Raw genomic sequence first — 61,714 nt, forward strand, 5'->3', positions numbered from 1 at the left:
TTTTTGTGTGCTATAACCCATGAATTTTTTTGATCCGAAAATTCCAAAACCAAATAGCAGAAATTTTTTATGATCTTCCATTAAGACCTTAGAGATTAAACCAGTTCGTCCCGCGATGAAAAATGATGCATTTTCAAGTTCAAATGAGCACCAAAGTAGACAAAAAAGATTTTGTTAATTTTCGTGTGTTATAGTCAATGTATTTATTTCATTCTGAAATCAAGAGACAAAATGATCAATAATTTTTTATTAACGTATGTTAAGACCTTATATATGAAACCAATTCCTTCAGTGGAAAAAATGATGCATTTTCAATTTCAAACAAGCCCAAAGCAGGCAAAGGTAGATTTTACTGATTTTCATGGATTTTTTAATTCAAAAATTCTGAAACAAAATGGTCAAAATTTCTCATGGACGTCTGCTAAGATCTTAGAAAAGAAATTGGTTTGTCCCGCGAGGAAAAATAGTGTATTTTCAAGTTAAACGAGGCCCAAAGTTGGCAAAGCCCATGGATTTTTAATCTGAAAATCTTAAAACAAAATGATCAATATTTTTCATGGACGTCCGCTAAGATCTTAGAAATGGAAAAAGTTTATTCCGCGGGGAAATGTCTTTTCAAGTTCAAGTGAAATCCAAAGTACGCAAAAGTAGATTTTATCAATTTTCGTGTGTTATAGTCATGAATATTTTTTATCCAAAAATTCCAATATTAAATCGCCAAATTTTTTCATGTATGTCTTTTAAGACCTTAGAAATTGAATCAGTTTGTCACGCATGAAAAAATGGTGCATTTTAAAGTTTAAATCATCCACAAAGAGGGCAAAAACAGATTGTATCAATTTTCATGTGCTATAACCCATTGATTTTTTTAAATTCAGAATTTAAAAAAAATGACCAATATTTTTTCATGGACGTCGTTTAAAACCTTAAAATGAAAAAATGGTGTATTTTCAAGTTCAAACGAGCCACAAAGCAGGTAAAGACAGATTTTACACATTTTAGTGTGCTATAGCCTCCACTGATTTTTTTAATCCGAAAATCCTAAAATTAAATGCCAAAATTTTTAATGCACGTCCATTAAGACCTTAGAAATAGAACCAGCTCATCCCGCTGAAAAAATGAAGCATTTTCAAGTTCAAACGAGCGCCAAAGCAGGCAAAGAAAGATCTTACAAATTTTTATATGCTATAACCTATGGATTTTTTATTTCAGAAATTCCAAAACAAAATGACGGAAATTTTTCATGGATGTCCTTTGAGACCTTGGAAATAGAACCAGTTCATTCCGCGGAAAAAAATTATGTATTTTCAAGTGCAAACGAGTCCCAAAGAGGGCTAAGACATATTTTAACGATTTTGATATGTTATAGCCCATAGTTTTTTTATCATGAAATTGCGAAATAATTGGCCGACTTTTTTCATGAACGTTTGTTAAGACCTTAGAAATGTAAAAAAATTGTGTGGGGATAAAAATGGTGCATTTTGAAGTTCAAACGTGACCCAAAGTAGGAAAAGATAGATTTTACCAATTTTGTGTGATATAGCCCATAATTTTTTTGATAAAAAAATCTCGAAATAAAATAGATGAAATTTTTCACGAACGTCGATTATGACCTTAGAAATAGAACCAGTTAATCTCGTAGGAAAAATGGTGCATTTTTAAGTTCATATGATCCATAAAGCAGGCAAAGAAAGATTTTAAAATTTTTCGTGTTCTAGCCCATTAAATTGTTTAGCAAGAAATTCCAAAATAAAATGACTAAAATTTTTCATAGATGTCCTTTAAGACCTTGGAAATGGAACTAGTTTGTTTCGTGGGAAAAAATAATGCATATTCAAGATCAAACGAGTTCCGAAGAGGGCCAAGGCAAATTTTGACGATTTTCGTATGCTATAGCCCATTGATATTTTTATTAGGAAATTTTAAAATAAAATGCCCAATTTTTTTCATGGACGTTTTTTAAGACCTTAGAAATAAAAAAAATATGTCCCAAAAAAATAGTGCATTTTAATGTTCAAACGAGCCTCAAAGTAGGCAAAAATATATTTTACTGATTTTTGTATGTTATAGATAATGAATTTTAAACTCCGAAAATTCCAAAAAAAAAAGGTAAAATTTTTCATGGACGAATTTTGTAACCTTAGAAATGGAATCAGTTAATCCCACTGGAAAAAATGGTGCATTTTCAAGTTCGAATAAGCCATAAAGCAGGCAAAGACACATTGTACGAATTTTACTCTGCTATAGCCCATCGATTTTTTAAATCCAAAAATTCCAAAACAAAATGGCCAAAGTTTATAATGGACGTCTGTTAAGACCTTAGAATTAGAACCAATTAAACTTGCGGAAAAATGGTGCATTTTAAATTTCAAACGAGCCTCAAAGTAGGAAAAGGAAAATTTATCAATTTTTGTGTGCTATAGTCCATGAATTTTTTTATCAAGAAGTCCCAAAATAAAGTGATCAAAATTTTTCATGGATGTTTATTAAGACCTTAGAAATGGAATCAGTTCGTTATACAAAAAAATAGTACATTTTCAAGTTCAAACGAGCCTCAATGAGGTCAAACGAAGATTTTAACTATTTTCATGTGTTATAGTCCATGATTTTTTTATCACGAAATTTTAAAAGTAAATGACAGATTTTTTAATTGATGTTTTTAAGATATTAGAGATGGAAAAAATTCGTCCCGAGTGAAAAAATGGTACATTTTCAAATTTAAATGAGACCCAAAGTAGGAAAGGATAGATTTTATCAATTTTTGTATACTATAGCCCATGATTTTTTTTATTCAAAAATCACAAAATAAAATAGCTGAAATTATTCATGGACATCAAGTATGACCTTAAAAATGGAACCAGTTAATTCCTAGAAAAAAATGATGCATTTGTAAGATCAAATGAGCCATAAAGCAAGGAAAGGAAGTTTTTTACAATTTTCGTGTGCTATAGCTCATATATTTTTTTTTATCTAAAAATCTCAAAAATAAATGACTGAAATTTTTTATTGATGTTCTTTAAGATCTTGAAAATGGAACAAGTTCATTTCACGGGGAAAAATAATGCATATTTAAGTTCAAACGAGTTCCAAAGAGGGCAAAGGAAGATTTTAACGATTTTCGTGTGCTATGGTCGTTTAATTTTTTTGTTATGAAATTTCAAAACAAAATGCCCAATTTTTTTATTGACGTTTGTTAAGACCTTAGAAATGAATTTTTTTTATTTCGATGGAAAAAATGGTGCATTTTCAAGTTCAAACGAGTCTCAAAGTAGGAAAAGATAGATTTTATTGATTTTTGTGTGTTATAGAATAGCTAAAATTTTTCATTGACGTCTTTTATGACATTAGAAATAGAACCAGTTAATCCCGTAGAAAAAAATGGTGCTTTTTCAAGTTCAAATGAGCCATAAAGCAGGCAAAGACACATTTTACGAATTTTAGTATGCTATAGGCCATCGATCTTTTTATCCGAAAATCGTGAAACAAAATGACCAAAGTTTATAATGGACGTCCCTTAAGACCTTAGAAATAGAACCAATTCAACTTGCGAGAAAAAATGGTGCGTTTTAAATTTCAAATGAGTCTCAAAGTAGGAAAAAGAAAATTTACCAATTTTTGTGTGCTATAGCCCAAGAAATTTTTTTATCAAGAAGCACCAAATGAACTGATCGAAATTTTTCATGAATATTTATTAAGACCTGAGAAATGGAACCAGTTCGATATGGGAAAAAATAGTGCATTTTATAATTCAAACGAGCCTCAGTGAGGTCAAACGAAGATTTTAACTATTTTCGTGTGTTATAGTCCATGAATTTTTATCATGAAATTTTGAAAGTAAATGGTCGATTTTTTCATTGACGTTTTTTATATATTAGAAATGGAAAAAATTTATCCCGATTGAAAAAATAGTGCATTTTCAAGTTCAAACGAGACCCAAAGTAGGAAAAGATAGATTTTATTAATTTTTATGTGTTATAGCCCATGATTTTTTTTATTCGAAAACCACGAAATAAAATAGCTGAAATTTTTCATGAACATCCATTTATGACCTTAGAAATGGAACCAGTTGATCCCCCCCAAAATGGTGCATTTTTAAGTTTAAATGAGATATAAAGCAAGGAAAGGAAGATTTTACAAAATTTTGTTTGCTATAGCCCATAAATTTTTTTATCTAGAAATCGCAAAACAAAATGACTGAAATTTTTTATGAATGTCCTTTAAGACCTTGAAAATGGAACCAGATCGTTCCGCGGGATAAAATAATGCATATTCAAGTTCAAACGAGTCCCAAAGAGGGCAAAGACATATTTTAACACTTTTCGTGTTGTATAGTCCTTTGATTTTTTTGTTAGGAAATTTCGAAATAATATGCCTGGTTTTTTCATTGACATCTATTAAAACTTTATAAATGTAAAAAATTTATTTCGAAAGAAAAAATGGTGCATTTTCAAATTTAAACGAGCCCCAAAGTAGGCAAAGATATATTTTATTGATTTTTGTGTTACGCGCTTCAGGACTTGTTTGACCTTGAAAATGGGTTGGACTGGCCATGAGGTCCAACCGGATGCATAGCCAAGGTCTAGACAGACGTCCAAAATTTTTTTTGGCATTTTGTACATCTGAATCCGGATCACCCAAAAAATGGTTTGCTATAGCACACGAAAATCGTCGAAATGGGGGTATGCGCGCTGCAGGGATCGTTTGACCTTGAAAATGGATCGGACTAGCTGTGTTGGCCCACTGGCTTCATAGCCAAGGTCTTGACGAACGTCCACACAATTTTTTGGCATTTTTGAAGTCGGAATCCGAATCGCCTAAAAAATGGTTTGCGATAACACACGAAAATTGTTGAAATGGAGGTATTCTCGCTTCGTGGCTCGTTTGACCTTCAAAATGGGTCGGACTGGACGTGAGGGACAACCGACTTCATAGCCAAGGTCTTGATGGACGTCCACAAAATTTTTTGGCATTTTTGACGTCGGAATCCAGATAACCCAAAAAATGGTTTGCTATAGCACACGAAAATCGTCGAGATGGGCTTATGCGCGAGTCGGGGCTTGTTTGACCTTTAAAATGGGTTGGAATGGATGTGAAGGCGAACCGGTTGCATAGACAAGGTATTGACGGATATTCACAAAAAAGTTTGGCATTTTTTACGTCGGAATTCGGATCACCCAAAAAATGGTTTGCTATAGGACACAAAAATCGTCTAAATGGAGAGTATGTGCGCTTCGATGCTCGTTTGACCTTGAAATTGAGTTGTACTGGCCGTGAGGGCCAACCGGCTGCATACCTAACGTCTTGACAGGCGTCCATAAAAAAGTTTGGAATTTTTGACGTCGGAAATCGGATAACCCAAAAAATGGTTTGCTTATAACACACGAAAATCGTCGAAATGAGGGGTATGCTCGCTTCGGGGCTCGTTTGACCTTCCAAATGGGTCTGACAAGCCGTGATGGCCAACAGTTTACATAGACAAGGTCTTGACGGACGTCCACGAAAAAATTTGGCATTTTTGACGTCGGAATCCGGATCACCCAAAAAATCGTGTGCTATAGCACACGAAAATTGTCGAAATGAGGGGTATGCTCGCTTCGGGGCTCGTTTGACCTTCAAAATGGGTCGGACAAGCCGTGATGGCCAACCGTATGCATAGACAAGGTCCTGACAGACGTCCACGAAAAAATTTGGCATTTTTGACGTTGGAATCTGGATCACCCAAAAAATCGTGTGCTATAGCACACGCAAATCGTCGAAATGAGGGGTATGCTCGCTTCGGGGCTCATTTGACCTTCCAAATGGGTCGGACAAGCTGTGATGGACAACCGTATGCATAGACAAGGTCTTGACGGACGTCCACGAAAAAATTTGGCATTTTTGACGTCAGAATCTAGATCACCCAAAAATCATGTGCTATAGCACACGAAAATCGTCGAAATGAAGGGTATGCTCGCTTCGGGGCTCGTTTGACCTTCCAAATGGGTCGGACAAGCCGTGATGGACAACCGTATGCATAGACAACGTCTTGAGGGACGTCCACGAAAAAATTTGGCATTTTTGACGTCGGAAACCGGGTCACCCAAAAAATCGTGTGCTATAGCACACGCAAATCGTCGAAATGAGGGGTATGCTCGCTTCGGGGCTCGTTTGACCTTCCAAATGGGTCGGACAAGCCGTGATGGCCAACCGTATGCATAGACAAGCTCTTGACGGACGTCCACGAGAAAATTTGGCATTTTTGACGTCAAAATCCGGATCACCCAAAAAATCGTGTGCTATAGCACACGAAAATCGTCGAAATGAGGGGTATGCTCGCTTCAGGGCTCGTTTGACCTTCCAAATGGGTCGGACAAGCCGTGATGGCCAACCATATGCATAGACAAGGTCTTGACGGACGTCCACGAAAAAATTTAGCATTTTTGACGTCGGAATCCGGATCACCCAAAAAATCGTGTGCTATAGCACACGAAAATCGTCGAAATGAGAGGTATGCTCCCTTCAAAGCACGTTTGACCTTCCAAATGGGTCGGACAAGCCGTGATGGCCAACCGTATGCATAGACGAGGTCTTGACGGACGTCCACAAAAAAATTTGGCATTTTTGACGTCGGAATCCGGATCACCCAAAAAATCGTGTGCTATAGCACACGAAAATCATCGAAATAAGGGGTATACTCGCTTCGGGGCTTGTTTGACCTTCCAAATGGGTCGGATAAGCCGTGATGGCCAACCTTATGCATAGACAAGGTCTTGACGGACGTCCACGAAAAAATTTGGCATTTTTGACGTTGGAATCCGGATCACCCAAAAAATTGTGTGCTATACACGAAAATCGTCGAAATGAGGGGTCAGCTCGCTTCGGGGATCGTTTGATCTTCAAAATGGGTCGGACAAGCCGTGATGGCCAACCGCATGCATAGATATGGTCTTGACGGATGTCCACGAATTTTTTTTACATTTTTGACGTCGGAATCCGGATCATCCAAAAAATCGTGTGCTTAGCACACGAAAATCGTCGAAATGAGGGGTATGCTCGCTTCGGGGCTCGTTGGACCTTCCAAATGGGTCGGACAAGCCGATGGCCAACCGTATGCATAGACAAGGTCTTGACGGACGTCTACGAAAAAATTTGGCATTTTTGACGTTGGAATCCGAATCTCCCAAAAAATCGTGTGCTATAGCACACGAAAATCGTCGAAATGAGGGGTATGCTCGCTTCGGGGCTCGTTTGACCTTCCAAATGGGTCGGACAAGCCGTGATGGCCAACCGTATGCATAAACAAGGTCTTGACGGACGTCCACGAAAAAATTTGGCATTTTTGACGTCGGAATCCAGATCACCCAAAAAATCGTGTGCTATAGCACACGAAAATCATCGAAATGGGGGGTATGCTCGCTTTGGGGCTCGTTTGACCTTCCAAATGGGTCGGACAAGCCGTGATGGCCAACCGTATGCATAGACGAGGTCTTGACGGACGTCCACAAAAAAATTTGGCATTTTTGACGTCGGAATCCGGATCACCCAAAAAATCGTGTGCTATAGCACACGAAAATCATCGAAATAAGGGGTATACTCGTTTCGGGGCTTGTTTGACCTTCCAAATGGGTCGGATAAGCCGTGATGGCCAACCTTATGCATAGACAAGGTCTTGACGGACGTCCACGAAAAAATTTGGCATTTTTGACGTTGGAATCCGGATCACCCAAAAAATTGTGTGCTATACACGAAAATCGTCGAAATGAGGGGTCAGCTCGCTTCGGGGATCGTTTGATCTTCAAAATGGGTCGGACAAGCCGTGATGGCCAACCGCATGCATAGATATGGTCTTGACGGATGTCCATGAATTTTTTTTGCATTTTTGACGTCGGAACCCGGATCATCCAAAAAATCGTGTGCTTAGCACACGAAAATCGTCGATATGAGGGGTATGCTCGCTTCGGGGCTCGTTGGACCTTCCAAATGGGTCGGACAAGCCGATGGCCAACCGTATGCATAGACAAGGTCTTGACGGACGTCTACGAAAAAATTTAGCATTTTTGACGTCGGAATCCGGATCACCCAAAAAATCGTGTGCTATAGCACACGAAAATCGTCGAAATGAGGGGTATGCTCGCTTCGGGGCTCGTTTGACCTTCCAAATGGGACGGACAAGCCGTGATGTCCAACCGTATTCATAGACAAGGTCTTGACGGACGTCCACGAAAAAATTTGATATTTTTGACGTCGGAATTCGGATCACCCAAAAAATCGTGTGCTATAGCACACGAAAATCGTCGAAATGAGGGGTATGCTCGCTTCGGGGCTCGTTTGACCTACCAAATGGGTTGGACAATCCGTGATGGTCAAATGTATGCATAGACAAGGTCTTGATGGACGTCCACGAAAAAATTTGGCATTTTTGACGTCGGAATCCGAATCACCCAAAAAATCATGTGCTATAGTACACGAAAATCATCGAAATGAGGGGTTTGCTCATTTTGGGGCTCGTTTGACCTTTCAAATGGGTCGGACAAGCCGTGATGGCCAACCGTATGCATAGACAAGGTCTTGACGGACGTCCACGAAAAAATTTGGCATTTTTGACGTCGGAATCCGGATCACCCAAAAAATCGTGTGCTTATAGCACACGAAAATCGTTGAAATGAGAGGTATTCTCGTTTCGGGCCTCGTTTGACCTTCCAAATGGGTCGGACAAGCCGTGATGGCCAACTGTATGCATAGACAAGGTCTTGACGGACGTCCACGAAAAAATTTGGCATTTTTGACGTCGGAATCCAGATCACCCAAAAAATCGTGTGCTATAGCACACGAAAATTGTCGAAATGAGGGGTATGCTCGCTTTGGGGCTCGTTTGACCTTCCAAATGGGTCGGACAAGCCGTTATGGCCAACCGTATGCAAAGACAAGGTCTTGACAGACGTTCACGAAAAAAGTTGGCATTTTTGACATCGGAATCCGGATCACCCAAAAAATCATGTGCTATAGCACACGAAAATCGTTGAAAATAGGGGTATGCTCGCTTCGGGGCTCGTTTGACCTTCCAAATGGGTCGGAAAAGCCGTGATGGCCAACCGTATGCATAGGTAAGGTCTTGGCGGACGTCCACGAAAAAATTTGGCATTTTTGACGTCGGAATCCGGATCTCCCAAAAAATCGTGTGCTATAGCACATGAAAATCGTCTAAATGAGGGGTCTTCTCGCTTCGGGGTTCGTTTGACCTTCCAAATGGGTCGAACAAGCCGTGATGGCCAACCGTATGCATAGATAAGGTCTTGACGGACGTCCACGAAAAAATTTGGCATTTTTGACGTATGAATCCGGATCACCCAAAAAATCGTGTGCTATAGCACACGAAAATCGTCGAAATGAGGGGTATGCTCGCTTCGGGGCTCGTTTGACCTTCCAAATGGGTCGGACAAGCCGTCATGGCCAACCGTATGCATAGACAAGGTCTTGACGGACGTCCACGAAAAAATTTAGCATTTTTGACGTCGGAATCCGGATCACCCAAAAAATCGTGTGCTTATAGCACACGAAAATCGTCGAAATGAGGGGTATGCTCGCTTCGGGGCTCGTTTGACCTTCCAAATGGGACGGACAAGCCGTGATGTCCAACCGTATTCATAGACAAGGTCTTGACGGACGTCCACGAAAAAATTTGATATTTTTGACGTCGGAATTCGGATCACCCAAAAAATCGTGTGCTATAGCACACGAAAATCGTCGAAATGAGGGGTATGCTCGCTTCGGGGCTCGTTTGACCTACCAAATGGGTTGGACAATCCGTGATGGTCAAATGTATGCATAGACAAGGTCTTGATGGACATCCACGAAAAAATTTGGCATTTTTGACGTCGGAATCCGGATCACCCAAAAAATCATGTGCTATAGCACACGAAAATCATCGAAATGAGGGGTTTGCTCATTTTGGGGCTCGTTTGACCTTTCAAATGGGTCGGACAAGCCGTGATGGCCAACCGTATGCATAGACAAGGTCTTGACGGACGTCCATGAAAAAATTTGGCATTTTTGACGTCGGAATCCGGATCACCCAATAAATCGTGTGCTATAGCACACGAAAATCGTTGAAATGAGAGGTATGCTCGTTTCGGGCCTCGTTTGACCTTCCAAATGGGTCGGAAAAGCCGTGATGGCCAACTGTATGCATAGACAAGGTCTTGACGGACGTCCACGAAAAAATTTGGCATTTTTGACGTCGGAATCCAGATCACCCAAAAAATCGTGTGCTATAGCACACGAAAATCGTCGAAATGAGGGGTATGCTCGTTTCGGGGCTCGTTTGACCTTCCAAATGGGTCGGACAAGACGTGATGGCCAACCGTATGCATAGACAAGGTCTTGACGGACGTCCACAAAAAAATTTGGCATTTTTGACGTCGGAATCCGGATCACCCAAAAAATCGTGTGCTATAGCACACGAAAATCGTCGAAATGAGGAGTATTCTCGCTTCGGGGCTCGTTTGACCTTCCAAATGGGTCAGACAAGCCGTGATGGCCAACCTATGCATAGACAAGGTCTTGACGGACGTCCACGAAAAAATTTGGCATTTTGTTGTCGGAATTCGGATCACCCAAAAAATCGTGTGCTATAGCACACGAAAATCATCGAAATGAGGGGTATGCTCACTTCGGGGCTCATTTGACCTTCCAAATGGGTCGGACAAGCTGTGATGGCCAACCATACGCATAGACAAGGTCTTGACGGACGTCTACGAAAAAATTTGGCATTTTTGACGTATGAATCCGGATCACCCAAAAAATCGTGTGCTATAGCACATGAAAATCATTGAAATGAGGGGTATGCTCACTTCGGGGCTCGTTTGACCTTCCAAATGGGTCGGACAAGCCGTGATGGCCAACTGTGAGCATAGACAAGGTCTTGACGGACGTCCACGAAAAAATTTAGCATTTTTGATGTCGGAATCCGGATCACCCAAAAATCATGTGCTATAGCATACGAAAATCGTCGAAATGAGGGGTATGCTCACTTCAGGGCTCGTTTGACCTTCCAAATGGGTCGGACAAGCCGTGATGTCAACCGTATGCATAGACAAGGTCTTGATGGACGTCCACGAAAAAATTTGACATTTTTGACGTCGAAATCAAAATCAACCATAAAATGGTGTGCTATAGCACACGAAAATCATCAAAATGAGGGGTATGTTCGCTTCGGGGCTCGTTTGACCTTCCAAATGGGTCGGACAAACCATTATGGCCAATCGTATGCATAGACAACGCCTTGACGGACGTCCACGAAAAAAATTTGGCATTTTTGACGTCGGAATCCGGATCACCCAAAAAATCGTGTGCTATAGCACATTAAAATCGTCGAAATGAGGGGTATGCTCGCTTCGGGGCTCGTTTGACCTTCCAAATGGGTCGGACAAGCCGTCATGGCCAACCATACGCATAGACAAGGTCTTGACGGACGTCTACGAAAAAAATTTGCATTTTTGACGTCGAAATCCGGATCACCCAAAAAATCGTGTGCTATAGCACATGAAAATCGTCGAAATGAGGGGTCTGCACGCTTCGGGACTCGTTTGACCTTCCAAATGGGTCGGACAAGCCGTGATGACCAACCGTATTCATAGACAAGGTCTTGACAGACGTTCACGAAAAAAGTTGGCATTTTTGACGTCGGAATCCGGATCACCCAAAAAATCATGTGATATAGCACACGAAAATCGTTGAAATGAGGGGTATGCTCGCTTCGGGGTTCGTTTGACCTTCCAAATGGGTCGGACAAGCCGTGATGGCCAACCGTATGCATAGGTAAGGTCTTGACGGACGTCCACGAAAAAATTTGGCATTTTTGACATCGAAATCCGGATCTCCCAAAAAATCGTGTGCTATAGCACATGAAAATCGTCGAAATGAGGGGTCTGCTCACTTCGGGGCTCATTTGACCTTCCAAATGGGTCGGACAAGCCATGATGGCCAACCGTATGCATAAGCAAGGTCTTGACGAACGTCCACGAAAAAATTTGGCATTTTTGACGTCGGAATCCCGATCAACCAAAAAATGGTGTGCTATAGCACACAAAAATTGTCAAAATGAGGGGTATGCTCGCTTCGGGGCTCGTTTGACCTTCCAAATGGGTCGAACAAGCCGTGATGGCAACCCGTATGCATAGACAATCTCTTGACGGACGTCCACGAAAAAATTTGGCATTTTTGACGTCGGATTCCGGATCACCCAAAAAATCGTGTGCTATAGCACACGAAAATCGTCGAAATGAAGGGTATGCTCGCTTCGGGGCTCGTTTGACCTTCCAAATGGGTCAGACAAGCCATGATGGCCAACCGTATGCATAGACAAGGTCTTGACGGACGTTCACGAAAAAATTTGGCATTTTTGACGTCGGAATCCGGATCACCCAAAAACTCATGTGCTATAGCACACGAAAATCGTCGAAATGAGGGGTATGCTCGCTTCGGGGCTCGTTTGACCTTCCAAATGGGTCGGACAATCCGTAATGGCCAACCGTATCCATAGACAAGGTCTTGACGGACGTCCACGAAAAAATTTGGCATTTTTGACGTCGGAATCCGGATCACCCAAAAAATCGTGTGCTATAGCACATGAAAATCGTCGAAATGAAGGGTATGCTCGCTTCGGGGCTCGTTTGACCTTCCAAATGGGTCGGACAAGCCGTGATGGCCAACCGTATGCATAGACAAGGTCTTTACGGACGTTCACGAAAAAATTTGGCATTTTTGACGTCGGAATCCGGATCACCCAAAAAATCGTGTGCTATAGCACATTAAAATCGTCGAAATGAGGGGTATGCTCGCTTCGGGGTTCGTTTGACCTTCCAAATGGGTCGGACAAGCCGTGATGGCCAACCATACGCATAGACAAGGTCTTGACGGACGTCTACGAAAAAATTTTGCATTTTTGACGTCGGAATCCGCATCACCCAAAAAATCGTGTGCTATAGCACATGAAAATCGTCGAAATGAGGGGTCTGCTCGCTTCGGGGCTCGTTTGACCTTCCAAATGGGTCGGACAAGCCGTGATGGCCAACCGTATGCACAGACAAGGTCTTGACAGACGTTCACGAAAAAAGTTGGCATTTTTGACATCGGAATCTGGATCACCCAAAAAATCATGTGCTATAGCACACGAAAATAGTCGAAATGAGGGGTATGCTCGCTTCGGGGCTCGTTTGACCTTCCAAATGGGTCGAACAAGCCGTAATGGCCAACCGTATGCATAGACAAGGTCTTGACGGACGTCCATGAAAAAATTTGGCATTTTTGACGTCGGAATCCGGATTACCCAAAAAATCGTGTGCTATAGCACATGAAAATCGTCGAAATGAGGGGTATGCTCGCTTTGGGGCTCGTTTGAACTTCCAAATGGGTCGGACAAGCCGTGATGGCCAACCGTATACAAAAGCAAGGTCTTGACGGACGTCCACGAAAAAATTTGGCATTTTTGACATCGGAATCCGGATCAACCAAAAAATGGTGTGCTATAGCACACGAAAATCGTCAAAATGAGGGGTATGCTCGCTTCGGGGCTCGTTTGACCTTCCAATTGGGTCGAACAAGCCGTGATGGCAACCCGTATGCATAGACAAGGTCTTGACGGACGTCCACGAAAAAATTTGGCATTTTTGACGTCGAATTCCGGATCACCCGAAAAATCGTGTGCTATAGCACACGAAAATCGTCGAAATGAAGGGTATGCTCGCTTTGGTGCTCGTTTGACCTTCCAAATGGGTCGGAGAAGCCGTGACGGCCAACCGTACGCATAGACAAGGTCTTGACGGAAGTCCACGAAAAAATTTGGCATTTTTTACGTCGGAATCCGGATAACCCAAAAAAATCGTGTGCTATAGCACATGAAAATCGTCGAAATGAGGGGTCTGCTCGCTTCGGGGCTCGTTTGACCTTCCAAATGGGTCGGACAAGCCGTGATGGCCAACCGTATACAAAAGCAAGGTCTTGACGGACGTCCACGAAAAAATTTGGCATTTTTGACATCGGAATCCGGATCAACCAAAAAATGGTGTGCTATAGCACACGAAAATCGTCAAAATGAGGGGTATGCTCGCTTCGGGGCTCGTTTGACCTTCCAATTGTGTCGAACAAGCCGTGATGGCAACCCGTATGCATAGACAAGGTCTTGACGGACGTCCACGAAAAAATTTGGCATTTTTGACGTCGGATTCCGGATCACCCGAAAAATCGTGTGCTATAGCACACGAAAATCGTCGAAATGAAGGGTATGCTCGCTTTGGTGCTCGTTTGACCTTCCAAATGGGTCGGACAAGCCGTGAAGGCCAACCGTACGCATAGACAAGGTCTTGACGGAAGTCCACGAAAAAATTTGGCATTTTTGACGTCGGAATCCGGATCACCCAAAAAATCATGTGCTATAGTACACGAAAATCGTCGCAATGAGGGGTATGCTCGTTTAGGGGCTCGTTTGACCTTCCAAACGGGTCGGACAAGCCGTGATGGCCGACTGTATGCATAGACAAGGTATTGACGGACGTCCACGAAAAAAATTTGGCATATTTGACGTTGGAATCCGGATCACCCAAAAAATCGTGTGCTATAGCACACGAAAATCGTCGAAATGAGGGGTATGCTCGCTTCGGGGCTCGTTTGACCTTCCAAATGGGTCGGACAAGCCGTGATGGCTAACCGTATGTATAGACAAGGTCTTGACGGACGTTCACGAAAAAATTTGGCATTTTTGACGTCGGAATCCGGATCACCAAAAAAATCATGTGCTATAGCACACGAAAATCGTCGAAATGAGGGGTATGCTCGCTTCGGGGCTCGTTTGACCTTCCAAATGGGTCGGACAAGCCGTAATGGCCAACCGTATGCATAGACAAGGTCTTGACGGACGTCCACGAAAAAATTTGGCATTTTTGACGTCGGAATCCGGATCACCCAAAAAATCGTGTGCTATAGCACATGAAAATTGTCGAAATGAGGGGTCTGCTCGCTTCAGGGCTCGTTTGACCTTCCAAATGGGTCGGACAAGCCGTGATGGCCAACCGTATGCATAGACAAGGTCTTGACGGACGTCCACGAAAAAATTTGGCATTTTTGACGTCGGAATCTGGATCACCCAAAAAATCGTGTGCTATAGCACACGAAAATCGTCGAAATGACGGGTATGATCGCTTCGGGGCTCGTTTGACCTTCCAAATGGGTCGGACAAGCCGTTATGGCCAACCGTATGCATAGACAAGGTCTTGATGGACGTCCACGAAAAAATTTGGCATTTTTGACGCCGGAATCCGGATCACCCAAAAAATCATGTGCTATAGCACACGAAAATCGTCGAAATGAGGGGTATGCTCGCTTCGGAGCTCGTTTGACCTTCCAAATGGGTCGGACAAGCCGTGATGGCCAACTGGCTTAATAGACAAGGTATTGACGGACGTCCAAAAATTTTTTTGGAACCAATGAATCCCCCAGAAAAAAATGGTGCCTTTTGAAGTTCAAATGAGACATAAAGCAAGGAAAGGAATATTTTAAAAAATTTCGTGTGCTATAGCCCATAAATTATTTTATCTAGAAATCACAAAATAAAATGACTGAAATTATTTACGGATGTTCTTTAAGACCTTGGAAATGGAATTAATTCGTCTTGCGGGAAAAAATAATGCATATTCAAGTTCAAACGAGTCCAAAAGAGGGCAAAGGTGGATTTTAACAATTTTCGTGTGCTATAGTCCTTTGATTTTTTTTTTGTTAGGAAATTTCAAAACGATATGCCCGATTTTTTCATTTACGTTTGTTAAGACCTTAGAAATAGAAAAAATTTATACTGAGGGGAAAAAATGGTGTATTTTCAAGTTCAAACAGGCCCAAAGTAGGCAAAGGTAGATTTTACTGATTTTTGTGTGTTGTAGTCTATGAATTTTTATTCAAAAATCCAAAACAAAATAGCTGAAATTTTTTATGGACGTCTTTTATTACCTTAGAAATGAAACCATTTAATCCCGCAGGAAAAACTGATGCATTTTCAAGTTCAAATGAGTCATAAAGCAGGCAAAGACAGATTTATCAATTTTAGTATGCCATAGCTCATCAATTTTTTTATCCGAAAATTCTAAAACAAAATGGCCAAAGTTTATAATGACCGTCTGTTTAGACCTTAGATTAGAACCAAATCAACTTGCGAGAAAAAATGGTGCATTTTCAATTTCAAACGAGCCCCAAAGTAGGAAAAGGAAAATTTACTAATTTTTGTGTTTTATACTCCATGAAATATTTTATCAAGAAGTCCCAAAATGAAATGATCGAAAATTTTCATGTATGTTTATTAAGACCTTAGAAATGATACCAGTTAATTACGCAGAAAAAAATAATGCATTTTCAAGTTCAAACGGGCCTCAATGAAGTCAAACGAAGATTTCAACGATTTTCTTGTGCTATTGTCCATGAATTTCTTTATCATGACCTTTCAAAACAAAATGATCGATTTTTTTATGGACATTTTTTAAGATATTAGAAATGGAAAAAATTTATCCCTAGTGAAAAAATGATGCATTTTCAAGTTCAAACGAGATCCAAAGTAGGAAAAAATAGATTTTACTAATTTTTAAGTGCTATAGCCCATGATTTTTTTATCCGAAAATCACGAAACAAAATAGCTAAAAAATTTCATGGACATCCATTATGACCTTAGAAATGGAACCAGTCAATCCTCCAGATAAAAATGGTGCATTTTTAAGTTCAAATGAGCCATAAAGCAAGGAAAGAAAGATTTTATAAATTTTCGTGTGCTATAGCTCATAAATTTTTTTTATGTAGAAATCTCAAAACAAAATGACTTTTTTTATGATGTCATTTAAGACCTTGGAAATGGAACCAATTCATTTCGCGGGGAAAAATAACGCATATTCAAGTTCAAACGAGTCACAAAGAGGGAAAGACAGATTTTAACGATTTTCTTGTGCTATAGTCCTTTGATTTTTTTTAATCAAAAAATGGTGCATTTTCAAGTTCAAACGAGCCCCAAAGAAGGCAAAGACAAATTTTACCGATTTTCATGTGATATAGCCCATTGTTTTTTTTTTAATCCAAAAATTCCAAAACAAAATTTCTGAAATTTTTCATGGACGTCTGTTCAGAACTTAGAAATGGAAACAGTTCGTTCTGCGGGGAAAATGGTGCATTTTCAAGTTCAAATGAGCTCTAAAGCACGCAAAGGTAGATTTTACTGATTTTCTTGTGCTAAAGCCCATCGATTTTGAATATCCTAAAATCTAAAAACTGAATGATCAAAATTTTTCATGAGCATCCATTAATACCTTAGAAATGACACCAATTCGTTCTGCGGAGAAAAATGGCGCATTTTCAATTCCAAACGAGCTCCAAAAGTAAGGCAAATGTTACCAATTTTCTTGTGCTATATCTCATGAATTTATTTTGATTCGGAAATCTCAAAATAAAATGGTCTAAATTTTTCATGGACATCCGTTAAGAGATTAGAAATGAAGTCAGTTCATCCCGTGGGGAAAGATGGTGCATTTTCAAGCTCAAACGGACTCTAAAGAAGACAAAGGCAGATTTTATGAATTTTCGCATGCTATAGTCCATGAATTATTTTTTATCTGGAAATACCAAAACAAAATGACTGAAAATTTTCAAGAATGTCCGTTAAGACCTTAGAATGGAACAAATTCATCACGCGGGGAAAAATGGTGTATTTTCAAGTTCAAAAGAGCCCCAAAGAAGGCAAAAACAGATTTTACCGATTTTCGTGTGCTATAACCCATGAATTTTTATAATTCGAAAACTCCAAAATAAATTGTTGAAATTTTTTATGGATGTTGGTTAAGACTTAGGAATGGAATCAATTTGTCCTGTAGGGAAAAATGGTGCATTTTCAAATTTAAACGAGCCCATAAAGAAGACATAGACAGATTTTAACAATTTTCGTGTGTTAAACCCATGAATTTTTTTTAACCGGAAATTCTGAAACCAAATGGCCACAATTTTACATGATCGTCCGTTAAGACCATAGAGATTGAATCAGTTCATCCCGCGGGGAAATGATGCATTTTCAAGTTCAAATGAGTCCAAAGTAGGCAAAAGAATTTTTTTTTTACCCATTTTCGTGTGCTATAACCAATGAATTTTTTTTATTGGAAAAATTCAAAGATAAAATGTCCGATATATTTTATTGACGTCTTTTGAGAGCTTAGAAATAAAATTAGTTCGTTCCGCAGATTAAAAAATACATTTTCAAGTTTGAACGAATCCTAAAGCAGGAAAAGACAGATTTTACTAATTTGTGTGTTATAGCCATGAATATGTTTTTTTTTTCAGAAATCCAAAACAAAATAGTCGTAATTTTTCATGGACATCTATTAAGACCTTAAAAATGGAACCAGTTCGCCCTGTGGAGAAAATGGTGCATTTTCAAGTCAAACGAGCCAAAAAAAAGACAAAGACAGATTTTATCAATTTTCGTGTGTTATATCCCATGAATTATTTTTTTCCGAAAATCACGAAATAAAATGACCGAATTTTTTCATTGACGTTTGTTAAGACTTAGAAATGGAACATGTTCAAACGAGTCCAAAGCAACTTTCTATTGAAAGAGTATATCATGTTTGCTTAATAAAAAATTCCAATGAAATTCAAATAAAAATATCAATTTATCAATTTCTTGTTATGCATATAGTTTTTATTGATGGGATGCAAGATATCAGAACAACCTCTCTTTATAAAAAAGAAATTTTATCTTTTCTATATTGTTATGACAAATGCAATAGGCTTAGACTTCGATCTACATCTTTAATTATTTGTCACAGAAGACTAAACTTTGTGTTCAATTCATTGATAAGACAAGAAATATTTTTTGGGTTAAAACTTTGAGCAAGTGAAAAAGTTAATGGTGAAGACATGGAAGGTAATAAAGGCGGAAACTAAAGATTAGATCTCTATTCAAAAACCGCAGCCGCGTTCATCCTTTTCTTACCCATATTTTTTTGTAATTACAATATAGTTGTAAAAAGTTCACTTTTAACTTTTTTCTTTTTTCAGTCACTCTTTTTCTTTTTTATTTCTCATATTTTGCACTAAAATGAAATTAAAAAATTAAATGAAAATAAGAAACTCAAATAATGATAAACAAATAGATCTACAAGGGAAATATTTAGAACTCAATTATGACGTTGAATTAAAGAAGTCAAAAAGAAAAATCATGTGTGAGGTTCGGTAAGACAAGAAAAGGTGAATGTATGAACGTATCTTGAATTCATGCAGCCTTGTATACCTCTTAGCGAACATCAATAAGCAGACATTTGCCATTATTTACTTTACTCAGCTGTAGTTTATACCAAGTACACGAGTCTTTTAATGTTGCCTTGCTCTGCCCTCAGTTCCACTAATTGGCATTCCCACTCCTGTAGTTGTAGACAAAATAAAATTACCATTTGAAGATGCATTAATAAAGGTTTAAGAATCCAACTACTCTAAAGAAATTGAAGAATTAGAATGTCTATAGCAAATTGTACCCAATGTAACAAGTCGATAGACTTAATAGAGAACATGGCTATGGTTTATGCAAGCATTGAACATGTAATGAACTTGTTTGCTTAAGCAATGAATTTGTGACTAATTTCTTTTGACACTCCAAATAATGTGTTCTACTTCACAAAATTACTACCAAATTCTTCAAGTTATGAGGAGTTGTGAATTTGAGCTGTTCCTTGCTGCCGTGACTACTGCAGAGAATGGGCAGAAGAGTAGGGCTATGGAGAGACAATACAGCAAGAATACAAGAGTAGGCAGCACTTTGATAACTACTCTCTTCATCCATGTAGCTAAACACCATGAAGAAACATACAATATGAGGCTCCATACCTCTTTCACAGTCCAACATTTGCTCATATTTATTTATGCTCTAGTCACTAATGTTTGCCTCCATGGAACAAAGAAAATATCAGGTTATATTAGGCATTATATATTTATGGTTGGAAAAAATAGTGTCACTAGTGGGTCAGTTCAATGCATGTGATGTGTTATCACCAGTCCATCATTCAATGCCTGTGATCAGCATGTATGACATGTTATCTTTTAGAACTTTGTGCATTTATACACTTTCTTTGATTTGATATTGCAGGAAACGAACATAACTTGATCGTTACTGAAGGTATTAAGTGGGCCTTAAGGACACCCTCTCTCCCTCCCTCTCCAAAAGTTTCTTTGCCTCCACACTTTCAGAAGTAATCACTATTTGAAACATTTCTAAATGACAGGGACCCTCTAATTTGAAAGAGATACTTGTGGTTATTGTATCATACGAGAACGTCTTACCTGAATCAAGAAGTAATTACTCAAGCAGCAACCTAATAATTGCTTCTAGTTTGTAGCAAAACTAGACATATTATGCCGTGTTTTATCTTCTGACTTTGTTTACCAATATAGGTGCTTGCATGAAGGTGCTAAAGAATTTATACTAGAGCCTACCAAACAATCAGATGTTACGAAATTGAGGTGTCATATGACCAAAGTAACCAAACCATGTAGTTGATGGCTATGCATCGGGAGGTAGAACAACAGTGCACTGTGACAGGAATATAAGCGAAAAATTAAAGAAAAAAGGAGCACAAATTGACTATGGCACTATTGATTATTGACTAACAATTCAAGGGAAAGTGATCATTGACAACATTATCTTTCTTTTATCTATTTTATTAGCTATTTTGAGTCAATCACGTCACTCCGTCTTAATTTCTAATGTTTTCTGTTAAAAGCATGTTCTCTCTAGTCTCCCCCCAAAAAAGATATATTCTGCACAAGCATCAAAACTGAGCCTAAATCTGGTTCTACAACTTAAATAGTCATGGCAGTCATGCATCACTAGAACACAAGATAACTTGCATATGTCTAAACCATAGCGAAAAACACATGAAGGTCAAATGCTAAAAAAGCCAACTATAGAATTACAATGTTCATGTTTGCATTTATCTATTAAAACTTGATAAGAGTACCATACCATCGTCCAAGTTCATTAATTCTGTGCTCCCTTCAAAAACTGCACATGTAAAAGTTTAAGGATACGGCCTCAAGCATCATAACTTGCCCATTTTGGTGAACGTTGTGACTTTGTCGTGTAGTTATCATTCCTTCTTTTGATGAAGACCTGCTGTCATCCTTTGTAACTAGCAAAGCACAAAGACACTTCGTATAATTATAAACGAAGGACTAATTTAAAAATAAGGATCGCAAAGGAGGAAAATCTTCGACCTTCATCTTCTGCTTTTAATCTAAGTGAAGATTGGGTATCCTGATTAGATGAACTGTCCTGATCCCCCTTTGATACAGTGGACATCTCTACAGAGGAAGAAGCTTCTTCTGCACATTCAGAGTAGTTAAACGATCCTGTCCTGTCCTTCACTTCTGGAGTTTTTTCTTTTGGTTCCTCACAGTTACTACACTCATTGACAGAACTTGATCCATCCACTGACTTTTTCTTTCCTGATGAGAAACCCTTGCGCCTACCAGAAACTTCAGTATTGGGGACAAACTGGCTGCTATCAAATGGTAGGACATCAATACCTTTATCTCCATCGCTCAGGAAATTAGGTTGCTTACCTACATCTCTTACAATGTGTCCTGTTAGTGTGCCATGGGAACCGAGAGTATGTAATGAATCCTCAGTACCACAACCCTTCTTGGCATCCTGAAACAAGTTCCTGAAGGTGCATCCGGGGCTATCTAGTTCAAAAGTCATTGGTTCCATCATAAAACATGAGGGTGCATATTCACCAGGATATTCAATAGACCCTTCGAGGTTCTGTAGGGAGTCAACTTGTAACTTAGGCTCCTGATCAGCAAGGACATCTCCAACCAAGAAGTCGGAGCAAGTGGATGCATATCTTTTGGACACTGAAGCTTGGCAGAAAGATCTGAATCTTGAATTTGACTCTCCTGGACCACATCTGGCCTCACTCAGTCCATCATTCTTCATGTCTGACCTCTTCTCATAAAATACAGAACTGTGATTTTCTGGCTTTGCTCTTGATTGGTTCGGTAGCCATGGTAACTTTGTTGGCTTTCCTTGCTGGATATCATTCTTCTTGCAGTTTCTTTCCTTAGCAAATAACTTCTCACAGAATTTTGCCTCTTTCCTCCAATCAGATACGTCCTGGCTTCTCCTTTTATTATTTGAGTTCATATTTTGTTGTGTGTCCAAGTCACCCACCACTGGATGGAGAAAAATAAAAATGATTATATTGCTCAAGTCAACAAGTCAGTGAGTACAAATGACATTGACCTGCAGTGGATGACTCTTCGCTGCAGAGAAGTCAACATATCCACAAGAATAAACTGGATTAGTTCATTAGAAAATGAAAAGGCCCAGCAGAGAGACCAGTAAACAGAAAGAGCTTCAAATAGCAACCTCAATAAACTCAAATTATCTCTTGCATCTTCATTTGCAAACCATGTCCTATCAACATGGTCTATATAATCCATTAAATGAGGACTTGTACATCCCATGGAACACCTGCCAAAAAGAAATAGAAGAGTTTAAACCAATTAAAGAATCCCCCTCACATCTACAGCAAAATGTGCCTACCATTCTCCATCTGAGTCACTGCAATTCTCTGGTTTGAAGTGCTTGGTATAGGGAGTTGCTGAATCTGTTAAAGAGAGAATAACACATCAAACCACAGAAAATGCAACTTATTGGCCCAAACTATAATCTCAATAATACCAGGAAAAACTATTCAACAACACTCCACTTTAGCTCCCCATATTGAACAGTTCATATTTTTTGAACTTGGAGAATTTAAATGACTTTTTGATAGAACCATGAGAAGAAAAACAGGTAAAAGAATATGTACATCTTTCAAAAAAGCATCTCTTATAGCAGAAATGTAAAGCACCTATTATGTTGAATTCTGATTTGGCTTTCCTGATCCTGCAAGGAGAAGACCCTCAGTATAGAACACAAACACCATCAAATTAAAGATTGAAGTGATACATGGGGAAACCTTTGCTTCTGATGATAAGAGTCATCAAAATAAATGTCTTGCTTCCCATAATTTCTGGCACTACAAGAATTGGCAAAATCTTGATAATAACAGTCCTCAAAGTTGAATTCTCGCATCACACAACTTTGGCTATTCCAAAAATCAGTGGAAACAGCATCTAAATGACGTGAACCACAATCTTCATGAAAGCTTTCAGGAAGTGGGAAGCTGGAATTTGCTGAATGTAAAGCATAAAACACGATGTAGTCATGTCACTTGTAAAACGAAGCAAAACCTTAGAAGATGTGGAAGTGCCAAAAGGTTTGAAATTTCTATGAAACTTCAAAAGCACTTCTCCAATTTTAAGCTCTGTACCACAGGGTTAATTCTGTAACCTCTCAAGAGAAACATGTTATTAGTATTGGCGAACTGTCAAAAACAATGTCGAAAATTCAAGCTTAATAAAGATATATGTATGGGAACTTTAAATGTGTTAACTAGCTATGATGTTATTAACTTGGCATTTGTCTAAGTTTGCAGACTTCTGGAACTTGTTTGCAAAGTAGTTCAAACAAATAAATTTTCCGAAAAGTTAAAAATTGATTTTGCAAACTCTCAACAAACGGTTCCAAATGAATTACAAAGTTGAATTATAATTCTTTTCCCAGAAAAATGAACAGAGATTTACCCTAAATAAAAATGATACTCAAGAAACCAACTCAACACCACTTTGTAGGTGTCATTGCAGAAGACAGAAAAGATAAGGAAAAAACATATTAAGGACCCTACCATTCAAAATTGTATTTGAATTTTCCTTGTTTTTGCCGAAGATTTCGTCATCCTCAGAAGTGTACAGATAAGTGAAGTTGTTATTAGAGGAGAACCATTTGGTATCTAGTAAAGTATGCTCTGCACTACCAGGTAAATCTTGTACTCCCCTGGAGCAAGAGGATCCATCAAAAGGAATCGTTTGAAAAGGTCGTTCTACATCCACCATCATGCTATCCTGTAGTTTGTCAATATAACCAGAAACGAAGAGATCAGGAATTCGAGCTCCATATAACCAAGTATGACTGAGCCGATGAGGGATGGACATCTGCATTGCAGTAATCCTTGCATAAAGAACCAACTGTTTTTTATTTTTCATTTTTCATTTCAGATGGTGAGGGGCTTATTGACAAAATAAGCATATGCACATATGGAGTGTGTGTGTGTATATATAAAGCACGCATATATTGAAAAACAATTGCATGGAATAGAACTTAGGTATCTCACCACTTTTCGAGATCAAGAGCATAAAATGCTGGTTTACATCAACTGAACCAATAAACACAGAATCTGTAGATTTCAGATTCAGATGCCAACCGTTTAAGAAGCTATGAATTCTGAAACTAAACATCTAGTTGTCGGAAGCCTTGAACTTGGTTTTAACACCTATTGCCAAAGCCTTTGCCCGTTTGATATCATAAGATACAGTAGATGAAGGGTGTGTTATGGAATAATTTTTTATAGAACTTTATTAAGTATTTCCTAAATTACCGTATGCCGTTTGATAGGGTAAAAATATATGTGACATATGGTAGTGATAGGAAGTAGAGATAGGGCATAGGTGCGGTGTTTCAAAACAGGTTGACATGAGGTTTACGTTGAAGAACGCCATCTGGTGTAAGTTTATATAATTGTAGCCGAAAAGCGCATATGCTCACAAAAGTCAATTTCCTTCTTTTGGTGAAAAGAATTTAGACAACTGAACACAAAAAAATAGTTTCATCAACAAAAAACTAATGCCATGCTAAACACCCTACACAAGTGAAACAAAAAGAAATTGACAACAGTAAGTTACAAATTATAGGAAATGAAGTAAAAGCGCAAAGATTTCTAGAGGTAATGGTCCACTATCCCACGGAAAGGAGACACTAACAAAGATAGGAGTTCAAGTCATTGGAAGGAAGCTCTAGAAGTAAACATGTAGCAAGCTAGCAACCTAAAACAGAATGTAATAGCATCAGGAAGTGCTCTCACCAGTTCAAGTTCAATTCCATCTATTCCTTTGTTAAGATAGTCAGATGAGAGAGTTTTTCTCCTTGCCCTTGGGGGTGAGGGCCTACCATATGATAAGAGTCTGCTGTCATGCAACATAAAAAGAAGCATTTAGAAGGAGCACTTTCAAAGATTTCCATGCAACTGAATCCTCAAAAAAAGATTTCCATGCAACTCAGTGCGGTTGTAGCTACAAAGCACAAAAGAAGTGCCACCTAATTCAGCTTACTGCAATATGAAGAACTAAAACCATTAAGCATGCCAATTTGATTAAGGTCCTATGTAAAAACTAATTATTTAGGAAGCTTGTGTATCTAAATATAGCAACCTGAGAAGCAATCAGGTGTATAGTTCTCCAAAAACTGATCTAGAATTCCAGAATGTAAGATAAGCATGAAGCATGTGTGAATTGATCGAAAGGATATCCACGGCTTGGTTATATAAGACATAATATTAAGAACACTAAACATTTCAGAGAGGGATTCAGAGTCTCAGATCACTTTCTAGTGGCTAGAGTACTGAGCTAAGCTGTTTGGAGAAAAGTGTGGTATCCAAACACCCTTGCTTATCAAGTACTGATGTCAGCTAAGTCAGGAACGTTATCAAGGAATCTGGTGGTTATAGAATGCCTGTATTAATTTTTTGCTTATCTGGAAATAGTTAAGAGCTTCTACGGAAATTTGGAATTCCTTCTTGCTGGAAGTAGCATTACTGTAAAATACATCCATGACATTAATGTCTCATACTCTGTTTATGAAGGTCTATGTCAGTGGCGAAGCGGATTTAGTTAAAACATACACTTTATCATCCAAAAGGTCATGTTAACAGCCAGATGATCTCCTCGAAACCTGGGAAAGTAAGGCAAGTCGCCTAAATGTGCAGATGGTGTTTTCAGTCGATAGGACTGATGTATGCAGCTATCATAGTTAATTAAAATTTACAACCTATTCATAGTCTTTGACTTCCAAGGGTAGTCCTAACAATACTTATCATAGAAATCTTGTCAAGATGGAATTTGCAAAATTATTATTCATGGTCTGTTATTCTTGATTAATAGAGTATATTTACCTGCCAGGTAGCTGCGGTGAATGGACTGGGGTAGACATTTCAACTTTACCTAAACCTAAGCAAGGCAAAAAGGTATCTGATCAAATGTTCATTCTAGGAGATCTGAAAGCCACACAAATATAGACAGTTCTTCCGTACTCTTCTCTGCAAACTGGATATGATGCCATAAAGAGCATAAAGTAGAAAGGAAAATGAAGAAATAATCATATATATATCACACACACACACATATATATATAGTAGAGGAGCCACAACAACAACAACAGCTTTTAACGCAGGCCTAATATTTGCATATGTTCTTAAAGTAAAACCATTGCATCTATTTTGGTCCTTTGGGATTCCACACGACAAACTTTTCAAAATCCACCCTTTTCATATCATCATCATCATCATCATTCGTTCATTCATTCGTACTTATTCCATAAGTGGGAAGCTCCTAAAGTTAAAAGTTGAATTATGAAATATCTATCAAACATTGAACGACCATTTACTCTTCATTTAAAATCTACTCATAACAATGTTTAGTAGCAAAAAATAATTTACCTTCTAGCACTTCAAAACCATAACTCTCATATTCTTGCATCTGTCAGAAATTAATTTAAATGTGCATTCTAATTTTAAAAATAAACTAAAAAATATATTGAAGAAAGACAAACCTTGCACACCTTTATCTTCACTACATAAAAGTTACTCCTATTAATTGTTAATTATAAATACTTCCAGTAGCAAAATGTGATTAATTTGAATAGTTGTGATCATTCCTTTTGTCAAAACGGTTCCTCAATTATTAGTTGTCTTCCATCTTCACCCTTTCATCTTCTCGTCATATGGCCCTATTGGTATCTTTTCTCTAACTTATATAATATGCATGTGTTTAGATCATTTCAATATTAATTTTAGCGATATTAATTTGAGAAGCTTTCACAAATCTCTGTAGTATATGGCTATATATTATTACCCGGAGATAGTTTTGAATGTTTTATTTTTTCATTCACTTTCTTTACTAATGGCAATATTTGAATTTGGTTACAAGAGCATAAAGCTCTTCTCCCATGTTGTTTTAAGCATCTTTTTCTTCTGCTTTTTGCTTAGCTTCTTGTTTTTTTGCTTATCATATTAATCATGTAGCTAATAACTTTAATTGATGTTTAAGAGTTTGATCTCTCACATGAAAATAAACTGCTAAAACTTTGTCCAACAACTTATGAGATAAAAAATGACGTAATGATTTTGTAGATAATTGAATAGAACTTTGGTACGAATTGTGCCAATACGAATGAGGTAGGCACATATCTTTCTAACATGATTTTTTCCGTTAGGCACAATTGCTTGCATTTTTTTGCTAGATAATTTTCTATAGATTTGTTGTGTAATCGCTAATTTTCTATTATAATAATGATAGAGGATAAACATGCAACACACGTTCTCAAAGACTAATGCTAAGAAAAATAGTAATATGATACCCAACCCATTTTTAAGTTGTTCATCTAACTTTGCTTCGTAGTCCATTTAAAAAAGAATGTCACTTTTCTTTTTTTGAAACTTATTAATGCCAACTTTCCACATAGCATATTTAACCACAAGAACCAAGTCTTTACTTTCTTAAACTCTATGTCAAGTCAAAACCAGACAAACAAATTGAAACAAAAGGAGTATTTAAAAAGATTTCTATAAAGAGCATTAAGTAGAAAAGAAAATGGAAGAAGTTAATTGAGCTTTTCTACTCATTTGTAGGATTTTTTTTCATAATTGTAGTTTCTGAACCAATCATGTGCGCACCTCGACTAATTCTATGGAATACCTGTCACTTCCCACCACCAACAGGTACCGAGTAATCCTGCCCATCAAGGCTAAGAAAGATGGAAAGAAATCACCTAGTGTTTTGCTTTTTTTTGTCTCCGCTAGGATTTGAACCCGAAACTTCATGGTTCTGAATCCACTTCATTGACCACTAGGTCACACCCTTGGTACAAAATTGTTAGTCTTTCAAAAAACATAAATGTAATTGCTTCATGGTCAACCATCGAATATACCTTCAATCGAAAATGCAACATGGCCTTCACGAGTTAAACTTTCCAACTCACAGTTCGGTCCATCATCACCAAGTATGTCAAAAATAGAGAGTTCTGCAAAATTGAGATTTTAGTATATATGGTAATAATTATTCTAGCTCTGACAGTTCAAAGCAGAGAATATACTTGGGAAGTGCTTTTTCTAAAGTAGGGCCATTAAATTTACAGTTGATATACATCTGTCAGCTATGGACAAAAGGATATCTTGATGTAATACCATGAACTTCTACTTTCAACTACAATAATAAGATGAAATTCAAATAGAAGTGTCTCCAATCAGAATGTTAATCCTATTGCTAATGATGTTTTAACAAGCCATTTAAATTTTCTTTTGACAGGTAAGTACTACAGAAGCTTGCAGGCAAACACTTCCATATGAATAGTATACTCACGTTTGCTTGTAGAGTTTGCCAGTGGGTTTATTTTATCATTGCCTCTCTCATGACCTCCAGGTGCTCCAACTGATGCTCTGAGAAATATCAACTATTAGTTGAACTTTTTTCAGGAAAAAATTTATTTCATTGACATCAAAACCAAACATGTAGAATACTAAGAATGCAGTTTAAGGTGATTCTGGACCTTCTAATAATTGCTAGCATCCAAATCAGGCATGGATTTAAAGCTTTTCCATCTACACTTTTGAGCATCTTTTTATTATTAAAAATATACTCAAGCAAGCTTCCTCAAGGATTTTTTTTATATATGTATTTATGCAATTCAACAAGATAAACCTACGACATTTTTTATGTTTATGCAATTCAATATGGACAATCCACTCAGCATAAACATACTTACCGATTTGGGCAGGCTGCATTATCTTGGGAGCTTGGTGACGTTCCTATTAGGAAAATGAATCACATACTTAATACATCCAAATGACAAGAATGTACAATTATACTCTTCAGAAAACCAGCTTTTGCCAGAAAGCAAGTGTACTACCTTCCTTATGTTGAAGAGAGACAAGATAAATGTCTTCTTTTGTTTGAATCACTGGAGAAGGCTGCAGCATTTGATTGTCCTCATAAATATGCCTTGCTAACATAGTAATGAAAAAGAAAATAGGCCTCAAATTGGAGATCGAGAATCACTCAGCTATTGAAGGGAATAGGTTCACTCATCAAATAAAGAAAATTGACATAAGTGCAATTTTAACACGGTCACATTGTATAATGAAATTTTGTATCAATTCCTTATTGCGATCTATAATTCATAAACAATGTATATAAGGTTGTCATATCATTGAAGGCTTGGAAATGACAGTAAACAAATTTGTCAAAGAAGAATCCTAACAGTACCTGATAGGAAATCATTGCACTGGGACATAAGTGCTAATGAAGTTGCATGCTGTAAGCAACTAGTTCAAAAGTTCTCGTGAGATCTAAAGTAAGTGAAAATGCACATCATTCATTTAATGTTTCACAAATTTAAAGGATTTTTCTTCCTCAAGCTGAGCAGGTTGAGATATAAACTTATTTGACAAGTAAGATCTGTTACATATATGTTTTTATTGTTCCAATTTTATCAGATGTCAACAACAACTGAACAACATACCTAGAGAAATCCCAATAGTGGGGTAGGGGAGGGTAGAGCGTACGCTGACCTTACCACTACCTCGTGGATGTAGAGAGATTGTTTCAAAAACACCCTCGGCCCAAGTACAGAAAATCCAAGTACAAGAAAGAAGAAAACAGTGGAAAAAACATAGCAACTAACAAAGGGGGAGTGCAAATCCTACACTAAAAGACCACGAACAACAAAATAGTGGGATAATCGAAACACAATAAACAATAGATGATGATAGATATCCCAGTGAAGAACTAGAATAAACAGCTAGCGACAAAAAAACCAAGCAGCCCAAACTCTCGAAAAGCAAGACAACACTCCACTAACTACTAACCTTCTATACTAATACGTGTCTTTCGCATCTTCTTATCTAAGATCATGTCCTGGGTAACCTAAAATTAGATTATGTCCTGTCTAATCACGTATCATCAATACTTCTTCGGTCTACCTCTACCTCTCCTTGTACCTACTATAACCAATCTACTATATGACTATAACGAAAATATGTCGACGGTTAACTGATTGACGGGCTGCGGGAAAAGCACCATTATATCCTTCCAACAAACCTTCAAGTAGTATTTTTTCTTTGCGGGGTGGGGTGGGCAAAATGAGATATTTAATAAGTGATATACATCTTTTCATTCACCAAAAATGGCACATTATTTCTGTCAAGGACGAGACAACTGTACTTATTGCAGACCAATTTTGCACCATTATGCAACTTAAGAGACAATTTATTAGAGTAGGGTGGACATATACTTGATCTTACCCAAGATCCAAGAAAGGTATACATTATAGTGTTATGTGTGTGTATATCTTTTCAAATTTCACATAATAAGATTCATCAGCTTGAGTTGTACAGAGTAACAATATGAAAGCAAAATAAATCATTTGAAAATCACTTCAACCAGTAACCCAATAGTGGGATTGTGCGACTATAATATCTCTGAGTTAGGTCAAACTAAGAAACATGAACAAGCACCAAAAGCTATTGTCGATTACCCCAGAGAGCAAATAATTATATATGCTTAAAATTTGGAGAGTTCAAAAATTGAAGTCAAAGTACCTGAGTGGACATTTGACTTGTGTTCCCCAGAACCTGTTGACACGTTCAGTAAACTCAGAATATCAAGTGAACGACTATTCTTTTCTTGCTGATTACAAGGGCTTTTCTCATCAAAGAAGCTCTCTCTAGCATTTTTTTTCTGCTGCTCTCGCCATTTTCTTTGCTCAAAGTACTGTTTTTGCCTATAAGATAGACCAACTACATCTTAGCCTATGCTTGGACATACAGTATCATATTCCAAATTCTCCATAAAGCATGATTTGGGATTCCAAATCACCATTTCAAATTGTTTTAAATGTAGAACTTGACCCATAAGTTTTCTTTAAAAAAAAACTAGGAAACTTCTTGACCCATATGTTTATATTTTGTCAAAAAAAAAAAAAACTCATCGTTTTAAAATGGAATTACTCATGCCCGGTGTTATGTGGAAGGATTATTTTAAAGAATAACTAGTTACTAGTTGACTAGTGAATCTTCATAAAATTATGTGTACTTGGAAGTTTATAATCAAAAATATTTGTTTATAAGAGGAGCATGGCGATATGTGATTTATCAATTCAGTGCCTTTGGCTGTTCTGATATTTTATTTATGAATTATAATTTGCTCATTTGATAAAATTGTATAAGAATTGCGGAAATTTTGATAGTTTTCATAACTCAATGAGGTTTTCATGTTTATGAGAAAAAATCCAAATTACATGTACAAACAAAACTTCAACTTCAAATCAATCCGATTTATAATCATGAATTCATATCGCATGTCCAAATGAGCCGTTAATCATTTTTTATTATTTTAAACAAGGTTAAGGAAGTGGAAATGAAAGAGGGGATTACAATATGGGAAATTGAACCCTCACCAACAAGGTGGGAGTTCAAATAATCAACCCCCTAAGCTACTAAGATTCCCTTAGTCTAAATCTCTACACATTGGAAGTTAAGAGAACAGTATCAAAGAATGTTGACCTATGTTGAGGTTGAGTAAAGCTACAACAATTATCCAATCAAATAAAGACCGATGGGTGATGTTTTAATACCTTTTCTGTGTTGACCTTCTTGACTGATGGTTTTCCATCCCCCGAAAGGATAATACAAATCACAGGAGAAAATGTTAGTATGAAAACATTTCCCAAAGCACAATAAGATTAAATCTTTAAAAATGATGGGAACAAATCAAACTTTCACAAGAACAAGTTGATAGCCTTCAACAGAAGATGGATGTTCTGTTTCTTATTTCTTTTTTTAAAATTTAATTTTGGGGGGTGGAGTAAGCTGAATGTTGTCACGACAAACCTGCAATCTGGCTTGTGCAAAATTAAACTCGTGTAAAGAAAGTGTGGGAGGTCAGGCTTTTTCACAAGAAGATTTAGGCCAGGACTACATGGATTAAGAATATTTTCATTTCCTTCAGGAATATGCTTGAGCTCCCAATCTCTAAAGGGTGATCTTCATCTTTTAATATACTTTTATGTAAAATTTTATGTAACTCCTCGTTTTAACTGTATTAACCACAACTTTACTTAAAATCCATTACCATCTCCAGAGACATGCATTACTAGAGATCAACTAACAAACCACACTAATGAGCTGTAGTTCCACCTAATTTCAAATTTGCTCAATTGTGCTTCCAAGGCTTCCCTTGAAATGTAAAAAAATTATCCTACAAATTCAGAAATATGCAAGTAAATCTCCAGAATAATAAGAAATTTCCTTTTACACTTACAGTATCAACTTTCCTCCTTGACCCACCCATCCATTGTAACATCGTTGAAAGAAATCTTCCTTGAAACTTCAACTAAATGGGAAAGTGATAACTATATAAGGACCAGAGGAAAAGAAATGGAACAACAAAACAACACTATGATATAGATTATAGCTATTCAATCAGTCAATCAGCAGCTACAACAGTAACAACACTACAAGCCTTGTATGCTACTAATTTATCAAGTTCCTAACAACACAAAAAGGCTACAAGTTGCACCACAAACACAAATCTCATATCAAAATAACCAAATAAAAACAGCAGCACTACAAGCTGCACCACTACGGCATCACAATTTAAATATTAAGCTGTCACCATGTCATTTAACTAGAAAATTTTCTAGCACAATCAGAAAATTAATTCCAAACATAGTACTAATAGTTCATATTCAAGTCAACAAAATAATAACTAGGTTGAAATGTTTTCTCATAAATCAAACCCAAACGTCGCAGTGAAATCGTGAAATTAAGAATTTGAGACTTACTTCTGTGCTCCTGAGCGGAGCTCTCACAGTGAAATGGGGAGCTTCTGAGTCCGAGAGCCGACGAGAAAACTCGAGCGAACAAAAATCTGAGAGTTAATTTCCTCGTCGTGCGTGAGTAAATTGTGAATTGTACGCGGGAGAGGGAAACTTTATAAAGTTGTTTGAAATTTCTCTTTTCCAAACCCGTTCGCCTCTTTGGATAATTTTATTTTGTGCCAGCTACTATTTATCTATTTCAATTGCTCACTCTTTTTTTTTCCTCTTTCAATTTTAAAGGAAATTAAATAAAAATAAAAAATAAAAAATAATGAAATAATATTAATTGAATTCATAACAATACACTAAAAAATCTTCAAAATATTTGGAACCATATTGTAATGATATGTTCCTGTCGTTATAGAAAGTCAACAAAGAAAGAACTGGGTTCACGTTTCGATACATATATTGGATTGGGTGTCACGTTTCGACATATATATTGAATTGGGTATCACGTTTCGACACATGCATTGTATCGTGTGTCATGTTCCGACAAAACTAACAATTTGAATATAGGTTCCATGAGAGAACTACTTCCGATTGTTATGCTTACCTTTACTTGTCATTGTTGATGGAAGACAGTATGTTAACTCTAAAATGAAAACTGAGTTGTATTTCATATATGCATGTTTATTGTCTTGTGATTGTTCGTTATATATTATGCTTATGGGAGTAGCCGTGTGATCCTACCAGTACACTATGGTTGTGTACTAATACATCACTTGTTATTTTTTGATTGAGTACGAAGCGTTTTCAGACCGCTATTGGCATACCTCATTTGGGAGATCACTGATTGAGATCGAATTCAAGGGTGAGCCAGTTTTCGAACCTTCCATGAGTTCTTATTTTGCTTGGTCTATTTTCTTCAAACTTAGACTAGTACTTTAGATATTTCATTTGTTAAGTTTTAGGGATTGTACCCCTTGTTATTGGACTATTCATTATTAGAGTTTTGTACATTAACTCTCAAGTTTTAGGAGTTATTTTTCGCAATGTTATGATAGATGTTTTGTTAAATTTTTGGATTTTTATGAAAATTATATATTTCTTTAGATATTTAAATCTGTTTCCGTATCTTCAAATGTTTAGTTTTTCGTTAAATTTTTTAGTTAGGTTGTAGTAATGGTTCTCCCACCTGAGAGGTTTTGTGGGCGTCAATTACGATAATCTAGGTCGTGACACCTATCAAACTTTTATACTAATAGGATAATCTCTTTGGATGAATCTTCTAAGATAGCAAGATTTCTTCTCCATGTTGATGAACTTGTACCAAACTATGAATTGTGAACATCTATCTCTGTGATGAATCTTTGAAGAATATATCATATCTTGCTATGAGTTCGTTTTAGATTTTTGGCATATTATTTCATGTACATAATTTTCATGAGTAAAGTAAATTTCAAGTCTTAAAGTTTTATTTCAAAAAAAAGTTTCAGAAAAGTACGAATTACTAGTTATTTTTTAAAAATAACTAGTATATCATATATTAGTTAGAAAGAATATCATTGCTAGTTTATTTTTAAAAAAAATATCTCAATTTTGGGAAAGTACAATCATTTTTTCATAAAGCATAGTCTTTTAAAGCAAGTTTAGTAAAGCTATAAAGAAGCCTTTTTGAGTATTAACTCAACATAAGGACAATCAATTTTTCCCTTAAGTAGAACCTTTTTCCTAAACGAGACAATCAATAAGTTATTCAACATTATTGCATTATTTTGAAAAGTAGTATTGAGCATCAAATCAGGTAAGAATTTAGATTATCTAAATCCTATAATTGCACCTAGTAGGATTGGGGCGACTCTTCATTAAGCTATAAAAAAGTCTTTTTGAGTATTAACTCAACACAAGGACAATCAATTTTTTCTAAACGAGACATCATAAAGTTATTCAACATTATTGCATTGTTTTGAAAGTAGTATTGAACGTCAAATCAGGTAAGAATTTAGATAATTCAAATCTCATAATTGTACCTAGTAGGATTGGGGCGACTCTTCATTAAGCTCTTTGTAAGGGCTCATATATTGGATCCATTAGTGTTGGTTCGTTTTATACTCTGACAAGGTATAAGATGACTATGGATGTGTTTACTTGAATGTACAAGTGTGATTACTATTCAATGTGATTATGGTTGTGTTGTATATTGATGACCGAGAATGGGTACCACGTTGGTGCATATATTTTTAATTTATTTGATCGGGTACAATGCCATATATATATGATCAAATATTAACACTGATACATATGTATTACTTGGATATCACGCCAGTACATATATTTATTGAATTGATTATCACGTTGGTATATATTATTATTGAATCAGATACCACGCCAGTACACTAATAATGTGAATGGTTACCATACAGGTACACTAACAATTTGTGTGTGAATTTCATGAGAGAACCATGTTTGTTATCGAGTTATTGAAACTATGTAATAAAGTAGCTAGGTGAATTTTGCGCTGATGGAGGAAGAATGTTGCCTTTTTTTTACGTTAATTTTTATTTACAATTTATGTATGGAATATTCAATCCTTTTTTTTATAAATTAGAAATGATAATTTCATGTGAGAGAAGAAGAACATGTTCTATTCAATTTTAGTTGCATATTTCTTTTTTGAAAGAGACAAAAAGGAAAATAGTTTAAAACAAAGATTTTGGATTTAAAAAAGAATGACGTAATTTTACGATACAAAATTTAAGAAAATAATAATAAAAAATTATTTTGTAATTCTAAATGAAAATAGTATTAAATGTATTCAAAAGAACCCTTTAATATTATGAGTTGTGACCTTAAAAATACATATATACAAGAGACAAAAAAAAAAAAAGGAAAATAATATAAATGGGGAGTATATTGGATGGTTTGACTTCTTTTTTGTCTGAGTCATTTGTAAAATATTTTAGTGTTATAAACCTTAACTATAAATGTAGAAAGTCAAAGATTATTTATTACTAAAACAGAAAAATATTTGAAATTGACCAAAAGAGGAAAATTAATTTAAAATTAGTGCACAGGTGGAGGAAGGCTGGCTGTAGCTTAATAGTCAAGAAAAATTTCATTTCCTCTCTAACGTATTATTGCAGAGCTCAAAACTCTTTTCTTGTTGCTCATCAATGGCGGACCAGTTACCTCACGACACTAGTACCAAACGCAAGCTCAACGATCATACCGGTGCCAGCACGGCCAGGATGAGACATAACCAAATCCTTTTCAATTCTTCTCTGAGAAGTCCCATTCAATTCTTCGTCCGTATGTTTTCCGGCAAAACACTGGTCATTCAAGCCGATTCGTCTGATACAGTTGCATCTCTTCACTGGAAAATCCACTCAATCACCGGAATTCGACCCATCCAATCGACCTCCTCCGCTGTACCATCAATGCAAGAGGGATTAATCTACCGCGGCAAACAGCTTGAGTTGTCTCAAACGTTATCGGAATGTGGCATACAAAATGACGATACGCTGCAACTGGTCCGTAGAATGAGAAGCATGCACCATCCGCAGACGTGGAAGCTAATGAGTGACTTAAATTTAATTATTGATGACCTCTGCAACTGCAATGATAACCCAAACATTATTACTTATGTCACCCGTCTGAGTAACATGCTTACAGATTTTCTGATAAAAACACCGAATTATAGCGCAGATGGATCGGAGGAATATCTCCACATATTTATTCACTCCTCTGTTCCTTCGTCCCTGGTAAAACTTTATGTATCTCCTTCTCTAATTACAAAACAAGCTGCTCATGGGTGCATTTGTCAATTTGTACAAAACTGTCTGAACCATTTCACCAATCCTACAACTGTATATAGACTGATTGCTCCTATATTATTCGAGTTCTGTACGATTCTAAGAGGGGCTGCGGGTGTTGATGATGATTTATACCTATTTTTCCGTAGTCGTTTAGCGGCAATGATGGTGGAGAATGTCCATGATGTTAAGCATGTATTAACATTGCATCATGTTTTCCCTTTTGTTGATGAGTTGGCAACCACGTTATCTCATAGCTTGGAACTGAGTGCACAATCACCGGATTTTAAACAGTTATCAGATAGTGATGTGCTTGTGTTTATTCAGTTGATGCATTCGGTAAAGCAGGTAATACGGCGTCAAACAGCATTTGGCAGTCCGGTCAGTTTACCTTGGTTGATGCAAGATGAAGCAGCAAATGAGCTTAAAGGTGTGCATACTATAATTTGTAACTTGCTGGACAAAATGGACTTGTGCCTAAAGGAACTGGAAAACCAACTGGCTTTGGTAAACATAGGGAGACGTGAGCCTATTGTAGGCTGTTGGTTCCAGTATCTTCTGATTTTGAAGGAGTTGGAAAGTATTTCAAAGTTGTATAAGGGATTGGAGGAAATGTTTTGGGAGAAGATGAGTCAAAGAGGAGTTGGTTTGTGCTATCTGATAGGTAGACTTTCAAAAAAGTCTACAGATTATCAATGGATTCTTGAGCACAAGGAGGTGACGAATTTTAAGACAAGGCAACGTTTTGCCTTGCAGATGCTTCAAGAAGGGAGGCACATGAGGGAGGAGCTTTGGGAGATGCTCATTAGCAGGTCTCGTTTGTTTGAAGACTCGTTTGAGTACATTGGACATGCTAGTCGTAGGTCGCTGCGAGGCCAGTTATTTATTCGATTTGAGAATGAAGAAGCTACCGGGCCTGGTGTGTTGAGGGAGTGGTTTTCCTTGGTATGTGAAGCAATTTTCAACCCTCAGAATGCTCTATTTGTTTCATGCCCAAATGACGGGAGAAGGTTTTTCCCAAATCCAGGTAAACATTTATTGTACACAAACATGTCATATGAAAGACGTTTCTATCTGATTTTTCCTCAAATATAGATAAATAGTATAAGATAGAGGTTGAATCTTTGTGAGTATGCGTATACATATGATCTCTCTTTATGTAAAGGTTGCTTGATGTTGCTGTTCATACCCTCGTAGCATTCTTTGAGGTTCAACTATTTCATGAAATCCATGTCTGAGGGTTTAACTGATTTGTCGCTACATAAGTAATTCCAAAGTGTATTAATCTATTTAAAGTAATTGTAAGCAAAATGGAACTAGTATAACTAATGAAATAGGAATGAGGACACACATTCGAGGTTTGTGAAAGGAACTATAGAACATGAACTATTCATTTTTCAAGGGTTGGGTAGTACCCAAAAAAAAAAAGATCCTGATATGGCAAGATAACACCCGCTACAAACGAAATTTCAGATTGTTTAGCATCTTTTCGTGTATCAAACCACTTCTACACTCCCCTTCTCAGATTTGTTTAACTAAAGAAGGATAGGAAACCCTCCTTAGAAGGAAGAAACAACTAGGAAAACTTTTAGAACAACTGAGCAGCAGCCCTAGCCTGATACTATGATTGGGAAGGACAAACAAATTGTCTATTTGCTATTAAAGTCTTGCTATACACTCTTGATCAAAGGTAGGTTTTTCCCTACTGGCAGCAATCTTATGGATCATCTAGAGAGAAGATTCAATGATACTTCGCCGAGAAAGGGAAGAATATAATGTTAGTTTGAATTAACTCAAATGTAAATGACATTGATACCATACTTGACTTCACAAGTTCATTTACTATCCAAAAGAAAAGCTGAGTTTTTGTCACTTCTGCCAATATTCATTTACTATCCAGCAGGAAAGCTGAGTTCTTGTTTAATTTTGCCAGCCTGCTTGAGCAGATTAAGCCACATGCTGAGATTTTTTTTCTTGATTTAGTTCTCATGTTAGTATATTTTTTTGGTTGTGTTATTATTGATGTCCTTTGGTTCTCTGATTCTCCAATCACACCAGGCAATCAGATAAAGTTGATGAAGTAATGATCGAACGAGTATGTCTTATTTATGGCATGTCAGTTCTTGCTAGATATCTTTCTTAATGAAGGTGCATTAGTATACTTGGTTTGTATGGCATATGAATGAGTATTTACTAGGTGTATCATCAGTCTTTTTCCTCATTAGTATACTTGGATTGTATGGCACAACTACATTTATAAGATGGTTGCAACTAGAAAGCTGTTTGATACAATCTTTCACGAAAATAATATTATTCTCTCTACTACAATGCAAATAACCTTCATTTTCATTTGTGCTTGCAGTATCTAAAGTGGACCCATTGCACCTTGAGTATTTTGTTTTCTCTGGGAGGATTATTGCATTGGCCTTGTTGCATAGAGTGCAAGTAAGCATCACGTTTGATCGTGTGTTCTTTAGGCAACTAGCTGGAGGGGATATTTCGTTTGAAGACATTATAGATGCTGATCCCTACTTGTACAGAGGGTGCAAAGAGATACTGGAGATGGATGCTAAAGTGGTGGATGACGATATCCTAGGCCTAACATTTGTGTGTGAATATGAAGAATTGGGATGTAGGAACGTTGAAGAGCTTTGCCCTAATGGGAGAAGTATGATAGTGAACAGTCGAAATAGGGATAACTATGTGAATCTTCTTGTTAAACACCGGTTTGTGACATCGATCGCTCATCAGGTAGCCCATTTTGCTCGAGGTTTTGCTGACATAATTACTGACCGAGAACTCCGGGAATCCTTTTACAGGATCCTAGATCATGAAGACCTTAACAGGATGCTTCATGGGAGTAAGACTGCTGTTTCTGTACAAGACTGGAAAGAACATACAAATTACAATGGCTACAAAAAAGATGATCCTCAAATATCCTGGTTCTGGGAGGTAATTATTTCTTGTTATGTTTCCAGAGTATTAACTATCGAGAAGTATAGACCTTTGATCTTTTCTTTCTTCATGTGGTGGATTTCTGGGCAGCATTTTTAAAGTTTTTCTTTTCTATTACTGCAGATAGTTGGAAGTATGTCGGCAGAGCAGAGAAATGTGCTTCTCTTCTTCTGGACTTCAATCAAGTCTCTGCCTGTTGAGGGTTTTGGTGGTCTAGATTCGAAACTTCACATCTACAGACTCTCAGGCTCTCATGATTGCTTGCCTACCTCGCACACTTGCTTTTATCGCCTGTGTTTTCCTCCTTATCCGTCTATGGAAGTCATGCAAAATCGCCTTAACATAATCACCCAAAATTATGTTGGTTGCAGCTTTGGTGCCGCGTGATGGGCAAATTTGGTACATGCATGTGATATGGAATATTTCTTCTAAATAGATGTAACCTTCTAAAAAAAGAGGCATAAAGTTGTGAACAAATAGCTCATCAGTTTTTTTTAGAAAGCTAAGGTGGAATCTATAAATGAATTTTTCCTTACATTAATAGTTTTAGTGCGTGTGAGATTTCAATTTGCAAACCGCAAATCCGCTCCTTCCCCGTGATTTTTTTTAAAGAAAAAATTGGACACCCCGCCTCCTCAAATGTTCAAACTTGCCCAGTCCCATTGCATCTACTTTTGGTTTGTTGGGTTAGTAATGCGGCTCAAACACACTAGTGAACTCAAGCTAAATACAAAATGAAGTGTATTCTTCTTGCTTTTTGAGATTAAAATTAGTAATAGCTTTTTCGAATCTAATAATTCCTTTTCAATCGATAATATAACAAAATTTATTTAATCTTTCTTGAGACATAATACTCTAAATATGTCGAACTTCTAATAAATACTTTATTTTTCAACAAAAAGGTACTCAATAAGCAAACCAAAAAATTCTGTATTCAATATTTATTTTGTAAGAAAACAAGCCTATTATAACTTTAATAAAAAGTAGGTCCCCAGGCCTCCTACCTATTTTAAAGGGAGTGCGTAAATATACCATTGGCCAAAGAAGAGTTGCAAAAGGGGGGACTATGCCTGACCCTTTGCTTCAAGATGTGAGATCAAAACTTGGCTAAAAAGCCTTTCATTGCACTACTTAAGCAAAAGAAATAAAAATGTCAAGGCATTATAACTTGTACTTTTGCCTATTAGGATGGAATGTATAGATAGCGTGTAAATAATATATAATTAGGTATATATATATATATAGAGATATGATATATAACTATGTATGAAAAATGTATATACATCCATATACTTTGTTCATACAATATTTATAAATTTCAATAGTTCATCTTTCCTACACACAAGCTGATTTTTTTAGTCTTGATTAACTCAAATCTCCTCTAAGCAATCTCAAGTTTCAAATATGAATTCCTCTCAATATTTTGAGTCATTTAATATATTATTTACTAAAAAATAATTCACATTTGCCACAAATTAAATTTTAAATCAATAATTCTCTTTCATCAATTTGTTAGTGTTCACAATTAAAGCTAGAATAAATAACTAAAAAAGTGGGCACGTGGACAAATCGTCAAAATGAACAAGGATGTACTTCATCAAAAAAAAGAAGAAGAGTAAAAACAGTTTGTGTAATAAACAATAATTGAGCTATATTGGATAATCTTACTATGGTTAAAATATTTTCCATGTATATACAGTATATGTCGAATCTTCTTTTGATTAGTTTGTATGTTTAGTTTTTTATATTTTGAACCCTTTTGTTAAAAATCTTAGCTTCGCCATTGACCTCTATATGATCGAAATTTCAGAAACACATCTTAACTAAACTAAGTAGGCGTTTGATCATGTAACACCATATCACGAGAGATGAAATCAGCGTTTGGACATGCGATTTCACGTCGATTCCATCTCATGATTTCATATTCTCCAAAAACCATTATATGAAATTACATGATAATTCCATATCATCATGTGATTTCATATCATGATTTGAGATTTTTTAATAAAAAAATCGATCCACAAGTTTATATCACTGAATTCATTTTTTTTTTATAATTATGTACACTTTTTATCTTACGTGACTCTAGGCGCGTGAAAAAATATTTATATTCATGATTAGCTAAAAAGGTATAAAAAAAAAAATTAAAAAATAATAAAGTCTAAAATTTCGGTTAGGATTACCTTTTCCTACTTGGATAGAGGAAGAATGAGCGTTTATAGGTAAGACAAACTCTTCCTTATTTGTGCGAGTCGTTTAACTAAACACTCGTGAGCTTAAAATCTTCCTTGCTTCCTCCTGCTGCTGATCAAACTTCCAATGGCGTACCGTAATACCAGACGCAAGTTAGATGATTATGCCGCCGCAGATGCCCGGATGAGATACGACGAGACTCTCCCTATTTCTCTGTCATACCCCATTCAGTTCTTCGTCCGTATGTTTTCCGGAGGCAAAACATTGGTTCTTCAAGCTGATTCCTCAGACTCAGTTGCATCAGTTCACCGGAAAATCCAGTCGATCACAGGAATTCGATCAATTCAATCGACCTCAGGTGTACCACGAATGGAACAGCGATTAATCTACCGAGGGAAACAGCTTCAGTTGCAACAAAGGTTATCCGAATGTGGTGTACAAAACGATGACACTCTACAACTCGTTGGAAGAATGAGAAGCACGCGCCATCCTCACACGTGGAAGCTGATGAATGACTTAAATTCACTTATTAATGACCTCTGCAATTGCGATGACAACACGGATGTTAATGCTAATGTCACCTGTATGATGAAGATGCTTACAGATTTTCTCATAATGACCCCAAAGGATGGCGCAGATGGATCCGAGCAATATCTACAAATATTTATTCACTCCTCTGTTCCTGCAGCACTGGTAAAACTTTATGTATCTCCTTCTCTAACTACCAAACAAGCGGCTCGTGAATGTATTTGTCAATTTATTGATTCATTTAAGACACTTTTCGCCAGTCCTGTATATAAGCAGTTTTCTCCTATATTGTTCGAGTTTTGTAAGATTTTAAGAGGGGCTGTGAGTGTTGATGATGCTTTATATATATTTTGCCGGAGTAGTTTAGCTTCAATGATGGAGTGGTATGTCTGTGATGTCAAGTGTGTGCCAAGATTGCAGGATGTTTTTCCTTTTTTTCGTGAGTTGGCAACAAGGTTATCACGTGGTTTAGAAATGAGTGTGCAATCAGCTGAGTTTATACCGTTATCGGACAGTGATGTGTGTGAGTTTATTAAGTTTATGCACCCGGTGAAGTGTGCAATATGGCGTCCAGAAGCATTTGGCAGTCCGGTCAGTTTCCGTTCCTTGATGCAACGGGAAACAGGAAATGAATGTTTTGAGATTGAAGGTGTGCATCGTGTTTTTTGTGACTTGCTAGAAAAATTGGAGTTGTGTCTAAAGAAACTGGGTTTGATAAACAAAGAAAGAGGTGAGGCTATTGTAAGCTGTTGGTCGCAATATCTTTTAATTCTAAAGGAATTAGAAAGCATTTCAAAGTTGTACAAGGGTATGGAGGAAATGTTTTGGGAGAAGATAAGGCAAAGAAGAGTTGAATTGTGCTTTCTGATAGTTAAACTTTCAAAAAAGTCTACGGATTATCAGTGGATTCTTGAGCACAAGGAGGTAACAAATTTTAAGATAAGGCAGCAGTTTGCCTTGAAGATGCTTCAAGAAGGGAGGCACAAGAATGAGAAGTTGTACGAGATGCTCATTTGCAGGTCTCGTTTGTTTGAACAATCATTTGAGTACATTGGACGTGCGAGTCCTAAGTCGCTGCAAGGCCAGTTATTTATTCAGTTTGAGAATGAAGAAGCCACCGGGCCTGGTGTGTTGAGGGAGTGGTTTTCCTTGGTATGTGAAGCAATTTTCAACCCTCAGAATGCTCTATTTGTTTCATGCCCAAATGACGGGAGAAGGTTTTTCCCAAATCCAGGTAAGCTTCTCTTGACATTTTGTTCTCATTTATCCCTCCTGTTAGTTTTTGGATCTAAAGTTGTCGAGCATGAAAGATGTTTCTTATTTAATTTTTCCTCAAAAATAGATAAAGAGTATGAGACAGAGGTTGAATCCTTGTGAGTATGCGTATACGTATTATCTCTCCTTATATAAACCATGTAAGGTTGCTTGATGTTCATACCGTCATAGCATTCTTTGAGGTTCAACTCTTTCATGAAACCCATGTCTGAGGGTTTTACTAATTCCAAAGTGCATTTAATCTATTTAAAGTAATTGTAAGCGAAATGGAACTTGTATAACTAACTAAAGAGAAAGGAATGAGGACACACATTGAATATTTGTGGAAGGAACTACAGAAAGATGCATTCATTATTCAAGGGTGAGAATAGGAAAAGATCCTGATATGGCAAGATAATTTATACCTTATAAAACGGAATTTTTGATTGTTTAGCTTCTTTTCGTGTATCAAACCACTGCCGGACTCCCCTTCTCAGATTTGTTTAGCTTCTTTTCGTGTATCAAACCACTGCCACACTCTCCCTTCTCAGATTTGTTTAACTATGTAGCCGACCCAAAAGAAGGATAGCAAATCCTCCTTAGAAAGAAGAAACAACTAGGACAGCTTTTAGAACAACTGAGCAGCAGCCCCAACTTACAGCCCAAACCTGATACTGTGATTGGGAAGGACAAACAAATGGTCTATTTACTATTATGTCTTGCTATACACTCTTGATCAGAGGTAGGTTTTTCCCTTCTGTATTTGGCCATGGATAAGAATTTGGGTGCCTAGGGAGGTATGTCTCAGACAGAAAAATTTACGTGGTATCCAAATATCTCCCACATGCCTCAATTGCGAAGAGTCATGGAATGTGCCACGTAAGACTAAAGGTGTACAAAATTACAAAAAGAATAAGTTCAAGGGGTAATAGGACCTTAATTTAGTTCAGATGTGTCTTTGGGATTTCGGTCATAGTCTAGGAGGGTACTTGTGCATTTTCCCATTTTTTTTGGGTACTGTGTTATTGTCTAGATTTGTTGAAAGTTGGGATTTTGGAATAGGTTTCAACATTCATCCTGCCTGGCCGGATCCCTAAAGTATGTCGTAAATATGCGACAACTGATAATTTTTAACTCGTTTCTGCTTAAATGTGTGCATGAATAGATGCTGATATATATACATTTATAATGCCAGCCTGCTTGAGGAGATTAAGCCATTCTAACATGCTGAGGTTTAATTTTTAATTTTGTCTCGATTTAGTTCTCATGTTAGTATATTTTCTTAGTTGTGTTATTATTGATGTCCTTAGGTTCTCTGATTCTCTAATCACACCAGGCAATCAGATAAAGTTCATGAAGTAGTGTCCGAAAGAGTTCCAAGTCTTATTTATGGCCATAGCAGTTTTACTTTGACATCTTTCTCCATTAAGCTGCATATTGTACCTGGATTGTATGGCATATGAATGAGTATTTACTAGCTGTATTATCATTTTTTTCTTCGTTACAATATGTTTGAAACAACTGGGAATATACTCCATAAGATGGCTGCAAGCTGTCCAATACAATCTTTTGACATTTCACGAAAAGTAATATTATTCTCTCTGTTACAACTTACAATGCAAATAACCCTCATCCGCATTTTGTGCTTGCAGCATCTAAAGTGGATCCCTTGCACCTTGAGTATTTTACCTTCTCCGGCAGGATGATTGCGTTGGCCTTGTTGCATAGAGTACAAATAAGCATTACGTTTGATCGTGTGTTCTTTTTGCAATTAGCCGGAGAGGATATTTCGTTTGAAGACATTAGGGATGCAGATCCCTACTTGTACAGTGGCTGCAAGAAGATACTGGAGATGGATACGAATATGGTGGATGAAGATGTCCTAGGCCTAACATTTGTTTGTGAAGATGAAGAATTGGGATCCAGGAAAGTGGTGGAGCTTTGCCCTGATGGAAAAAATACGTTAGTTAACAGTGAGAATAGGGATAACTATGTTAATCTTCTTGTTAAACACCGTTTTGTCACATCAATTGCTCAGCAGGTAGCCCATTTTGCTCAAGGTTTTGCTGACATAATTACTGACCAGCAGCTCCGGAAATCCTTTTACCAGATATTAGATCATGAAGACCTTAACAGGATGCTACATGGGAGTAAAACTGTTGTTTCTGTAAAAGACTGGAAAGAACATACAAATTACAATGGCTACAAAATAGATGATCCTCAAATATCCTGGTTCTGGGAGGTACTTATTTCTTGTTATGTTTCCAGAGTATAAACATTTGAGAAGTCTACATGGTAGATTTTTGAACTCTTCCAAAGTTATTATATTTCAAAGTTTTTCTTTTCTATTGCTGCAGATAGTTGGAAGTATGTCGGCTGAGCAGAGAAATGTGCTTCTCTTCTTCTGGACTTCAATCAAGTCTCTGCCTGTTGAGGGCTTTGGTGGTCTAGATTCGAAACTTCACATCTACCGAACTTCAGTCTCTCATGATTGCTTGCCTTCCTCGCGGACATGCTTTTACTACCTGTGTTTTCCTCCTTATCCGTCTATGGATGTCATGCAAAATCGTCTTAACATAATCACTCAAAATTATGTTGGTTGCAGCTTTGGTGCAGAGTGATGTGCAAATGTTTTTGGTGAACTTGTACATGTGATATGTAATATTCTTTTGAATAGATGTAAGAAATTTACATCAGTAAATATTAGTAGGTATCTTTTGAAACTTTATTAGGTATATTATGTTTTTTGGTCCTAGTAAGTATTCGCTGTGCGGCTTAATCACACTAGTTGCCTCAAGCTAAATTAAATTCAAATAAAGTCCTTAAACTTTTTTTCCCTAAGTATATTTTTTTTATGATGTGTATTCTTCTAGCTTTTCAAGATCTCATAATCAATTTTTTTTATCTTCTAATTACTCCATTTCAATTAATATAGTCAATCCATTTAATTATACTTTGAGATATAATACTCTAGATATGTCAAAACTTCTAACAATTTTTGCTTTTTATATGGAAACTTTAATTTTTCTATGAATACTATTCAATAAACAAACCAAAATTATCGATACTCAATATTTTTTTAAAAAAAGTATAGCATATAGTTACTTAAAAATAATAGGGCCCCTCGATTTTGCGGGGATAGGACATATGCCTATTTTAAATGGACTCTTGTAAAGCTGTAGACATCGCTCTTCTCAGTTAATTGACTTGTGTGGAAATATTCAGGATCTAGATATCCTAATGTACCTTGGACTAGAGTTGTGACTTGTGTTTGATCAAATGGAACTAGCCTCGATGCTCCAAAATCTGATATTTTCGCGGTGTAATATTCATCTAATAGTATGTTAGCAGACTTGACGTCCCTGTGTATAATAGGCTTTGATGCAGCAGAATGAAGGTATGCAAACGCGCCAGCAGCTTCTGCACCAATCCTTAAACAAATCTCCCACGATAACCAGTTACTAAGTACTCCATCTTTCTTGTAAATATGCTGGAACAGTGTTCCATGAGAAACGTAGTCGTATACTAGTAAAGGAACTTCTGCTTCCAAACGAGGTTCACCACATTTCGATGATTAACTTGAATAAGAATAGTCACCTCATTAATGAATTGTTCTATTTGGCTGTCATTCATCATTCTCGACTTTTTGATTGCAACAATGAGTTTATCAGGTAAAAATCCTTTGTAAACCGTACCATAACCACCTCGTCCAAGGATTCTGTCGTCTGCGTACTTGTTGGTAGCTTTCTCTAGCTCCTACGCAGTGAAAATCTTGGCAGATCTACACCACCTTAATTTGACGAGATTTGTTGTTTCATTAGTACGCCACCATTTTGTTGGAAGAATTTCTCCCTAAGCCTGATGAGCTTCCTCTTCTTGAAGATAAGGTATACCCAACTCGAACCAATAATTAACGAGAAGAAGCCTACATTTTAATTGGAGTAACCAGACTCTTCTTGAAAATCTAATAGTTCAAGAAAATTGATACAAGCAAAGCCAATATGGTACTGATGGAGGGTAAAAAGTGAAGAATACAGAGTGTTTATCGATGAAAAAAACATACCAAGAGAAACCTTAATGACGGGGAATTGAGAGTTTTTGGCAGTATAACCGCATCCATTTTTGAGGCCATCACCATAGTACCCATGAGGACAAGTACAATTGAAGCTTCCCGGTGTATTAGTGCAGATCTTTTCACAGGGATTGGCTTTTGAATCCGCACATTCATCAATATCTGAATTAGGAAATTACAAAAATCAGCTTAAAACAGAGTATTTTAACCATATAGATAAGTTAAACTCAATTGGTCATACACGAACCTACACAGCCTGTGACAAGATATGGATTTCCTTCGAATCCTGTATAGAAACTACAACGGTATCCTCTCAAACCATTGTCAGAATCTACACAAAAGCTATTTGCTTTACAAGCATAATCATTTCTTTTTCGAGCATCTACACATGAGCCCAATCTACGACTAAAGGAACAGTATCAACAATTCTTTGCACCAATTTGGGATCACGAAAATCTGACAAGCCCCCGAAAAGGAACCTATCTTTTTCACCTAAAAAAGCATAACCACAAGGATTATATGACCAGGCTCTATGATGATTACCAAAACTATATAACGAAAATTGATAATACTTTAGACCCTTGGTTGACTGATGTCCGGCAGCAACCAATTAATCCTGGAACAATATCCTTGTAGCACGTCCTCTCGCCTTTGACACAACGAGATGCAAACACTAGTAGCATTGGCGCTGAACTTTTCACTCTCAGGGATTGAAGAAGCATCGTCACAGCCTAAGACGGTGAATTTGTTTAGTTCAGAGATAGTGAAAGGACTGCTACTAGTTCCACCAACACTTGCCCATGCTTCCACATCCTACGTGACATTTCTAGCGAATTGTAACACTTCTTAGCCACATATGTAGCTATACGAATTTGAGTATCAGAGATGTCGTAAATGTGAAGATCACCTAATAATGGTCGAGGAGGGTTGAATCAAGTGTTACAGTTGATTTCAAATCGCGCAGCCTGAATTTTTCCCTATTACCAAATGGATATGGAACTGTTAGATTTCCGCATTTCTTTTGGCACCCTGGCTTGGTAACGTTCACACCTTTCGTTATGGTTCTTGGGACGATAGCCTGAGTGGTGTTGACATCAACAATATCCCAAAGAGACACAACGATGCAACGCGCACACACATCTTCCGATGAATGATTAGGGAAATGTATGATACATTTGTACTAAAAGGTTACACACATGCACTTAAAACTGAATATTTGAAGCTAAAGGTAATGTTCTGTCAACTCAATGAATCATCATAAAATTAGGGTTGTTGAATTCATAAATTCTAAGAGTCAACTCCAAAGAGAAGACCAAGTCAGAGAGAAGTTAAAGATAGTTTCAAGCTAAGAGTTGTCTTAAAGCTATCAAAATCAGCTTATTTCTTATCACTAGTGTTTTAAAGCAAAATACTCTTGATATTCTGTTTTATGGCAAGGTGGTAAACATGCCGTTTAATTTAGTTTCAGCTCATATTTATATCATTCAACTTTGAGTGCGTTCACAAAAGAATTTAAAATTAACTTTAAAAAGAATATCTCATGCAAATATCTCAACAATCTGTCCAATTAGCATTGTGTTTAAATAATGGATGAGAAATAAAGTTGAAAAAGGTTAAAAGTGAAATAAAATTTAAGAGCACATTAAAAGGGTTGTACATGTGGTTGGCCTAAATGAAATTAAAGAAAACATGCTATGTCTAATGTCTTTTACACCTATGTGACAGTTGTTTAGTATTTATATGGTACTAAATTCTAATTATATCTCTTGGCTTCAAAGCTTACTTATGCTTTCAACATTGTATAATTGCATAAAAAACAAAATGATGGAATGGCATGTCAGTATTGCAATACAAATCAATTTTAAATACAAGATGGAGGAAGTCTTCCTTTATATATTTGACATGCCACAACATTCATCTATATTAAGAGATTGGGGTAAAAAAAAAAATAGCAAGATGCATTTTTACCGATGTGTTTGGAGAAAATAGAGTATGTATACTGCTTCTTAGCAATAACAAAATTAGTATGTATTCTTTACAATCTCCTATTTAAGGTCATGTCATTGGGTTAATCTAAAGTTATGCCTAAGGTCATATCGTCGTTAAACTGAAGAAGTTACACCATGTCATGTTTAATTACTTCTCCCCAATGAAGTCATTCAACTTTATTTTGTATCAATAAAATCATTCAATTTTGAAATTTTCTTTCATAAGTCACTCAACACATCTCTAAAGATCACTGTACTTTGAGTAATTATTTAGTATAGTCATTCAACTTTATTTTGTATCAATAAAATTATTCAAGTTATAGATATTCTTTTATAAAGTCACTCAAACAAATATATCATATATATATATATATATATATATATATATATATATATATATATCATATCATATATTATTATAAGCATGAAGCACAAAACTTAAAAGTTGAATTACTATTTTGCCCTTCTAATAAATTAAAACTTTTATATTTTTCATATATATAATCTTCTTATTCTCATTCCCTAATCTTGACCTTTCAAATTTCTAACACAAATGTAAATAAAATAAAAATGAGTAATTATTTCTTATAGACAAGAAATTAAAGTAGATTCATGTATCTTTAAAATTAAATTTCATCTCTATCTTTTTTATATTTATTTTAACAAAGTAGATTCATATATCTTTAAAATTAAATTTCATCTCTATCTTTTTTATATTTATTTTAACAATAATTCATGTGACTTTTCATGTTTCCAAAATTTTGTTCTATAAATTTAACTTTTTCAAGAAAAACTTTTATTTACCACTCCTACAATTCTTGTGTGTAGGAACTCTAAAAATGTGAAATAATGTTACAATTTGAGGTGAAAGTTGTGAGATTCCCTTCTGCAGTCACGAGAATAAACAAGAATTCAATTACTGAAGCATCGGAGCTTGATGTGTTAGTTCTATACTTATTTGTAGTAAGAATTATAATAAGACTTTTTTGTCTCTCTTCATATAGTTGAATTCTTGTTTTATTATTAAGTTGCTCTGAATTCATATTTGTATTTTGTATGCTCAAATGTTCCGTTTCACTATGGAGACAAAAATAAAATGATTGCTTCGTTCTTATAATTTTACATATACATTAATTTTCATTTTTAAGAATGAATGTGATAAAATAGGATGTTTACTCTTTTCTTTTCTTTTTATGGAAAAAAAAAGGTGAAACATATAATATTAGATTAATGGTGGATAAGTTATGTATGAAGAGAAAATTAAATTTTATATAAAAATAGTAGTTATTCATAAATATTCTGATTTTCAAAATATAAATAATAAGACTTTTTACATCATAGTTTTAAATATTTATAGTTAACTAATTAGTTTAAAGTGTTTGTGGATAAAAATTTAATAGAATACTTTAAACACATTCATTATAATTATCAGGTGATTCAAAAGGCAAAGTAAAAAAGTTGAAAGGTTTTGTTTTCCTTTCACTCAAAGTTAATCTTACACTATTTCTTCTAACATTATTCTACCAATAAAACGGAACTATCGAGAAATTTAATTTAGATAGTTGTTATTTTTCCTTTTTGCTTTGTAAACTTATTTTTGAATTATAAACGAAGTTTATTTTATTAATTTTTCATATTATTATTTCGATGCATTCACTAGGAGGTCAGAAAACTGGAGTGTCACAATTAGTAGTTAAACAAAGTAAGAAATCTCAATTAGACATATTTTATTATTTAGTAATATTATCTTTTAAGAAATAATATACTCATGGATTACACGCGCAAAGCGCGTGCTCGGAAACTAGTATTACTAAAAGCATGAACAAAAAAAGTTGAAAGTTGAATTACAGTTTTACCCCTTCTATAAATTAAATTGTTATAAAATATTTAAATATTTGATTGTATAAATTTAATTAAAAGGTTAATGACTTTTAGACTTCTAAAGATTGATTTCTAATTAAATATCCAATTAATTAATATTTATCATCTATAATCTATATGTATATAATAATTATAATTTTTTTTAAAAAAAAGTCTTTACTAAATTGCTATATTTTTCCTCTTTCTCATAACTTTTTCCTTAACCCCTCTCATGAATAATATAATTTATGTGGATAAAGTATTATCCTTTATGATAAATAACGAATTATTTAATATAAAGGGTGCAAATCTGCAAAATGGAGACACACGTTGATAATGTCCTCTCGATTATTATTAAAGAATGACTCTATCTTCACAAATTTAAATTCATTAACGCTTAATTGCGTGATAAGAACTTTAGTTGTTCTTTCTACATGATTTGCTAATTTTAACTTCTTTTTTCATATTCTTCATTTATTTATTATTATTTGTTAATTACTTATTCAACTTTATACTCTTAATATTCATAACTCTTATCTTTTCATATTCATAACCTCCAAATATTTAAACTAAAACTTTAATATATCTTTTGATATTCTTTCTATTCTATCTACATAAATTCAACTTTTTTAATCTCATGAAACCCCTACCAAGATTATTAGGCTATCATTTTCATTCTATAGTTAAAGTAGATGAAGAAACCTCTTGAATTTTGATAGGATATGAAAGGAGTCGATAAGAACTCATAGAGTTATGTACTAATTTTATACTTATTTTTTCATCTATACATATATCAGTCTTATAAGAACAATGTTTACATTGGATCTTTCTTAAATCTGTTTCTTTTTGTCTTTTTTTTTTATCACTATCAGACTTCTTAATTTAGTTTTTGTATGAATGTTTTATTGCGTAAGTCTTTATTCTTATTTTGTAATTGTTACATTATATTATTCATTAATTTACATATATATTTCCATAAAATTTTTATCATTATAACATATCTATAAAAATTTACATAGAATACACGTGCGAAGCACGTCCTCAGAAACTAGTATATATATATATATATATATATATATATATATATATATATATATATATATATATATATATATATATATATATATATATATATATATATATCTTCACTTCTAAGGTTAATAAAGCTTTCAACTTAGTACAACAACTCATTTATGCACTAGCAACACGAATTAAAGAAAAAAAACAAAATGATGGAATTCCATGGCATGTCACTTTTTGCAACACAATTTTTTTATATTTTAACATGTCAAAAAGTTCATTTATATTAACATATTAACATAATAATATTGTGGTATAAAAAAATACTTGTTTTTTTTTTTTTTTTGCCTTATTTGATTTTTCTTGTCTGACGTGCAAGACTATTCCCCTACAAGATTAAAAGAGAGGTTGGCATGTCATAATCCTAATATTAGGATGCATGTTTTCGTGGCCCCTTCATTTATTGCCTCCAAAATATTCTTCAGGTATTTGTACGAAAAAGTTATAATTATATTTTTAAAGTAAGAGAAATTATTTTTGATAAATTCTCAACTCAAGTGAAATAAATCTATTAATTGCTATATATTTATAGCAATTAATAGGAATTAGGTAGCGCAAAGGATACAAGAACAACAAAATAATGCAATAACAGCAACACAATAAGTCACAAACGATGATATAAATAAAAATTAAGAACTACAATAATAAAATAAAATGACCCACCATTATCTACTATCTTGTAACTTAGCATGACTCCTCCACAGCCTCCTATCTAAGGTTATGCCATCGCGTTAACCCGAAAACTGAAGTTACACCTAACTTTATGCCGTCGTTAATTTGAAATTACACCATGTAATGTCTCTAATCATTAGAATACTTCTTCAACCCAACTCTATCTCTCCTCATATCCACTGTAACCAACCTCTCGCACCTCCTCAATGAGACATCTACACATATAATTAGTATCAATTTATTTTATATCATCATCTCCCACACTAATCATCATTATTTCTATGTATTTCAGCAACTCTCTATCTATACAAGTTGTACATCTCTCTCATTCACCAGTCATGGTTGACCTCAAAATCATAAAACTAAGTTTGATTTTCTTTCTGATCTTCTCAGTTAAATCAAGCCCACCTGAAGATCCCATAAAATGTTCACACAACACAAATTTCAACTGCACCATTACAAACTCATACGGGGCCTTCCCGGATCGCGCGATTTGCAAGGCATCTGAAGCTATTTTTCCAACAACAGAAGAAGAACTCATTAGTGTAGTAGCAAATGCAGCAAGAGAAAAGAGAAAAATGAAAATCGCAACTCGATTTTCTCATAGCATACCTAAATTGGTATGTCTAGACAATGATGATCAAGACCACGGGTTGCTTATAAGTACAAAATATCTAAATAAGATCTTGAGAATCGATCAAGAGAACATGAGTATAACCGTTGAAAGTGGGGTGACACTGAGACAACTTATTAGTGAGGCGGGTAAAGCAGGGTTAGTCCTGCCTTACGCGCCTTACTGGTGGGGTTTAACTATTGGTGGCTTAATTGGGACTGGAGCTCATGGAAGTTCTCTTTGGGGTATGGGAAGTTCGGTACATGATTACATTATGCAACTTCGAATCGTTACACCAGCTGATGTATCGTATAATTATGCTAAAGTTCGAATATTGGAAAATGGTAGCTCTGAGTTGAATGCAGCTAGAGTGTCACTAGGTGTTCTTGGAGTTGTTTCACAGGTATGTTCTCTGAGTCGTTTGACAGAATGTATTAGATTTTCTAATACAGTAGCATATGGTGTAAAATTAATACAGAGCAAATCATAGTATAAATAATACAAGATATTTGAATAAGCATGATAAATGATAAAAACCTATTTTCCTGCAAATTTTCATACTAATTCCAAGGAAAACCCTCATGTAATTCACAGTTTTCTTGTAGTGAGTTATGTTGGTAACTTGAATTGTTACATAAGTACACTCAAGTAATATAAATACTTAGATAAGTATGTGTGAAATAAAAATTTAGGTGACATTGAAACTAGAACGAGTGTTCAAACGTTCAATTACTCTTTCCGAAAGGGATGACTCAAACTTAGGGGAAGATGCAACTACCTTTGGGAGACAACATGAATTTGCTGATTTTACATGGTATCCGAGCCAGCGCAAAGTTATTTATAGAATCGATGATCGAGTTTCTCCCAACACTCGTGGCAATGCCCTTAATGACTTCTTGGGATTTCGCTCTACACCTTCACTCGTTCTCGCCATTTTAAGAACTACAGGTAATTAATTAATTGTTCATAAATTGCTTCTAATGTACTTTCTTTCAAACTTTATGGTAACATTTTTGATACTAGGTCACGACTTTTAACTCTTCTTTCTTGGTTCACTAGAGGAGAATCAAGAATTAACAAATGATGCTGGTGGAAAATGCTCAAGTGCCAAACTAACTACTTCCACATTGAAGTTGGGTGCTTATGGATTGACAAACAATGGTTAGTCAATTCTTTCATATTGTCCTTTTGATGATTCACCTGTATCGGATTCTCTAAAAATACACTACTTTTAAAGAATCCGGCATTGTACCTGTTGATGTTTTTTAAAAGAGTCAAAGCAACATAGTTACATATTGCATTTTCTCTCAGGTTTTACCTTTACAGGCTACCCGGTGGTTGGCTTACACAATCGAGTCCAAGCATCAGGAACATGCCTAGACAGTCTAGAAGATGCAACAATCACAACATGCCCATGGGACCATAGAGTTAAAGGTCTATTTTTTCACCAAACAACATTTAGCATTAGCTTATCCAAAGTCAAAGGTTTCATTGAAGATGTTCAAAAACTAGTTGTTTTAGAGCCTAAAGCACTATGTGTCCTTGACTTATACAATGGAATCCTCATGAGATATGTTACAACTTCAAATGCTTACTTAGGTAAACAAGAAGATGGTTTGGATTTTGACATCACATATTATAGAAGCAAAGATGCAATGTCCCCTAGACTCTTTGAAGATATTCTTGAAGAGGTAGAACAACTAGCATTTTTCAAATATGGGGCATTGCCACATTGGGGTAAAAACAGGAATGTAGCATTTATTGGTGCAATCACCAAGTACAAAAATGTTGACAAATTTCTGAAAGTTAAACAAAGTTATGATCAATTAGGATTGTTTTCAAGTGAGTGGACAAATCAAGTTTTAGGGTTAAAAGAAGGGTTGACCATACTCAAAGAAGGGTGTGCACTAGAAGGACTATGCATTTGCTCTGAAGATATTCATTGTGCCCCAAAGAAAGGTTACTTTTGTCGACCAGGCAGAATTTACAAGGATGCTAGGGTGTGTACTCGTTTATCGTCATGGTAAAATATTTATGTGAATAAGTTGTATCAATGGTGTATGCATGCAGAATTTTATAATGTAAGCAAATTTAGATACTGAAATAAGGGGAAAGAATAAATACATCAATGAAACAAGTAAATCTTAATTTAATACACTTAAATATAGTAATACAATTGTTCTCAATGAGTCCTTTTTTAAATACCAAATATGATCTATTTTATTGGATGTGAAATCAGCTTATTACATAGAGAATTGCAAGAGCAGGTTTACGTTGATCAGCCCCCTCGTTATATTAAGTATGACAGCGAACATTAAGTTTGTAGACTGAGAAAAGCACTATATGGGCTAAAACAAGCTCCACGAGCTTGGTATAGTTGCATTTGATGCTTATTTTAATACGACATGTTTTAGAAAATGTCCTTATAAGCAAGCATACACTTTCTACGAAAACTAAAGATGGAAAGCTTGTCATTATATGCTCTTATATGTAGATGATTTAATCTGTACTGGAATGATCATGTATTGGTTGATAATTTTAAGCAATATATGATGACCGAGTTTGATATGTCAGTTCTCAACTTGATGCATTAGTTTCTGGGAATTCAATTTAAGCAATATATTATTGATGATTGAGTTCAAAAGAAAATAAAGTACATGAGAACATCCAATATGAAAGAAATTACAGATAGCCAGAAATGAAACTTACAAACACACAGATATCATATTGACATTTTATTTTGGATCACCGCGGGATCTTTGTATTGGGTACTAATGAAGATTTATCTCAACTTATACTTCATTCTGATCTTCATGTCCGTGTGCAAATATTAGTCCAAGGGCTAGTGAAATTTCTTAAGCTCTCAAGTTCCATAGCCACTTCCTTCATTGTAGGCCTATCTTCCCCGTACAAGTGAAGGCAACTCTTAATGAGCTCACCGATCTCTTGAAGTTGCTCAATATCTCCTTCTCTTACAACTCTATCATCAAGAATTTGTAATAAGCTATTATTTTTTCATTGATGATACAAAATATTCCACCAAACATTTGTCCTCGTCACTTGTGCCCCTCAAAAATAGGTTTCATCCCTGTTAAAAGCTCTGCAAGAACTACTCCAAAACTATCAACATCACTTCTGTCTGTCAATGGACCTGTATGGAGATATTCAGGATCTAAGTACCCTAACGTTCCTTGAACCAATGTAGCAACATGTGTTTGTTCAAGTGAGACTAATCCAATAATCATCCAATAATATTGGTAGATTTGACGTCTCTATGAATTATTGGCATGGATGCAGATGAATGAAGATAAGCAAGTGAATTTGCAGTCTCAGAAGCAATTCTCAACCGATTTTGCAAAGATAACCAACGCGCTCCATTTTGGTTGTTGATATGCTCAGAAAGAGTTCCATGAGATATATATTCGTAAACCAGTAAGGGAACTTCAGCTTCCAAACAACATCCAAAGAGTCTAACTACGTTTCTATGGTTTACTTTACTTGCTTTCTAGTAGTTTTCAATAAAGACTCGAAACTATTCATTGTCATGAAAATTTCTAGTCACACCCTTTTCACTACATGTAGATTTATTTTGACTAGCCGGGAAAAGGGTCCGACTACTAGTTGAATTTTTGTGTGCAACAGTGTCTAGTTTTTAGTTGCATTCTCGTTTTCAACTTGCAAAACCCGCTGCCCAAAATTTTCAACATCAGATGTATCCATTGGTTTTTGTCCTGAATCCATTAATTTTGCCCTGAACCAACTCGTGGTGCATCAAACCCAACTCTTGGTGTTCTCCTTGCGTTTTTAGTTGCATTAGACATCAAATTCAACCCAACTTCTTCTGATTGCACCTCATTAGTAGCAGTCTGTTGGTTATTGCAATCATGATCACCTTCGTTTTCAGTAGTTGTTTGAACACCAATGTTACTTGTATCAACATCCATTGAGTCTGCAGGATTTTGCTCAGAAGTGGTAGCAACCAATTGTCGATCTAGAGAAATAGCTTTACGTTGATCAACTTCTACGATCTTTCCTTATTTCTATCGCATCACCTTGATACTTTTCACTATCAATAGTACCTTTTAAAGCAACTTAAATGGTATCATCAATTTGTTTGTTAATTTGATTTTCTTTTTGAAATGAAACGACAACTATCTTCATCTTGACCTTGATGCTTACAAAAATTGCAATACAAAGGTAGATTATCATATAGAATCTCCAGAAAACTGCAAGCTTATACGATTTGGAAGCTTTTTCATTATATCACATATAACCTTGACCCTAGCCGTGCTAGTTCTTGACTCGATTTCCTTATGGGTGGACCCGATTCAATAATTATTTTCCAACAGATAGAAACAAACAAAGGAGATAAGGCAGAACAATTTTTTTGAGTGTTTAATTTATTCTTTAGGAATCAATAAAAGTGTTTAAATTTGTTCTATTTGTGATGGAGAATTTTCCAACTGTCATAGATGTAGAGGAATAATGGAGTTCAACCAAACTTAGAATATATTCCTTAATCAACCACTTTACCAATAAGCCAATCCCTTTATTGCTTGCTCTTACAACTCTAAAAAATTTACACATAACAATCTGTTCCCACACACATTTACAACTCTTACCTTTTGGTCCGCAGTTGATGTGGTTGCTCCTCTACTCGTACTGTTGTGAATCATGCAGAAATCGTTCGCTCAAAATCTCGTAAAACTATCATCACTACCACTAATTCTTGTTCTCATCTTCTGTTGTTTGGTTATGATGGTTTCAGCTAGAGGTAACTCTTTTGATACTAGTTTAGTTGCAAAGCTATATTTAAACTCCGTCTATTTCAGTTTGTTTGTTTGATTTTGACTTGGACGAGGTTTAGAGTAGTAAAAAGAATACTTTTAAATCTTCTGCATCTTTAACTAAAAGATAAGTAAAATGTATCAAATAGAGTTGTCGTTTAGTTTTAGATATCCTTTGGTAATTCATTTGTAAAGACATTATTCAGGCTCTCATGTGACTAATCCTGGTGTTGAGTCTGATGACGATGCTATGAAGCAAGACGAAACATCATTGAGGAAACGATTAGAGCCATTGCATCGCGATACAGAATACAGACTAGTAACAGCATCTCAGGAGCTGGAAATGGAATTAGCAGCTAATAAGTCTAACAAGACGTGGTTATGGTCGCAACAACAACAGCCTTTTCAGCTGTGTCTGGCTTGCAAGTGTTGTGTGTCCGCGGCAGAGGCAGAGGCAGAGACAGAGCCCAGCAACTGTACAAGTTTGCCTTGTTGCTTTGTTATAGATTGTCAACTTCCTAATAAGCCTTACGGAGTTTGTGCTTTTGTACCTAAGACTTGTAATTGTACCTCTTGTGCTACTCCTCTGCTCTAAGCCTAAACTAGACGTATTTGAAAATTTATGAATTTCTTCAACCTATCTCATGTTGATTGTGATTGGATTTAGAGTCAAATATCTATAAATATTTTGTTGATTTCTTAACATATATGTACATAATACACCGTATGTAGAGTTCACGTGAACGCGTAAACGAGCTGTTAGATCCTCCCCAGCTACCTATCAATACCCTCTTTACTTTCATCCCAGAACTCAAGCAAACTCAATAACTAAAATGTCATGTTTTTATACCTAAAAAAACAATTAAAATTTAATAATTCTCTTTTTACCCTTAAAAATATATGAAGTCATTTCTAGTGATACAAATTAATAAGTATTTTCGACTATAAATTTCAAAACATAGTAGTAGGATGCATGTAAGACTCCAATTAACACATAAAACTTTTAATTGATTCTTGAAATTCTATTGATGTCAGATAAATTAAAACTACGCAAGTACCTTATATCATTTGAAAAATAACAAGAAAATCATAATAACTAATAAATTAAAATATTTGAAAAACATATAAACATTTTGGTGAACTCTTAAATTTTTATATGTGTCACTTAAATTAAAACACATAAACTAATTATTTATATTATTTCAATATAATACACAAAATATATTATAAATTATAATAAATAACTAAAAATATTTTAAAACCATATATAGATTTTTTTGAATAACTTTCTAAATTTCAATTATGTCACATAATCTGGTATCTAGTGTTTTAAGATTTAGTTTCACATCTTAAGCCGCCCTAGTGGTAATTTATTACTTTATGAGGAATCCACCTTCAGTAAAGACAAACAAGAAAACAACAACAAATGCTCAAGCGGTATACAAGACCAAAAATAAAGCATCAGAGGTTTTGAATTTGAGCCATAAATGTTAAAAAAATTAGTAGAGAATGTTATTCTCTGAATATAGAGCCTTATCAAACATGAATCCAAATTAACCAAATTTCAATATAGATATTGAATATTGAATGAAATTCTTTTTTAAAAAAAAAACTTATATAGTAACATTGGGCTTAGATATTCATAAACATATCGTTCAAATATTTACTTCTTTTGTTCTAAATTATATGATATTATATTTATTTATTTGATATTTAAATTACAAAAAATTTTACTATTAAATTTATAAAAAAAGATTTACTATAGTGACATGAAAAATAGTAATTTATAATACTTTTTGAATATTTTTTTAATATTTAAATTTTAACTTTAAAATATTCAATTAATGTAATTTAATTTATCTTTTAAGAATTATTTTACTTTTTCACTCTCCACCAAAGAGTTTTCTCTCATTTTACTCTTTTGATAACTTGAACACATAACTTTAAATTTGAAAATAATATAAAATTTATATCATTCGATCAATTTTCTTTCGTCAAACTTAACTATCGAGAGAAATATTCTAGCTAATTGGCGTTGGTAAGAAAGCAGGACGCTATATAAGCACATAGACTTATATTAAATTTATAATTTTATTTTACTATATCAACATGAAAAAACTGGTAATTTATATAATACTTTTCCGGTGGTTTAATTGTAATAATTGGCTGGTAATTAAGGTTGCCATGCATGTTACTTTTATTGTGGTGATATTGTTTAACATTCAAATATCTATACTTTTATTTATTATATTATATATATCTTCTATTCATTTTTTTTTTACGCGCGAGTTTTTTTTTTATGAGTCAAAATATGTGTAGATTTTTTTTGATAATGGATGATGGTGAGATTCAATTATAAAATATTTATTTACTCTTATATCATGTTAAGAAATGTATTTTACATTTTACTCAATTATAATAACTAACTTGAAAAGCGGGGATCACTAAATCATGTAAACATACCACACATCCTATTAGAATAACGGAATTTTCAACACCCTTACATATTTAGAGCTAAATATCTAAAACGTGAACAAAATAATTAAGAAAGCAAACATCGAGAAACTAAGAATTAGATGCGCTTATTTTGTCTCCTTCAAAAATTTAGGGTGGGGAGAGAGAAATGAGAGAGTGAATTACAATATGAAAAATCGAATTCTCACCAATAGAGTGAAAATTCAGGTATTAACCAACTAACTAAGCTACTCATATTCTTTCGTATGAGCCTAATTAGGTTAACTTTTTATGTTTTCTTTCTTTTTTTAAACCTATTTTTTCGACCAAGATATATAGGGGGATTACTCTTCCAATGGGCAACTAACCTATACCATTAATCATTATTTGATTAATATAAACTATAGAGAGATCTATATCCATATTA

At 35.6% G+C, this 61,714-nt stretch overlaps 6 protein-coding genes and 1 pseudogene across 10 annotated transcripts; 5 read left to right on the forward strand and 2 right to left on the reverse strand.

Moving 5' to 3' along the window:
* Positions 1–19,107: 19,107 nt before the first annotated feature.
* LOC101254418 (uncharacterized) lies at positions 19,108–33,288 on the reverse strand. Of its 5 annotated transcripts, none has more exons than XM_069288923.1 (19): positions 33,044–33,288; positions 32,521–32,592; positions 31,835–31,857; positions 30,801–30,982; positions 29,111–29,206; positions 28,967–29,009; positions 28,564–28,640; positions 28,133–28,225; positions 26,100–26,154; positions 25,014–25,113; positions 23,781–23,997; positions 23,013–23,229; positions 22,905–22,939; positions 22,595–22,658; positions 22,418–22,522; positions 22,292–22,311; positions 21,262–22,221; positions 21,011–21,176; positions 19,108–19,415 (listed from the first exon to the last, which is right to left on the reverse strand). In XM_069288923.1, the coding sequence occupies exons 2-18, from the start codon at positions 32,560–32,562 to the stop codon at positions 21,043–21,045; spliced, it is 2,463 nt and encodes an 820-aa protein (XP_069145024.1). In that variant the 5' UTR covers positions 32,563–32,592; positions 33,044–33,288; the 3' UTR covers positions 19,108–19,415; positions 21,011–21,042. The 5 variants fall into 5 exon arrangements, with proteins under 5 accessions (XP_069145024.1, XP_010326094.2, XP_004246941.3 ...); XM_010327792.3 differs by having other exon boundaries at positions 22,863–22,939; XM_004246893.4 differs by having other exon boundaries at positions 25,014–25,116.
* A 3,042-nt stretch (positions 33,289–36,330) lies between these two features.
* Positions 36,331–37,926, forward strand: LOC101254126 (E3 ubiquitin-protein ligase UPL5-like). The gene has a single exon (XM_026032870.2). The coding sequence runs from the start codon at positions 36,331–36,333 to the stop codon at positions 37,924–37,926; it is 1,596 nt and encodes a 531-aa protein (XP_025888655.2).
* Positions 37,927–38,454: 528 nt separating this feature from the next.
* On the forward strand, positions 38,455–40,196 carry LOC112942143 (E3 ubiquitin-protein ligase UPL5-like). Its single transcript, XM_069289036.1, has 3 exons — positions 38,455–38,521; positions 39,194–39,783; positions 39,910–40,196. The coding sequence occupies exons 1-3, from the start codon at positions 38,455–38,457 to the stop codon at positions 40,171–40,173; spliced, it is 921 nt and encodes a 306-aa protein (XP_069145137.1). The 3' UTR covers positions 40,174–40,196.
* Positions 40,197–40,258: 62 nt separating this feature from the next.
* On the forward strand, positions 40,259–46,602 carry LOC101253823 (E3 ubiquitin-protein ligase UPL5-like). Its single transcript, XM_004246891.4, has 3 exons — positions 40,259–43,741; positions 45,414–46,003; positions 46,119–46,602. The coding sequence occupies exons 1-3, from the start codon at positions 42,106–42,108 to the stop codon at positions 46,380–46,382; spliced, it is 2,490 nt and encodes an 829-aa protein (XP_004246939.2). The 5' UTR covers positions 40,259–42,105; the 3' UTR covers positions 46,383–46,602.
* Positions 46,603–46,768: 166 nt separating this feature from the next.
* Positions 46,769–57,990, reverse strand: LOC101253525 (wall-associated receptor kinase 2-like; annotated as a pseudogene).
* Positions 53,585–56,232, forward strand: LOC101256030 (probable L-gulonolactone oxidase 6). The gene is made up of 4 exons (XM_004246727.5): positions 53,585–54,449; positions 54,739–54,994; positions 55,106–55,207; positions 55,358–56,232. Exons 1-4 carry the CDS (start codon positions 53,715–53,717, stop codon positions 56,071–56,073), a joined length of 1,809 nt encoding a protein of 602 aa, XP_004246775.2. The 5' UTR covers positions 53,585–53,714; the 3' UTR covers positions 56,074–56,232.
* Positions 57,991–58,422: 432 nt separating the features above from the next.
* Positions 58,423–59,536, forward strand: LOC101255726 (uncharacterized). Its single transcript, XM_004246726.5, has 2 exons — positions 58,423–58,820; positions 59,040–59,536. The coding sequence occupies exons 1-2, from the start codon at positions 58,721–58,723 to the stop codon at positions 59,426–59,428; spliced, it is 489 nt and encodes a 162-aa protein (XP_004246774.2). The 5' UTR covers positions 58,423–58,720; the 3' UTR covers positions 59,429–59,536.
* The last annotated feature ends 2,178 nt before the right edge of the window (positions 59,537–61,714 follow it).

This window comes from Solanum lycopersicum, chromosome 9 (genome assembly GCF_036512215.1).
Source record: "Solanum lycopersicum chromosome 9, SLM_r2.1".
Lineage (NCBI taxonomy): Eukaryota > Viridiplantae > Streptophyta > Magnoliopsida > Solanales > Solanaceae > Solanum > Solanum lycopersicum.

Coding starts and splice junctions, on each gene's coding strand:
- LOC101254418 (XM_010327791.3), bottom strand. CDS start 32,562: ATGTTACAATGGATGGGTGGGTCAAGGAGGAAAGTTGATACT. Junction 30,983..31,834: donor AGAAGGTCAACACAGAAAAG/GTATTAAAACAT, acceptor TCTATCTTATAG/GCAAAAACAGTACTTTGAGC. Junction 22,222..22,291: donor CGAAGAGTCATCCACTGCAG/GTCAATGTCATT, acceptor TTCTCCATCCAG/TGGTGGGTGACTTGGACACA.
- LOC101254126 (XM_026032870.2), top strand. CDS start 36,331: ATGTTTTCCGGCAAAACACTGGTCATTCAAGCCGATTCGTCTGATACA.
- LOC112942143 (XM_069289036.1), top strand. CDS start 38,455: ATGATTGGGAAGGACAAACAAATTGTCTATTTGCTATTAAAGTCTTGC. Junction 38,522..39,193: donor CTATACACTCTTGATCAAAG/GTAGGTTTTTCC, acceptor TTGTGCTTGCAG/TATCTAAAGTGGACCCATTG. Junction 39,784..39,909: donor AAATATCCTGGTTCTGGGAG/GTAATTATTTCT, acceptor CTATTACTGCAG/ATAGTTGGAAGTATGTCGGC.
- LOC101253823 (XM_004246891.4), top strand. CDS start 42,106: ATGGCGTACCGTAATACCAGACGCAAGTTAGATGATTATGCCGCCGCA. Junction 43,742..45,413: donor AAGGTTTTTCCCAAATCCAG/GTAAGCTTCTCT, acceptor TTGTGCTTGCAG/CATCTAAAGTGGATCCCTTG. Junction 46,004..46,118: donor AAATATCCTGGTTCTGGGAG/GTACTTATTTCT, acceptor CTATTGCTGCAG/ATAGTTGGAAGTATGTCGGC.
- LOC101256030 (XM_004246727.5), top strand. CDS start 53,715: ATGTATTTCAGCAACTCTCTATCTATACAAGTTGTACATCTCTCTCAT. Junction 54,450..54,738: donor TTCTTGGAGTTGTTTCACAG/GTATGTTCTCTG, acceptor ATAAAAATTTAG/GTGACATTGAAACTAGAACG. Junction 55,208..55,357: donor TTATGGATTGACAAACAATG/GTTAGTCAATTC, acceptor ATTTTCTCTCAG/GTTTTACCTTTACAGGCTAC.
- LOC101255726 (XM_004246726.5), top strand. CDS start 58,721: ATGCAGAAATCGTTCGCTCAAAATCTCGTAAAACTATCATCACTACCA. Junction 58,821..59,039: donor TATGATGGTTTCAGCTAGAG/GTAACTCTTTTG, acceptor GACATTATTCAG/GCTCTCATGTGACTAATCCT.